The sequence below is a fragment of the Quercus lobata genome, chromosome 10, assembly GCF_001633185.2.
Source record: "Quercus lobata isolate SW786 chromosome 10, ValleyOak3.0 Primary Assembly, whole genome shotgun sequence".
Classification (NCBI taxonomy): Eukaryota; Viridiplantae; Streptophyta; class Magnoliopsida; order Fagales; family Fagaceae; genus Quercus; species Quercus lobata.
The window spans coordinates 43759103-43831191 of NC_044913.1; the positions used below are offsets into that span (position 1 = coordinate 43759103).

The following is a 72089-nucleotide window of genomic DNA, read 5'->3' on the forward strand; positions in this document are numbered from 1 at the left end:
TTAAAGCTAGACAGATAGCTCGACACCTCTCGATAGCTGGTGGATCGATCGAGAAAGCTCTTGTCTCCTCGACAGCTTCTTGATAGCTGTGTCTATCGAAATTTAAAGCTTGACACCTCCTCGACACCTCCCGATCGATCGAGGTGACGGGAATTCAGATTTCCAGATTTGATTTTTGGACCAGGCTTATGTATTTGTGTAGGGTTTCTTTTTTCACAACCCTAGACCTATATAAGGCTTATTTTAGAGGCCGTCACATAAGAGAATACAACGAGAATGAATGCAAAAGGTGACCGATGCCTTATTCTCTCTGAAAAAAGCTACTACGTCTTTTGCGCCTTAGGGTTTTGTAACCAAGTACTTCTTAATCTTTATTGTTGATGAAGTGAAGAACTTTACAGCCAACATCTTCTTCTCTAGTTGGTGATTAAGTCGCGTACTGGGATTCGTGCAATTGGTTAGTCACATATTGGGATTCGTGTATCAAAGGGTGGCATTCATATATTAAAGAGTCTAGAGGTTCTGAAGCAGTAGAAGGTTTCTGCTATAAGTTCATCTACGGGGATTGTAGAGTTTAGGGACAAATGTTTTGTACTAGATCTGAAACTTCTCTTTACTATAGTGAATTACTTTTCGGGAAGGTTTCGCCCCAATTTTTTTACTGTGAAATTAGTTGGTTTCATTGGTTTTCCTGGGTCATCATATCTTATCTTATTTATTTTTCCATTGCATGATTTTGACATGATATTGATGTTTGTTTGTTTTAACAAGTTTTGTTCATAATAAATCTAATTAACAACTTGAGTTTAAAACTTGTTAATTCTATCAACCGGGGTCTAAATGCACCTTCCACCTGTCTGCTAGATGGTTAGTGCTGATACTTGTCCCATCAGCACCTCCCATAAGTCCTCATGTAGTAGCTGTAAGGCTGAAATAAACTGTTCAGGTATCACTTCTACATTAATACGGCCAGGGAGTTAGCTACAGTGCATTTAATTTGGAGGTAGCAGCTTTCTCCCCAGATATTTTGGGGCTCCTCCTTATCTGATATCTCTGTAATGCTTGTCCGCCCCAACTGAATTTCCGAGATCGTCATCCTTGCTGTCAAATCATCTTCCAAGACCTCGGCTTAGTTTGGCCATGGACGTTTTCATCCTCGGCATACTCTACGAAGCTATTATGACAAAATCCCACCTTCCTATTTTTCAACACAGTCTCTTCTAACGAAGGCCTCTCCTCCTCGGAGGGGTCCTTATCCTCGGCTTGGGCCACGGGCCCAATATACAGGTAGATAATGAACCTCGGGGTTGAGGCTTCTTCCGTGCTCAGGAAAGCAGAAAGTGTCTACATACAGTAGGAACCTCAGCCCTAAAGGCGTCCTCGATCTCGGCCACCCTCACTTCGTATCTATGTTGCTCTGCTTCTTCCCTAGCTTTCTCCACTTCGTCCCTGGCCCTTTAAGCTAGAGCCTTAGCCTTCTCAACCTTCTCCAGTTTTTTCTTCAAGGTAGTAACCTGCTCCTTGGAAGTAGCCAGTTGATCTTTGGCACTGCGAAGGAGCAAGCGCTGTCTTTCAGCCTGCTTCTCGACATTTTCTAAGGCGACCGCAGCATATTTTCTTTCTTTCTCTTCCTCGACCAATTTAGCCTTCAAGTCTTTATTGCTTTTCTCAGCCACGTGGAAGGCATCCACGGTTGCTATCCTCCTCCCTTCTTCCTCTTTCATTCTTTGGTAGGAGCTGATCACTATCTCCTCGGCCCTGTAGGTGGCCTAGACGGCCTGAAAAGAAAAGGGAACACAGATTTAAAAAAAAAAAAAAAAAAAAAAAAAAAAAACAACAACAACAATAGAAATAAATAAATAAATAATAATAACACACTTACCATAGCCAGGTCCCTTTTAAGTCCGAGGAAGACTTCGTAATACCTCATAGATCTGAGATAAGCCATATCCTTAGGTAGAAGCAAGGATTGTTCCACTGCATCTGCCATGTACCCAGCGGTGCCCCCCTAGAAGTCTTGAATGGAGGCATCATCAAGAAGAGGAGCTCCATTCAACTCCATGCTAGGGGCCCAAATGGGAGTGGCAGCTTGGTGGTCAAGCCTGGTTTCTCCCTTAGTGGCTAACCTTGTCTGCATCGTTCAAGGTTGTTTGGTACCCTTCTGGGGCTCGAGCTTTCGGGGAGGCTGGTTCTTCCCAACCTCCATTTTTTATTTCCTTTTCTCCTCCCTTTTCCTTTTGTGATCGGTTGGATCAGCTCGGGTTGATTGGGTAGATGGAGGAGTGGGGAGTCTGGTCTATAAAGCCTTGGTAGGCACATCCCACCCGAGCTGAGATTCCAATAGCTCTTGAAGGGTTGATCTCTGTTTCCTCTTAATACTCATCTCATCTAGTGAAAATGCGTTTCCTTCAAGGTAATTAGGTAAAGGCTAAAAAGACTGGCCAAGGTCACCGGTTGACATCCTAGGAGACAAAGGCTAAGCAAAAACCTCGTAGGGGTCGTTTGAATCCAAGATGTCTACTATTTCCTTTTCTTTTCCTCCTTCTCCCTCACCTTCTTCTTTGCTAGTGGGTTGGGCGGAAGAAGATTCACCAGCTATGATTTAGGTTGAAAAGGTTACTTTGGGAATGCCCTTTGGGATTAGTTGATAGGTAAGATCACTTTTTGGGATAGGTTGAGTGACAGTCCAAGCACAAAACATATAGGATATTGGCCCAATGAGCCCAATACAATAAATTTGTAAAGAGTGGGTCGAAGAACGAGGCCCTAATAAGTTGAACAACGGCTAGTACTGAATTAAATGGCAATCATACACTAAATAAGAGATTTTGATATTGGTAGACTTTCAGTCCGAGGAGGTTACACTTCTATATATTGATCACAATTGAAAATAAAGATAATTTAGATAGTTACAGTCTTTTTCCCCCTTCTTTCAGGAAGGGTCTCTCACATTATGTAGCTCCTTCTAGAACATCTTAATTCTACACTTGTTGATCATCTGAGCCTTCACTTGAGTACCTGTCCCATCAGACACCCTCTTTGGCTTTCTGTGAGCTGTGGTAGCCAAGGTAACTTTGCCAGAAAAGTAGCTGTCATGCATTTAATGTGATGGCAACAGTTTTCCCCTAGATATTTTTGGGCTTGCTGCCTTCTTGTATGTTCATGAAGCATGTTCCTATCATTGCAGCTTCTTGGAGGGTCATTCTACTTGCTGGAATACACATTTGAGTTGTACATGCCACATCTGAGGAGTAATTCCTCCTCGGATTACCTTTCATTCGTTCCTTACTCATAAGACTTTAAATTGGGACATTAAATGATTATTTGCCCCTCCTCAGACCATTCAATGTCCTCGGACAAAAGCCCAAGGCCCAACATATTATCCTGGGCCTTTATCCCTATAATAGCCCCTCAAAATTTTGGTCTTTCCCTCTTATTCGAGGAGAAAAAGTGGGGGTTTTGATTTCTAAAAGATGAAACCAACTGATTCCTTGATTCACACGTGTGAGAGTATGGTTTTACGTGCCTTATAATTGCTACTGACGCTTTGTAGTCCACGAGGCGTCATTAATTGCTCCACGCGACGTTATGTTCCTCGCATCCGACAGTGAGGCACCAATCCAACGGTTGATATCTTTCCTATAATTCTGAGCGGGAGTACTCCCATTCATTCCCTCCCTCTATATAAAGCATCGAGGGAAATCACTTTCTCCTCATTTCATATGTCTTCAAATTCTCCAGAGATTCCAAGCACTCAAACTCACAGAGCTTTCTAAGCAGCTAGATTTCCCATACCTTTTCTTCGAGAAATCCTTGAAAAATTTTCTAAAAGTTTTCAAAGATTTAAGCAAATCTTAGTTTTTATAAGTTTCTATCTTTTTGAATTTTTCTTTCTCTCCTCAGCCTGTGTTTTCAACCTACCATTTCTTAGTTAGCCCTTTAACTTGTCTAGATGGGTAAATTCAAGCATTTAGTAAACTTCCCTGCCAAAATAGAGTCCTTTAAGAAAAGATACCACATCCCACAGGAGGTCGCCTTGTGATACTATTATCTAGAACAAATAGTGTTGCATAGAGAGACAGGGTAAGTCATCATCCCTATGATAGCTTTCATAGAAGGGGGGATGACTCTCCCTATAGGTAGGATAACGCGGGATTATCTTCTTAACCATAGGATATGCCCCCATCAATGCGCACCCAGCCTCTTTAGGGTCCTAGGTAGTGTTGATGTTCTTAACGAGCATCTAAATTTGGGGCTCACCTAGCATGATGTGGTCCACATGTACGAGTGTCACTCCCTCAAAAATGCTGGATATTATCTAAAGTCCTGATCGGACATTGTTAGATTAGTATCATGTCTACCTAAGTCTAACAAGGGTATGAAAGATGACTATCTGATAGCTTCAGGAGCGTGGCATGATAACCTTCACTGCCCCGTCCGAGAGGGAGAGCTAGGTGGGATACCTTACAGTGAGGTTCTATAGCCAGAAATCTAGATTCTTTGAACCCAACCATGTTGTTACTTCTCTTTCATCTTGCTTTCTTTTGATGATGAATTTTAGCTTTCTAACCATATTTTGTCTCTCAGCTACTTTTGCAAATAAGACGCATGTGGTGCCTAGGCTCAGCTTTACCAACTTTGCTGCTTTCAATTATTTGTTGAGAGTCGAAATTTTCATAAGTGAAGATAGGCAACTTTGAGCCATCCACTTAATTTTGGACTTCGAGCCGATCTCAGAGATATATCAAGACATTGGCAACGCTATAAGAGCGGGTGATCCAAGGTTGGCTCGAATTGACATTTCACGGCCAAACTTCTTAGCCCAAGACGATCTTCCACCAGTTGCACTGCCCATTCCACAAATTCTTCCACCAGTTGCACTGCCACTTCCACAGATTCTTCCTGACATAGCGGCAGTACCTGAGGAGAACATTGCCTCATCTCGTTTATCACTAGAGCAGGAGATAGATAAATTCCATTTTGAGGAAGAAGAGAATCCAAGGGCTCCTCTAGTCACCATCTCAAATGTTGAGGGTGAAGCAAACAGGCATTCTGGTGTTCATACCCCAATTTTAGTGATTGCCCACCCAGATAACTCCAAAGAAGAAGAGAAAGATATTATGGCGTTGAACAAGGGCAATAAGAGTTTAAAAAAGCTCATGGCTTCCAGGGGAAAAGGGTCAACCTTGAAGGAAGCCACCAAATCCCAAGTTCCCTCCAATCTTCCCCCTCCTCCTCTTCAGATCCACACCGACCTTAGATTGAAGCCAAATCTTGACTTGAAGAAAAGGCCACTTGAGGCGCTTGAGGAAGGCGAGGTGGGTCCTCGAAAGGGGACGAAACAACAGAAGGTGGTCTTAGATGCTTAGGACAAGAGATCCCGATCTTTGGACAACCGGGAAGAACAAAACAAGGCTAATGTGTGCATGACACAACACACATGAAGTCCTCGGCTGGAAGTGGATGGGACTCCCATCCCTTAGAATGCCTCAGTCTAAGAATTTCAACGAGGTCGAGCGGGGTATATAGCTGAAGCCCTGGAGTAGCCCTTATTCCTTCCTAAGGATATGGAAGCTTATAAGCGCTTTACATAGAATAACCTCTTTTTGTCCCTGAAAAGAGACCTTGCTATGGTAAACAGTCTATATACTTATGAATTTAGATGCTAAATCGTGCTTTTGTTTTTAACTCATATTATTTTTCCATGGTCTTTGGGTAGATTACTCAACAAGTTTTCATGGCTAAGGAGTGGTATCGTGACTCTCGTAAATAGGTCAAGACTGAGGCCCTCACTCGAGACGATGTTGAGAAGTCATTGGAGGCTCTTACACAGGAGCAAATTGAGCTATCTGAGAAGCTTAAAGTGGTGGACTAAGTTCGTTCGAGTGTTGAGGCCGGTTTGAAAACCGCTAAAAGGCAGGCTAAGGATCAGCGCCAAAAGCTACACTTGACCGAGATAGATTTGGCCACACAAAGGCAGTTGGTCATAGATCTTAAGGTTGAGTTGCAGAAAGCCAAGGAAGCAGCTCAACTGGCCAGGGAAGCAGCCGAGGCTGAGAAGCAGGCTTCATATCTACTTGGTGTGGAGGAGACGCAAATAAGGCTCACTGAGGAGTTTTCAAATGTGTGCAGGGATTATTGCAACGTGACATGCGATAAGGCCCTTAGTGTTGCAGGAGTCCCTGCAGAATCTATTTGGAGGCAGCCCGAGAGTATATACTACCATCTAGATATCCGCGAAGTCCCCGCTGCTATCTCCTTTCCTCCTGCCCCTGCTCCAGAATCTTCCGAGCAGCGTTTGGCTATCCTAGATGCCCTCCCTTTTCTTAAAGCTTTGAAGGGATCTAGCCAGGCTAGTGATCAAGGCCAAAGGGCTGAAGGGGAGAAAGATAAAGGCAAGGGCAAGGGGAAAAAGCCCTCCATAAAGGTCAAAGATGCTGCCAAGGATAAGGAAGCTACAACCAAGGCGAAGGAAGCAGAGGCCAAGACCCAGGAAGTTGATCCTAAGGCCAAGGATGCTCCTACTTCCCAGCCGAGCCAGAAAGAAGATCCTCCTGCTTCTCCTGCTAAAGTCTAGCACTTAGGAGTCTCTTTTTAATTCCTTTTGTAGTATTTTTTTTTTTTTAAATGAGACTATGTCAATGCGTACAATGTACTTTCTTTATCATTTAATGAGAATGTTCTTCTCTTCATCTCCTATTCTTTTGCTTTATGTACTTCAAAGCTTATCATTTTTATACATAGCATTGAACTGCCGTTACTGTGCCTTCAATAAAAGCCAACAATAATACATTGCTTAGTAGTCTAAGTGATTTGATCAAGTGCTAGGAGCAAAGTTGTGTATTAAGTGTTCGTATTGTGGATTGAACCTTGTTGAGGTCTAAAAAGGGTCATAATGAAATAAGCCCAAAACAGAAGAACAAGTCAAGCCCAAAGAGAAAAATTTCAGGCTAAGCCCAAAGTAATAGGTACGGATGACCATGGGGGATAAAAGGAAGGCCCAGAGAATCCTGAAGCCCAGAAAAGGAAGAAGCATCCAAAAAAGAGACCACGGCAAAATATAAAGAAGCAAGGATCCTCAAATCCCTTCAAGCATAAATAAAAAGGAAGACTGTGACAGATCGGTAGAAAGAAGACAGAAGAAGAAAAACAAGAAATAAAAGCAAAAAACGCGAGCGACCTCTCATGGCACAGACAGAAAAGGGGCCTCGGGGAACCAGGACAGGGAAGAAGAATGGTAACAAATGAATTTCAAAAATGGCAGAACAGGATTCCGCCCAAATAGGAAAGAAAGGGAAAAGAGGAAGACGCCAGAAATAGGGATGCCGAGAAGGGCATACCTCAGCACGTCCCAAAAAGGATGGCCAACCAGAAGCTTTCGAATGAATCAGAACCAAGAGAAGGAAAGAATGAGAGAAAACGGAAAAGGGACTTACCAAGACGATGGGGATAGAACACGCTCTGTTTGCATAAGAACAAAACAGGGGAACCAACGGTTCCCCGGGACGCCCAGAAAACTCCACTATAAAAGGAGGGGATGGGTTGTGAAGAAGGCAGCGAGAAAAAAAGAAAGAAACACAAGAAAGAAGAAATTCTCTAGGAAGAACCATCAGAAAAATCTATGCAGAAAGAAAAATACTAAGGGAAGAACAAATACTGCTTCCCAATATCCTGTAAAGGCCACTATTGCACATACTCGGATTCAATGAGAATCAAACTTTGCAAGTTTTGAAGGCTGAAATAGCCATTCAAGACTACAATTTTTGAGCTTGATTGGACCTTGTATCACGTCCTAGTGAGCCTTCTGTAATCAAACAGATAACTTATTAATGAAACACTGCTTCATAATTCCCAGGATCCCCACAGCACTTTTTTATCGTCTTGCTAATCCTGTTTTTCTTTCCTTTTGAGCTTACGTTGTTAATTTTTGGCACTTTCCGATATCCTTGTTTGTCATTTTTCTTTGTATGTTGTCAGGGGTATTCTCTGCATTCACTTGATTCTTAAACAGCTCGTTAGCTGCGGTGAATCAAGGCCCGGTCCACCAAATCCTTCCTTTTCATTCAGGCCCGGGATCCTTGGGCTTGAGTATCCCGAAAAAGGCACTCTCACAAACCTTATGTAATGAAGGTTGATATTGATAAACTTATGTCATATGAGGGAAAATAAAAGAGGCAAACAACCTGCATCTTGCTCATCACTTATATAAATAAATATAAGTTTAAATTTGCTTAAAGATCTCAACTTGAGGAAGTAAACATAGCCTTGGATCTGTTTTGACCTTTGGTGAAAAATAAAGGGGTGTTACAGAATGTTGATTTCCCCAAAGTGCGTGGTCCGAGGGACCTGACACAACTTAGGTTTTGTTTATACGCTTGTATAGATACTTTTGAGTGTTAATTTCACCCAAACATATGGTCCGAGAGACCTGACACATCTTAGGATCTGTTTAAACACTTATGTAGATGCCTTTAAGTATTAATTTTCCCTAAGCTTGTGGTTAGAGGAACCATGCAGGACTTAGGATCTGTTCAAACATTTATGTAGATGCCTTTAAATATTAATTTTCCCTAAGCCTGTGCTTAGAGGAACCATATAGGACTTAGGTTCTGTTTAATACTTGAACAGGTGTCAAAAATAATTAATTTCCCCTAAGCCTGTGGTCTGAGGAGCTATACAGGACTTAGGTTCTGTTTAATACTTGAACAGATCTCAAAAATAATTAATTTCCCCTAAGCCTGTGGTCCGATGAACCATACAGGATTTAGGTTCTGTTTAATACTTGAACAGATTGAGTAACATGAAGCATGATGCCTTTACACAACAAAAGAATTTATTGATAAAGGAAATTTTCATTAATAATAATACATTTTCAGGTTGTTTACATTCCAAAGGCACGGTATTACATGTCCATCTAAGTCTTCTAGGAAATATGCCCCTACACCAACCACAGAAGTGATGTGATATGGTCCTTCCCAACTGGATCCTAACTTTCCCCATGCTGGGTTTTTTGCAGTGCCCAAAACCTTCCTCAATACCAAGTCACCAGGCACTAGTGGCCTCAACTTTATCTTGGCATCATAACCTTGTTTGAGTTTGTGTTGGTAGTATGCCAATTGGACCATTACACTTTCCATTCTTTCTTTAATAAGATCTAAGCTCTTTTCTAGCGATTCATTGTTACTGCTCGGACTGAATGAGCTAGTCTTTAGCGTTGGGAAGCCCGTTTCTATAGGAATAACAGCCTCCGCTCCATAAGTCATTGAAAAGGGGGTCTCCCCTATTGATCTGCGAGGTGTGATTCGATACGTCCATAGGACATGTGGCAGTTCTTCCACCCATCTTCCTTTCGCATCATCCAACCTTTTCTTAAGTCTGTTCACTATGACTTTGTTAACAGCTTTGGCTTGTCCATTCCCCTAGGGATAGGCTAGGGTAGAATATCTGTTCGTAATTCCCAATTCATAACAATATCTCCTAAAAGACTTACTGTCAAACTAAAGACCATTGTCCAAGATGAGGGAATGAGGGACCTCGAATGGAGTAACAATATTTTTCCAGACAAACTTCTTAGCGTCCACATCTCTGATGTTTGCTAAAGGTTCAGCTTCAACCCATTTAGTGAAATAGTCAATGCCGACTAGCAGATACTTCTTATTCCCTGCTGCTTTGGGGAAAATGGCCAACTATATCTAAGCCCCATTGAGCAAATAGCCAGGGGCTGGATAGGGGGTTAAGAACTCCTCCTGGCTGGTGTATGTTTGGTCCAAATCTCTGACATTGATCACACTTCTTCATATACTCTTGTGCTTCTTTCTACATATTTGGCCACTAGTAGCCCTGAGTGATAACTTTGTGAGACAAAGACTTGCCTCCTATGTGACTTCCGTAAATCTCTTCATGCAGCTCCTCAAGGAGTAGCTCTGTTGCTTCAGGGTGAACATAGAGTAGATATGGCCCAGAAAAAGAGCGCTTGTACAATTTTTGGTCCTCAGACAGCCAGAAATGAGGCGTCTTTCTCCTTATGTTATCAGCTTCTGATTTGTCTTCTTCCAAAATGTCCTCTCTCAAATATAGCACTATAGGATCCATCCAACTAGGCTTTACTCTGATTTGGTGAACATGAATCACTTGTCCCTTTACCTCCGTGGGTTTGTACAAGTCTTCTATAAGGATAACCCGAGGTAGGCTCTGTGATAAGTGTAATTTTCACATGATTAGTTTTCCTTTATTTATTTTGATTTGATTTTTATTTATATTTATCTATTCATTTGTGCTTTGAAAGAATGAGAAGATCTCAGATTAATCTACAAGGGCTTTACATGCAAAGTAGGGCTAGGCCAATTAAATCAAGTCAACTTACATCCAACCAGGCATGAATTCAAGAGAAGACCAACCCAATTAAATTCAAGTCCAATTGGAGTAAGGAATCAAAGGAAATTTACAGTAAATCCAAGTCCAATTCGGATTAGGATTCTAGCTTGCACATCAGTTAGTATTTTCAGCATATTCGTTTTCTAAAAACACTTTACTACTTGTTACGATTCTGTGCGCTTGCAGATTATTTTTCGCAAAAACTCTGTGCCGAGGAGGTCGCAAGCGTGGCTAGAGAATCAGCATGTGTGTTTCCACTCCTAGGGATGTGTAATAGGGTGAAGGATTCAAATCCTAATTGCAAATGCCTAACCTGAATTAAATACCCTTGTATTCTCTCATCTCTTGCTTCTAGTTTGCCCTTTACCTAGCCGACGACCAGCCTTGAGTCCAAGAACATCTTTACTACCTTTCCTCCCATTCTTTGAACCATGGACATTCCCTCCAACAAGGCTTCATATTCAACTTCATTATTCGTGATCGAGAAGCCCAATCTTAGTGACTTCTCAATGGTGAGCTTCTTGGGTGAGATTAGAACTAGCCCTGTTAGGTTCTAAGTACTTAGGAACTAATGTATTAGAACTCTAATTTGTATTGTTCGCCAACCATGATCAAAACAGGTTTTTAGTCTTGTTTAGACTTGCTCAAAGTTTATGTGTTTTATGTAAAGTTGGAATCGAGTTGCTGCAGAAGTTATAGATGATTTTGCCTTGCTCGATCGATTGAGAATTAGACTCGATCAATCGAAATTCGGGTAGAACGTCTTTTTGCAGAATTTTCCAACTTAGCCCTAAGCCCATATGACGTGTAGGGTTTTATGTTTTGCCCTAAGTATAAAAGGGAAAACCCTAACCATGTTTTAGGTGGCTCTATTTGCTATGTGTGTGATTCTTGTGAGATTTAAGAGGTGGTTGCCTTCACATATACTTAGGATTGTCAAAAAGGAGAATTCAATTCAAAAACTTGATGATCATTCAGTTGCTGCAATAGAGAGCTTAAAGATATGCAAGCGGGGGTGCTTGTATTTGCTGAGAATCCAAGAAAGAAGTAGTTCGTGGACTCGGAGCTATCACGTGGTTGTGGTAGTAAGTTTCCTACTTGAGGTAGCAATAGGATGTTACTAGTCTAAGTCACTATTGTGTAAACTTCAATCTTTTCATAGTGGATTCAGTTACCTTAAGGATCGTTAGGTTAAATCCTTCCTAGGTTTTTACCGGTTTGGTTTCCTGGGTTATCATATTGTTGTGTTCTTTATTTTCCGCACTTTACAATAATATGATGTGTTTGAGTTAACCTAGATCTGAAATTGGACTAAGTAATCAACTTGGCTAATTAACTAGGTTAATTTATTGTGTTTCCTGGGGTCTAAAAACGTACAAACCCCACTCCAGAGTCCCTTTGATTTGCCACACCATCGATATATATCTTCTAGAATAAAGGTTCTTGCAGGGAAATTGTGCCAACCGATTTTCCATCAATGTTCTGTATCACTGATGTTTCTTCTAATGGGGGTTCAGTGAACTCGGCCACGAGGTTTGCCAGTACCTGACCCTTGATAGAGATACGAGGCATGTATTTGATGTCAAAAGCCCTTAGAACTATGCCCCACTTTGCAATCCTCCCCGTGTAATCAGCACTTCGAAGTATGGCCTTGAGTGGAAGTTGAGTTAGGACGACGACTGTATGTGCTTGGAAGTAATGGGGAAGCTTTCATGTACCATGCACTATTACCAGGATGGCCTTCTCTAGCGGCAGATAGCGAATCTCGGCCTCGTGTAGTGATTTGCTCACATAGTAGACTGGCAATTGTACTCCATTGTCAACTCATATCGACACCAAACTTACAGCATGAGAGGCCACCACAATATAAGAAAACAGGACCTCATCCATCTCAGGACTAGACATAATAGGTGGCTGAGATAGGTATTCTTTAGGTTGCTAAAATGCGAAAGCACACTCCTTAGTCCACTTAAATCCCTTCCATTTATTCATCAGTAGGAAGAAAGGTTTGCATCTATCTGCGGACCGAGAAATAAACCAATTTAGAGCAGCAGTTATTCCGGTTAGCTTCTAAACTTCTTTGGGATTCCGAGGTGGTTGCAAATTGTTTATCGCCTTAACCTAGTCGGGATTAACCTCAATTCCCCAGTGGGTCACCATATAACCCAGGAATTTTCCTGACCCTACGCCAAAAGAACATTTGGAGGCGTTAAGGCATAGCTTGTGTTTTCTCAATATTTTAAAAATATTTTCGAGGTCTCCCACATGCTTGGACACCACCTTACTCTTTACCACCATATCATCTATATAGACTTCAATATTCTTGCCCAATTGAGGTTCAAACATCTTAGCCATCATCTTTTGATAAGTGGATCCTGCATTTTTCAAGCCGAAGGACATTACCTTGTAATGGTAGTTTCCAGTGGGAGTAATAAAAGCTGTCTTCTCTTGATCATTTGGAGCTAGCAGTATTTGATGGTATCCTTGAAAGGCATCTAAAAAGCTCATCCAAGGATGGCCTACAGTAGCATCTACTAGCTAGTCTATCCGAGGCATAGGAAAGGGATCTTTTGGGCAAGCCCTATTTAAATATGTGAAATCCACACACACTCGCCATTTTCCGTTCTTTTTCTTTACTACCATAGTATTAGCTAGCCACTCAGGATAGAAAACTTCTTTGATAGCTCCCACCTGTTTAAGTTTCGTCTCCTCATCTTTGACAGTATTAGAATGATCTCTAGATGAGCGTCGAAGAGGTTGTTTTTTGGGGGTAACAGATGGATTGACATTCAAATGGTGGCAAATGAAATTTGTGTCCAGCCCTCAGAGCTTCATAAGCATTCCACGCGAATACAACCACGTTTTTTCTCAAGAATTCGATTAGCTCTTCTCTTTCTTGGGGAGGCAGTTGGGAGCCGACCTGAAAGAACTTCTCCGTATCAATGCCAGCAACAACCTTTTCTAAATCTTCGCACTTTGCTTCCTCGGTTGATCCATCGTCGGGCAATATCGGAGTTCTGGATTGCTATAAGTTCCTTTCAATAGTGGCTGAAGACTTCGCATTGGGCCTATGTAAGATGGCAGCCACCATGCACTGCTTAGCCATAGACTGATTCTCTACAATCTCTTTAACCTGGCCATTGGACAGATACTTCACCTTCTAGTACAAGGTAGAAGAAGCAGCTTCTAAGGCATAAAGCCAAGGTCTTGCCACAATAGCCGTATAAGATGAATAAGCATCCACCACAATGAAGTCCACTTCCACCACATCTAAACCGGTCTGTATGGACAGTTTAATCTGACCTCTAGGAGTAATTGTCTTCCCCTTAAAACTTACTAGTGGGGAATTGTACGCTGTTAGGTCTTCGGGTTTCAAATTCAGCTCCTTATACAGGTCGGGGTACATTATCTCCACAACACTTCCCTGATTTACCAACACTCATTTCACATCATACCCCTTATCCTGAGTGTGACCACTAAAGCATCGTTATAGGGTTAGATAGTTCTGATCTTATCGTCGGCCAAGAAGCCTAGAACCACTGGAGCCTCTATTCTAGTTCTTTTTGGCTCTGAATTGCTGTCTTCGATTGATAGCCAAGCCACAGATATCACTCTGGAGGGACAAGAACTGGTCCTACTGGGGGTAGCGAAAATGACATTGATCATTCCCAGAGGAGGTCTTAAAGAAGCATCTCTTCGGGGATCGGAACTTGTTTGCCCCGCTTGGCCACTAGAATGGTGTAGTAGCTACTTCAACTTACCTTCTCAGACCAACTGGTCCAAATGATCCCACAAATTCTTGCAGTCCTTTGTAGTGTGCCCCTAGTCTTGATGATATTGGCAATAAAGGTTTTGGTTGCATCTCATGGGGTTTCCAGTCACCTTGTTTGGCCATTTGAAGAATGACTCATTCTTAATCTTCACTAGCACCTGATGCACCACTTCTTGAAATACTGCATTAACGGTTTGGGTGTTGGTAGACCCTGATTGTCCAACAAAATCTCTCCGAGGTCAGTTGTTATTGAAGCAGTCCGACCTGAAATCCCTCCTCTCTTGAGGGATAACCTTAGCCTTTCCTTTACCTAGTTACTGGTCTTTCTCAACCCTTTTATACTTGTCAATTCAATCCATGAGTTGGCACAGGCTGGTGATAGGTTTTCCTATTAGGGACTTCCTTAAACCATGCTCGGTTGGGAGGTCGCTCTTGAAGATACTAATGGCGATGTCTTCAAAGTTACCATCTATCTCATTGTACATCTCCTAATATTTGTCTGAGTATGTTTTCAGAATCTCCCCTTCTCTCATGGACAAAGACAATAGAGAGTCTAAGGGCCGAAGGACCCTGGTATATGTGATAAAACGGGAGCCAAATGATCGAGTGAGCTCCTTGAAGGAATTTATAGAATTAGTTCTTAGGCTGTCAAACCATCTTATTGCCACAGGTCCCAAATTGGATGGGAACACTTTGCACATTAAGGTTTCGTCCTTAAAATAGACAGTTATTCTCTGATTAAAGTGGCTCACATGCTCCACTAGGTCCGTTCGCCCATTGTAGATGGTGAATGTTGGCTAGTAGAAACGTCGAGGAAGAGCTACCCTTTCGATCCTATGCGTGAAGGGCGACTTGGAAATCTGGTTCAAGGCTTTGCTCATCGCATCATTTCTCAATCCTCTATGAGTTGGGCTCTTGCATTTGCATTCATTATGGTGCTTCTCTTCATACGAGAAGGATTCACTAGGAGGAGTCCTTGATCTACATTGATAACTGCTATCCTTCTTATCGTCGGAAGAGGAATCAGATAGGGTGAGACGTGACTCCCAACTCGAGAGTGGCTTTTGCTTGTATGCGTAACGTGCATGCTGCCCTCTTGATCTCTTCTAAGCTCAAGGTTGGCAAAAGGATTTTCGCGTTGAGATGCTATGGATTCTACCTGGTGTGGGCCTGAATCCACCATAGTTGACCATTATTTTCACTATCACACAAGTTCTTCCCATAGATGACGCTAATCGTAAGGTCTCGATTCATAGTTCAAGCCCAAAACGTATAGGATATTATCCCAATGAGCCCAATACAATAAATTTGTAGAGAGTGAGTCGAAGAACTAGGCCCTAATGAGTTGAACAACGGCTAGTACTGAATTAAATGGCAATCATACACTAAATAAGAGATTTTGATATCGGTAGACTTTCAGTCCGAGGAGGTCATGCTTCTATATATTGATCACAATTGAAAACAAAGACAATTTAGATTGTTATAGTCTTTTTCCCCCTTCTCTTAGGAAGGGTCTCTCACATTATATAGCTCATTCTGGAATATCTTGATTCTACACTTGTTGATCATCTGAGTCTTCACTTAAGTACCTGTCTCATTAGACACCATTTTTGGCTTTCTGTGAGTTGTGGTAGCCAAGATAACACTGTTTAAAGGTCTTCTCCACATAAATGCGGCCAGAAAAGTAGTTGTCATGCATTTAATGCGGTGGCAGCAGCTTTCCCCTAGATATTTGGGCTTCCTGCCTTTTTGTATGTTCATGAAGCATGTTTCTATCATTGCAGCTTCTTGGAGGGTCATTCTACTTGTTGGAATACACATTTAAGTTGCACATGCCACATCCGAGGAGTAATTCCTCCTCGGATTACCTTTCATTTGTTTCTTACTCATGAGACTTTAAATTGGGACCTTAAATGACTATTTCCCCTCCTTGGACTATTCAGCATCCTCGGACAAAAGTCTAAGGCCCAACATATTATCCTAGGCCTTTATCCATATATATATATATATATATATATATATATAAGAAATTCTATAGCATATTGAACTTTTAGTTTTTTATTTATTTTAAAACAACTAGAAAAATCCTTTAAAAAAAATAATAAAAACCTTATCATTTGAAAGAGGAAATATTATTTTGAGTATGAATTGAGTAAGATAATTCAAGAATAGTCTTTCTAAAATTATAACTAAAATACTTAAATCATAATAATTATTAACATAACTGATGATTTAGGGAAAATTAAACTTTAAGGATATAATTTGAAAGAAAAAATCGTTAGCCTCTAACAATTGAACTCTTTTTTTTTTTTTTCCAATGTCTCCACCAAGAATAAAACTATAATGATCAAAACCATAGTTTATAAATCTAAGTCAAAAATATAACACAAAGACCAAAGATGTAAAACAGACATAATAAAAGAAAACCAAATAATATTACAAGAAATTTCAAGCTATGGTAGTCCAAAAACAAAAAACAAAACAAAAACAAACAAACAAAATAAAATGTGAATTTTCAAAATATAAAAAAAAAAAAAATGAAATAATAATACTAAGAAACTACTACCCTAGATGTAAAGTTGTAATTTACAACTATGTTTTTTGTTGGCTTTTATTCCGTGTCAAATTTGATTGTAATTTTGTTCAATCTTATGTACCCTGTATTTCATGTGAGATTTACTTGTAAGGGTTGTGTGTGTGAGAGAGAGAGAGAGTGTGAAGACTTAAGGCAATTGAATATTGAAGCTGTTTTTGCGGGTATCTCGCGAGTAAGCTTCCCTCGAAGTGAAGCATGTGCCCTGCACATGACTAGAATGCGAATAGTCAGGACAGAATGAAGACACTGGTTTTCACGAGTGTCTCGCGGGTAAGCCCTTCCCATGAGATACCAGCGAAACATTTTGTTTTGCTGAATTGTCATTTTTGATACACACTATTTGTACTCACAATATATATACCCCCATTACCTACATATGTTGAGGAGTACTTCTGAGAGAAAACCTTAGCTACAAACCTTGAGAGTTAAAGATTTTTATACCCACAATTCTCTACACAATTACTTGTAAATTTTCCTCAACTCCTGCCTCTCCATTTTTATACCATTGAGAGGTTGATAGCCCAAACACTTACAACACCCTTTCAAAGTGTTCAATGAGGTTTTGGTGCTACTGGAAAGTATTGGAAGAAGCCAGGCTTTGGCAGATGCAATTGGGCGTATTGCCGGATCCGAAGAGTTAGACAAGACACTGTTCCATGAAGCCTTGTTGAAGTAGGAGCTTGGAGGGCTTAGTTACATCAGGTAGATTAGGCTTGGAGGGTCTCTTGCTAACCCATATCCCAACTGATTGTCTAGTGGATCGATTATTGCTTGGAGGGTGGTAGAGAGGTTTTACGCTAAGTACTTCGGTTTCCTCTTCGATAACACATCGGCGTGTTATCTTGTATTTGCATTTTCACTAGAGATAGAGCTAGAGCTGCATGATATCAAATTTGAAATGCCAACATTATAGTCGGTGAGTAATTTGATGCCAAGTGTCCTTATATTTAAAATGGGTTTCAATTTGTGTTAAGTGTCATTCTATTTCATTTGTAAAATTTTGAATGTATAATACTAAATTTTAACCTATTTTAAATTTTAAATCTATCTAAAACTACTTTTAGCTCATTCTATTTAGGTCTCATTTGCAATTACTTCCAATCTATGTAAAACCTAGATTTCTTTACAAAAACTTATTATTAGTCCAAATATAAATTTCAATGATAAATTATATTATGTTCAAGAAGTTAATTGTTCATATCTGATTTTAAAAATGCACATATGAAATAAACTTATTGCATCACAATAACAATTTAAGTTAAGAAGTAAAATAATATATTGTTTTCAAAAATAAAATACACAAGCATGAACAATTTGCATTTTCTACGAAAGAGTATTCTTATATGGCTTTTTTAAGAGTTTAAAAATATAATAATGACCATATTTAGCTTATGTAGGAATTATAAAATGTATTTAATTATATATTTTAAAATGTACTCTTGCATATATATGGGATTACAAACTACTTAATTTGTATAATGTTTGGCAAAATGCTAAAAATTAACTTATTTTCAAAAAGGTAAGAGTTTAATTATTTAAAATGAAACTGAGATAAAAAGTAATATAGGGCCTGCAAACTGTATATAAAATAAGCATAAAACAATCTTACAATCAATCCCCAAAGAAACACTCCATAACATTGTTTGATTTATTTTATTTTATTTTATCATAACATAATTGATAATCAAAATTTTAATTCCACGTCAACAAATAACAACACTTTATTCTTCAATAAAGAACTAAATTATTTCCCTTTTGAAGGTTTTTTCCCCCTAAATATTAAGTAGCTAAACACATCAAAGAAGCAATCAAATTGCAGATAACATTCAACTTCCGCTAGTATGGAAGAGTAGGGATGCTCTGTTAATTCCTAAAGAAGTCACCAGGATCAACCTTAGTCTTAATTTTTACCAGCCTGTCGAAATTACCATTGAAATTCTTGATCCCATAAGCTCTTCCTTCTTTGTAACTTGCCTTACCATTATGGTTATTAATACCCAAGTCAAGATCTTTATAGTTGAAATATGCATCCCTTGGATTCTTGGACACAAATGGGGTCATGAAACTGTAAAGCTTTCTTGTCAAATTTATATGGTAATCTGTCACCTCTTTTCCACCCTCATTACAATTTGCTAAATATTGAATCTTTGCCAGGTTCCCTTCTCGATGTGGGAAAGGAGCTGCCTCAGCTGGAATCTCACTCATTCTTCCACCATAAGGATTGAATGCCAGTGTCACGTACTCTAGCTCAATCAATTTCTTCCAAATCAACTCCAAACCATCCTTTGGAATGTGCTCCTTCAAATACTCCGATTTCCTCTTCAAGCAAGACAATGTTTGAGGTACTCGACTAAGCAAAATTTCGTTTGGTGGGCCAAGATCGAAGTTTGTCCAAAAAAGCACAGATTGAACCCAGCTCCTTTCATTGCAATCTGATTTTTTTAAACCCAATTCAGGAAAGCTCTTGTTCATGATCGAGAGAAGTTGCTCAGAGTCTCCAAGGAAAAGAGCAATAAAAGTAGCTCTTCCATTCTTCTCTCCATTAGTGCCATTTACCATGTCCAAGATAAGCCTAATGGAAAGGTTTTCATCCAGCTTATCTGCAACATGTTGCCACTTAAACACAATGTCCGTGGCATTTTGTTCCAACGTTTTTGTAACTTTGAAAACAGTTACTATTTCTGGAACACGTACAAGTTTGATTTTATATGACACAACCACTCCAAAACTAGCTCCTCCACCACCTCTAATAGCCCAAAACAAATCTTCTCCCATAGATGCTCTGTTGTGAAGTGTGCCATTGACATCAACAAATTGTGCATCGATAATGTTATCGACTGAGAGGCCATACTTCTCATCATTCCATAGCCACCTCCACTAAAGTGGCCTCCAACACCAACAGTGGGACAAACCCCAGCTGGGAAACCATGACTTTTGCTTTTCTCATAGATTCTATAGTAAAGTTCACCAAGAGTTGCTCCTGCTTGAACCCAAGCGGTCTCACTTTCCATATCAATGTGAATGGATCGGAGATTGAACATATCAAGGACAAAGAATTGGACTTCCGACACATAAGATACTCCCTCATAGTCATGGCCTCCACTTCGGGTTTTCATTTGGAGGTTTTGCTTTTGAGCACAAACAATGGCTGCTTGAATATGAGACTCATGCAAAGCAGTGAGAATGAGAAAAGGTTTCTGGGTTGTGGTCGTGTTGAATCGAAGGTTTCGAACGTAAGCTTGCAAAATAGAAAAGTAGGAATCATTGTTCGGAGTATACATCGCTGCAGAGATTGGTTGAGAGGGCTGGGATTGGTTTAAAAGACACTGAACAAAGGACTCAGAAGCCGATCCTTGCGATGAACTTCCCATATCTGATACATTGGATTGGGCCTAGAAATAAAGGTTGAGTTGTACTTGAATCTATTGAAAAGAATTGAAAAAATAGATGTCAACAATCTAGTTAAGTGTTTAAGTGGCAGCAAAATAATGTTGAAGAAGCATGCTAATTGACAACTCACAAAGCCGGGTGTCAAAATCCTAAGTCCAAGAGCATCTCATTTACAAATGTAATGTTGTAACTGACCTAAGGGTCTCTTTGGATTGAGGGAGGAAGGAGAGAGAGTAGAGGGGAGTATAGTTCAGTTAACTAAAAACAGATTAATTTTAGGCCAAATCTACTATACTTCCCCTCCCTTCCCCTCAATCCAAATAGACCATAAGCCTCTATATAAGCCATGCAATATAACTTAAGAACAATGACTAGAATTGCATGAAATTGAATTAATTCAAGAGCAATACTCTATTGTTTGCCGTGCCCCCTATTTCTATACTAACCAAAATACTAAGTTCTCTCCTCTAGCCACATGATTAAAACCTTGCACCCAACAATTTTGGTATCCGAGCTAGGCAGCCAGCCCCTTTTGTTTAAAATTCCAAATCATACATATACAAAAACCATAAATTGTGGCAACAAGTACAAGTACATCCACCTTCAATTATGCCCAAAACATTGTTCCCATCTTTACCGGTGAGATCTACAATTTTTGGAGCACACAAATAAAGACACTCTTTCATCTCACAAGATTTGTGGGATTTAATTGAAGTATTAAACTACAAAATTTTTGGAGAGAATTTGATAACTTGCAAATGAAAGAAAATGAAACTGTGTAAAAAAATTTCCCTAAAGTTTTAGTAATAATAAATCAAATTAGAATGTATGGAGATAATATAAATGATAAAAAAAATTGTAAAAAAAATATATTAAGGGTATGTTTGGTAACTATTTTTTATCCTTATTTTCTGTTTCTAAAAATAATTTTCTATTTTTGAGACTAAAAACTTGTTTGGCAACCCAAAATAGATAGAAAACAAAAATTATTCTCAAAACTCAATTTGTGAAGAAAATTGAAAACATATAAAAGACTGTTTTCAATTTCTAATTTTCAAAAATCAATGAAAACTCACATTTAATTTAATGAATCTATTTCATATAATGAATTAGCATTAGAGTTCAAATCCTAATAACAATATATTTTAGTATTTTCTATTTTTTTCTTAAAAAAGCTGTCTTTTTTATTCCAACTAATCAAACATGTTTTTGATATCAAAAATACAAGAAAATTGTTTTTTCTTTATATTTCCAAAAATAAGTTTTTGAAAATAGAAAACAAAAACTGTTACCAATCATAACCTAAAAAGTTTGTCAATAAAAATTGAGCATGTGGTTGCTACACTTGAAGAAGCCAAAGATTTATCAAACCTTACAATAGATGAGCTTTGTGGATCCCTTAAAGCACATGAAAAAAGGATGGGCAGATTTTCTACCAAGAATATGTTTTCATATGCCTTTATAGGTTAGGTTTAAGTTTTTTTATATTTAAAATGCATGTTAGGTGGTTAGAATCTTCATTTTAAAGTTATGCTTTGTTTCTATGTTGTTAGGTTTTTTGGGCAAGGACTTGTGTACACATAATCTTGTCTACGCATGCAAGCTTGATTATGTGTATGCAAGCCTGTTCTTGCGTGTGTGAGTCGTTGCTCAAAAACCTTAAATTTTGTTTGTTTGTTTTGTTTCTACCTTCTCAAGTTGTCTTGTTTAGTTTCTCTTCTGTGTTCTTGCGCTTCCAAGGTCTGTGTTTCACATGCTTGTTTGTTTACTTGCTATCATATGTCTAGATTAGGGTTTTTTAGTTTTAACGCTATGCCATTCATTCACATGTCCATGCATTAATGCCATAGGTTTTGTGTTGCTGAAAGGTAAGTGAAGGTAAGTTATGCATTGGTATGAACATGCATTTGGTGATATATGTCATTTGAATATTTGTTTTATGTCCAAATTGCATGCTTTATATAATCTTGTGATTGCTATGATACCTTGCTACCATGATCAAGTTTGCTGTCTTGTTTTAGATGTATGATAGGGTTTTCACATGCTAGATGAATGTTAGGGTTTCTTATATGTGGTTTGTGTTTCTCTTGCTTTAGGATAGATAAGTATGTGTTTTGGGATAAAGATGTCATGTTGTATGCTAGATGCATGATTAGTGTGTGTGTAAGTTTAGAATAAAAGTGTTGAATTAGTTTTTAATAGGGTTAAGATATAAGACATGATGATGGAAAGCTAACCTTAGGGTTGGGTGATCTTGGGTGCTTAACACCTTCCCAAAAGCGTAGCTAAACTTCGAACTCATACTCTGGTAGTAAGATCAAAGGTCCTTCCTCGAAAGGACACTATATATATGGTTTTTAGACCATTACAAAAATTAGGTGGCGACTCCCTCTCTTATATCCACAACGACCAAAATTTTTTATTATTATTTTGCCATCTAGATGTGATGTGGATTGCCATGTGGTCTAAACCTATATATATAACCAAGGCTATTTAACTTTTGGTTGACTTCATAATAATTTATCATCTAAGTTTTTGAATTGAGATTCTATTATGTATTTGACTTTTGGTTGACTTCATTAGTTTTTAATTTCATCAAAGAAATTTCAACAAATTTCTCATTAATGGGTTGGAAAATTTTCAAACTACCGCCAACCCACTTACATTTAAAAACAACATGTCAGTAGAAAGTGTAGACAATTTTGACTTGGCTGATTAGGCGGATTTTAATTTTCTATTTGCGGATAAATTTAAGAAGTCATAATTTTTTGTAAATCCTATAAATCATTGAAGAAATTTTAGAAAGTGACCTACTTTCCCATAGATCAAAATATACACGTCTTAAAATAGGAGTATTTCCTAAAGTTTTCACCAAAAAGAAAAAGAAGAAGAAGAAGTTATGAGTGTATGTATCCACGTCGCTATGTGTGCATGCAAATATTTCGGAGAAAGTATTATTCATTTTTTATATTAACAAGTTTAAATCATAGAGTTAACCACAAACATACATACATGCATATATATATATATATATAAAAAAAAGTTGAGTTCAAGTCACACACTTAGGGTAGGATCAAGCTACACTCAATATGTTTTTATTGGGTTTGAATTTTGAAAAATCTACTGTTATATTAGATATTATTCTTATACCCTACATATTGGCGAAATTTCAAGCTAATATGAAATCAATAATTATGTTATTAATCAAATATTTAAATTTTAAGTTTTTATATTTTAAAATTATACATAAAAGATGAGTTTATAAATTGAATAGTAAATAGTATTTGATTGGTATAAATTTTGGCATATGCCTTGTGAACATAAAGAACATGTAATCCAACAGTTGAAGTTTAAAAATATTAATCTAATAAAAGTTATTAGGTAATGTAACATTACATAGAGTTACACCAAATGTAACTTGATCGTAACCCATAATAGAGACTAGTTTGGATAGAATCCTTCAAATTGCTTTAAAATGAAGTTCTCTAATTACTATTAAAAAAAAAAAAAAACCAACTCTAAAATGGTGACATGTGTATTTCCAACCACACACATATGGTTTGAGATACTTTTTATAAAATAATACTCCATTAAGCCAACTTAACCATAGGTGGGATTAGTGGGGTCAAGTTGGAAGGATATATGCATGTTACGTTTTAAAGTAATTCAAAGGGTTTCTTTACAAAATAGTGCCTGTTAAAACATGAGAATTGTTACATCTATAATATTTTCAGAATACTTTTACAACAGATCCTGAGTAATAAGTTGTTATTGGTTATAATTGGAACTCACTACTGAAATTACTTTTTTTTTTCCACCAAGACTAGATAGTAATAACTTGACAACTGAGATCGAACAAAATTTGGCTACAAACTTGGTTATAGACAATGACTATAATTCCCACTAAAAAAAATTAACATGATTACATGTTTTGAAAATATAGCAATTGGATTACATGTTCATTATGTTCTTAACAAACATATCAAATTTTGTGTCAATTAGTGGTGGCTCTAGGAATTTTTTTTTTTTTTTTTTTTTTTTTTTTTTTTAAGAATGGTCATTAAAAAATTTAAATTATACAAAAATTTAATAAAGCGATAACTTCAATATTTGCTATAACTGTAAGTCAAGTTACTAAGGAGAGCAAAATTGATGCGACTGCAAAGCCAAAAAGAGTGTAATTGTCATCACCATCAAGTAGAACTCACAACTACAAATATTTTTCTTAGTACCATTTTTTAAGGAAAAATAAAAGGTAAATTACATGTTTGGTCCCTAACTTTTGTACCATGTGTCAATTTAGTCCCTAACGTTTAGGGATGAAAATTTTGCCCTATCCAGCTTCGCCGGGATGACAATTTTGCCCCTCCCCACTTCGCCTTGCGCGGGTTTTCCCCGCCCCACAAAGATGGTGGGATAGGGATGGGACAAGATTTTAACCCCACACCATAGGGCATGGTAGGGATGGGTTTAGACTTTTTAGACCCGCCTGCCCCACTCCACATTGTTAAAGGTTATAATTGTAAATTTTTCATATCCTAAAATCCTACTATTTAAGCAAATATTTCAATATTAGTTTATTTTATTCTACCCAATGTGGTTATCTACCCTTATTTTGTTTTGTATTGTACTACAAGATTTTTTTTTTTTTTTTTTGTGTGTGATTGTCTTGTTAAACGCTTGAATATATTATTCAAATTTTTTTTAAAATTGATTTGATTTGATAGGATAAATTTAGCTGTAATTTCATGTATATTTTTATTAATGAAATAGGTTTCATTAAAAATATTGTACTAGTTGTAAGGGAAATTAATAAAAAGTAGAGTTTTACGAGGTGAGGTGGGGTTTCGCAGGGACCTAAGGGGCTGGGATGGGGTGAGATTATGCGAGGTGGGGTGGGGATAGGGTAAGACAAAACCATGCAGGATAGGGATGAAGACCCCATCCTTTAGCCCTGCCCCGCCCCATTGCCATCGTTTCAAATGTATCAATTTAGTCTTTAACATTTTGGTATTGTGTCAAAATGATCCCTATCATTAAATTATGGATGAAAAATGCTGGTGTGGCTAATGGCTCAAATAAAAATTATTCTAATGCCACCTAGGTTGCCATGTGGACTACCACTTGTCTTAAACTAAAAAAAAAAATCCACGTGTAATCAACACATATGTTCAATCTCATTTTCTCTTGGTTCTTTTTCATTGTTCCAATCAAATTTATCTAGAAATGATCACTTAAAAAACAACACAGAATAATAAAACGTCAGCCACCAAGAAAAAATCTCATTTTCTTTACATCCAAATAAAAGCCAAAAACCTAAAACAAGCCACTTGATTTTTTTTTTTTTTTTTTTAAATTCAAAGAGTATATAGTGCCTAATAGTAAAATAGACTATAATATATACTAGTATAATTCAATCTTTATGAAGAAAACAAACAAATAAAAAAAAAAATAGAAGGTTTACTGATTTTGAGTTCATAAAAAATAAATTTAAAAAACAGATCATCAAAAAATAAAAAAGAAGCTTTGCCGTATAAAGTTTTAACACATTGCCCGCTACGGTAAAGATTTCAGATTCATTCATATTAAATGAGAATATAAAAAGGGTAAACACTTTTTCAATCTTCCATGAGAAAGGATTTTCGTCCTCGTCAAAGCCAAGCATATCTTGTGTTGATGGAGCACTTCATGCTGAGGCGGTTGAGGACGAGGTGGATTTCGTCGATGGAGATGAGGCCATTCTAAATCGGGTCGTAGGGCTGGAAGGCGTTGAGAAGCTTGGAGGCTTCGTCGTATCTGGGGCTAGCAGTTTAGGAGGCGATTCAACATCTCACTGGTGAAAGCAGCGACTTCTCTCCTCTCTAGCAAGGTTTCACACAAATGACAACGCAAAGAGAAGTGTTAGTGCTTCTGGTTTGTTTGGCCTTTATATGAAGGCCAAGAAATTGAGATGTTTTCTTGCTGGTTGGGGCTTTAATTTTTAGTTGAGTTTCTTTTTGCAAGTGTTTCTGAAGAGAAAAGTGTAAAAGAGAAGAAAAATGAGATTGAAAGTATGGTGTACACGTGGATTGGATTTTATATTTTCAAGTCTATATGTCATTCTAGGTGGCATGAAAATAATTTTTTATTGAAGTCGTTAGCCATGTATATTTTTTGTCCATAACTTAATGGTAGGGATCATTTTAACATTACATAAAAATGTTAAGAATTAAATTGACATATTTAAAATGTTAGAAACCAAATTGATATATTGTAAAAAGGTTAAAAACCAAATATATAGTTTACCCAAAAATGAAATTAGAGATTATTTTTATTAAAAAATTGAATGAGCAAAAAATATGAATGATTAGCAATTTTTATCTTTTTGTTTTATAACAGGCTTTTTGTTGAATAATTTGTTTACTTCTTGTTGTTTGGTTTTAGAATTAATTTTGGAATAATGCTACGTCCATAACATTTTTACAATAAATTTTATGTAAAAAGCTGTATTGGTAGGTAAAAAAAATAATAATATCAGTATTAATCCCAAATTAAAATCAATAACAATTTACCATATTGAATTTGTTGTGAAAATGTTGTGACTGTAGCATTACTCTTATTTTTGTTAAACCCAAAATTTTGTAATTTTCAAGTCAAGATGTTTAACATTTTTATTAGAGTGGTCACAATAGGTTAGTTTTGCATTATTATTATTATTTTTTTTTTGAGAAGGAGCATTAAATATTTTTTTGGCAAGTGTATATCTACATATATATTTTTTTTACAACCCTAGCTTGCATGTGGATTCGCCAATGGTGTCAATCAGATGTTATTTACTATTCGATTCATAAATTTATTTTTTAGACATAATTTTAGATTACAAAAACTTAAAATTTAAACATTTATTTGATTGATATCATAATTATTGATTTATCAAAATCTACATTCAATAAAAAAAATATTGAATGAAGTTTTAGTTTAGTTTTTTTTTTTTTTTTTTTTTTGGGAAAAAAAGAAGTTATTCGCTACCACTTTAGCGAAATTTTGTCCATTAAGATTTGATAGGAAATCATAGCTTGTCATTCTTTTAAAATATAGGTAAAAATGTAAAACTGACCCTCTAACTTTCACTTTTTTTTTTTTTTTTTTTTTCATTTCAATCCTCTAAGTTTTAGTTTTGTCAATTTAATTCTCTATCTTTTTATTTTTGTCAATTCAGAGCTCTATTACAACTTAGTTATTGCTACCATTAAAACCACTAAAACGATTTTTTTTCCTAAATTTTTCTTATTTCTTTTAATTTCGAATAAAAAAAAATGCATGCAAAATGGTGTCATTTTAGTGGTTCTAATAGCAGCAATAACTGAGTTATAACGGAATCCTAAATTGACAAAAATTAAAAGTTAGAGGATTGAATTGAAATTAAAAGTTAGAGAACTGAAGAAAAAAAAAAAAAAGAGAGAGAGAGAGAGAGAGAGAGAGATAGAAAGTCAATTTTACATTTTTGCCTAAATTATAATAGTGCCCGACCCAAACCCTATCAGACTTGACCCACTATAAATATGTTGTTTTAAACCCAAAGGGAAAGAAAGAAAGATTAGAAGACGCTACTGTTCTCCAGAAGCAGCAATGGGGAGCGTTAAGCCGGGGAAGAGCCGCTCTCTCAAAAACCCTAAAAATAAGCGAAAGAAGCCTCTCGCCGCAACCAACCTTAACAACAAGAAAAAGTCCAAGAAACCCCGAATCCAAAACCCCGAAACCAACAACAACAACAACAACAACAATGAAATCATCCAAAAGGTACAACAACCAGCATCAGCGTCTGAACAGCTTAGTTGTTTCCTCAATCAGTTCCAATCCGCCAATGGGGTCCAGCTTTCTTCTCTCGAATTAGAATCCCTCAAAGGTACTACTACTTTTCATTACGCTCCGTTTGGTAGTTCAACAAAACCCAATACTAAAAAAAATGATTTTTTTTTTTTTTTTGATTAAATAGATACTTGCATTGTGGAGTTATCTCAAGACACGGACCAGGATGTTGAAAACTTGGGGAAACATATGAAGGCAGCGTTTGGGGCATCATGGAAAGAAGTGCTTTGTGGAAAACAGGTTTTGGAAGGAAAAGTAGATCCTGGGAGTCCAGCACTTCTTGTCGTTAGTTCATCTGCCTTAAGAGCAATAGAACTCCTAAGGTTTCTTTCTTTATTTACTTTTTTGAGCTAATTGTCGTAGTGTATATATTGCCACTGCCGCATTTATAAATCTCACTGACCATTTTGTTCATTTGTGGTACTTAAGGGGTTTTCGCTCGTTGACTAAAGATTGCCATGCCGTAAAGCTGTTTTCGAAGCATATGAAGGTTGAGGAACAGGTACTTTTGCCCTCTGATGCTAGTTTTAATTTGGGAATACATATATTATTGCTCGATTTTAATCATTGGAAGTTTAAAAGTGATCGTTTTTAGTCCCTTAGATGATGTGGCCTAACTAAAAATTGACATGTGATCATTCCATGGGGACTAAGATTGCTCTCCTTTTCAATTTAATTGTGGTAAACTGGTAATGCAACTTTTGTTTGTGTGGATATGGGGAGGTTTGTTATATATTCGATGGATACACGAGGTTAAGATTCAGCAAATGGAATATTGGAGTTAATGCCTAACAAGGAGAGAGTGAAAGGAAGTTGTTTGAGAATTTTGTAATATATGATGTGCCGAAATGGTGTGGTTTGGATTCATTGTTCCGGTTCAAGGTACAATAAGGATTAGGGAAGCCTAGTACGGTTTAGATTAAGGCGTTGAGTAAGTGCCTGACGAAGTCTCTGTGAATCTCATCTAGTTATTGATAATGTGTCTATTAATTACCTGATGAAGTTTTAGTTTCTATAATATCTCGGTTGACTTTGAAAGAAGCAGGAAGAAGTAGCATTATTTAAGATGGAAAAGGATGTTCGAGATTTTAGTGTAGAAAAAGGCGAAAGGCAATATTTGTCTAAGTGAAGCAAGGCCTCAAATTCTAAATATAGTTATTATACTAAGAATGAATTCAAATCATACGTGTCTAATACCCTGGAATTTTATATTAAAGTCTTTGTGGCTCTACAAATGTGTGCTACATGAGAAAAAATTAATCAACAATAAGCTTTACAACAAGCTAGGCACAGTTTGAATTGATGCTGGAGTGCTCTTGCACATGTTAATGTTATGAGCTTATTTTCATTGTTTAATTGAGATAGGTTGTTGCCTTTTCTCACAGTTATGAGCTCCGAAATTTTCTTCATCTACTCTCCCTCTCACGGTATGGATACATTTTTCACAATTTCCTCCAACAGACTTTCAATAAAAATTTCAATCAAAGCATTGTTGATGCAATTGTAACCATAATCTTTTTCACTGATTATTATTTAATTATATTTTTCATATTAGTGCTTTTTTTTTTTTTTGGATTGGTTAGTTACACACCCACCCAATGGGTCTTGAACCCTCGACCTCACCCTCCACCTACCATCCAACACTTGTAAGGGGAGGAAGTGACAATTGTGCTGGAGCTCACTGTCAATTTTTTTCCCCCCATATTTTATATTTCACGTCTTAGTGACCTTTGTTAGGCATCCATCTGTGGTGAGATGACTGGATTTAGTGGTTTTATTGGGCTTTGGGAAATGATGCCAAAACTTAAAGAGTGACTGAAGCATAAGCTCTGCTGAATATTATTTGCACGTCAGTCTGATCCCAAATTCTCTGTGGTTCTTTTATATTGATATACATACATATATATTTTTATTTTTTCTGATAATCTTTTGTGAATAGTGACAAGATTGGTAGTCTCTTCTATGTTCTTGTTTGTGTTAATGGGTTGTTGTGGTAAACTTACATCATTTGACTTTTGTAATTTGTTGTTTATTTCGGACTTTGGGAAGTGATGAGAAGATAAAAACTGATTGGAAAAGTCACCAGCAATGCTGAAATTATTCATTTGCACGTCAGTCTGATCCCAGGTTTCAATGTTTATGACTTATCTATTCCATATTAGTGTCTATTTTTGTACTTTACTTCTTAGCGACATTTGTTAGCTATTCGACTATCTGTGGTGAGATGACTGGATTTAGTGTTTCTATTGGAGTTTGGGAAATGATGCCAAAACCAAAAAATTGTGACTGAGGTGTAAGCTCTGCTGAATATTATTTGCACATCAGTCTAATCCCATATTCACTGTGGTTCTTTTATAGTTATAGACACATATTTTTCATTTTTTCTGATAATCTAATGTGAACAAGGACATACCCGTTCTCTCTTTTATGCATTTGTTTGTGTTAATGGGTTGTGATGAAATTACATTATCTCATTTTTGTAATGTGTAGCTTATTGTGGACTTTGGGAAATGATGATAACATAAAAACTGATTGGAAAAGTCACCAACAATGCTGAAATTATTCATTTGCACGTCAGTCTGATCCCAGGTTTCATTGATTATGACTTATCTATTCCATGTTAGTGTCTATCTTTTACATTTTACTTCCTAGTGACATTTATTAGCTATCCAACTATCAGTGGTGAGATGACCGGATTCAGTGTTTTTATTGGAGTTTGGGAAATGATGCCAAAACCAAAAATTTTTGACTGAGGCGTAAGCTCTGCTGAATATCATTTGCACGTCAGTCTGATCCCATATTTTCTGTGGTTCTTTTATATATACATGTTTATTTTGAGGAACTTTTATAGTTATAGACACATTTTTGGTTTTTTCTGATAATCTATTGTGAACAATGACAAGACCCGTACTCTCTTCTATGTGTTTGTTTGTGTTAATGGGTTGTTGTGATAAAATTACATTATCTCATTTTTGTAATGTGTAGCTTATTGTGGACTTTGGGAAATGATGATAACATAAAAACTGATTGGAAAAGTCACCAGCAATGCTGAAATTATTAATTTGCACGTCAGTCTGATCCCAGGTTTTATCAGTTATGACTAATCTATTCCATATTAGTGTCTATTTAATATATTTTACTTCTTAGTGACATTTGTTAGCTATCCAACTATCCATGGTGAGATGACTGGATTTAGTGTTTTTATTGGAGTTTGGGAAATGATGCCAAAACCAAAAAATTGTGACTGAGGCATAAGCTCTGCTGAATATTATTTGCACGTCAGTCTGATCCCATATTCTCTGTGGTTCTTTTATAGTTATAGACACATATTTTTGGTTTTTTCTGATAATTTATTGTGAACAATGATAAGACCCATACTCTCTTCTATGTGTTTGTTTGTGTTAATGGGTTGTTGTGATAAAATTACATTATATCATTTTTTTAATGTCTAGCTTATTGTGGACTTTGGGAAATGATGATAACATAAAAACTGATTGGAAAAGTCACCAGCAATGCTGAAATTATTCATTTGCACGTCAGTCTGATCCCTGGTTTCACTGGTTGCTCATCTGAATTTTTATGATCTTAAATTCTGTGTGATGCTTTGATATTTATATATATACATATATTTTTGTTTTTTCTGATCATCTGTTTTGAACAATGACAAGATCCATTCTCTCTTCTATTTGTTTATTTGTGTTAACAAGTGGTTGTGATGAAATTACATAGGCCTTTAAATTACATTTTAATAAATCCTTACTATAATGAGAAATAACAAAATTTATAAATCTTCTTCCAAAGAAATATAAAACAAATATTTGGTAGTGTTTTTCAATTCCAACTTTTTCTTCCCCCCCGCCCGATCTCTTAGTTTTTCCCTACAATGGGCATAATTAGATATTGAGATAAAAGCTATCATGAGCTCTCTCCAATATTGGGTCATTTCATGTACCAGTGTACATGCTCCTAGTTGCCTGAGAGATAATAGTATGAGGATCCCATGGTCATAGATTTATTGAATAGTTCAACTGGATTAATTGACACATGCTGGTCAAAGTTAGGAACTCTCTTATTTGACTTCTTTTGATTGACGTAATTATATTACTTTATTATAGCGTGTGATATTTTGAGTGAGTTTTTAGCTAATTTTATTGCAAAGTGTAATGCCTAATGTAGTGCATTCTTTTTTCTTTCCTCTCTCGTTTTGGTGCCTGAATTCTTCACTTGAAGGTAGTTTAAGAGAAGGTCCCTGAGGATACCCTCATGGTATTTCTCAAAAAAAATTTGTTTGGTTGTTTTGGCATAGAACTTTTAATGGTTATCTGACGTGTCATTCTTGCAAGCTTCTAGTTTTTTTAGTTTGATATAATTTTTCCAGTTTATTTAGTCTTTCCCTTCTGCCTATTGTTGGCTGGATTCTTATATTAATGGTTATTATTATTCCTTCTGGGTGATGCAGGTATCCTTGTTAAAGAATCGTGTTAATATTGCTAGTGGTACACCAAGCAGGTTAGTTATTCAAGAATGTTCTTTTCTCAGAGAATCTCAGGCTGTCTGTTGCCTACCACTGCAAGATTGTTGCTGGGCCAAATTCTGCATCTTTTACCTTTCCTGTCTCCAAGCTCATTTCTTTCTAAACTTATTGATTAATTTAGTTCATCATTACTTTTCTTAACAATAACAGGATAAAGAAGCTAATTGACATTGAGGCTTTGGCACTTTCACGGTTAGCAGTGATTCTGCTTGATATACACCCAGATGTTAAGGGCTATTCCTTGTTTACACTTCCACAAGTCAGGTTTGATTTTGATTTATTAGTAAATCCATCTCCATCTTGTCATTATGCTTCTATTCCACTATCCTTTTTAATTGTTGCAATGGTTCTCTATTTCTCAATTTTTCTAATTGGATACTCTATCGAGGTCTCCTTAATAAGGTTTGTTTGATCCCTGAAAATTGAATTTGAAAAGTACACTAAAATGTCTTTAAAAGTCAACCTACTTTATTTTTCTTTTGGTCCAATATTAAGGAAGTATATTTTCTCAAAAGCTATGCCCTAATCCACAACTCATGCTTTTTATTCGGCAGAGATGAATTTTGGGACCTGTACAAGAACTATTTTCACCAACGACTACTCGAAGGTGATCTGCGTATTTGTCTCTATGGTCCATTACCAAGTGGCAATGAATTTAAGGGGAAAAAGAGTACTTGAGGGATGATTATGTACAAATTGAGTCATATGTGACGCTAATATCCTTTTAATTTTGTTTGAGCCCAAATGCTTGGCTCCTTTCAAGTTTTGACAACCACCCCCCTCCTTAACAAGTAGCAGAAATATAGAGCACCATGTAGCTTATCTATATAAAATTAGTTAGTAAAATGAACTATTCACTTGTTTCTTCTCTCTTTTCCTATTCATGTCACCCACCCTCCACTCCAGTACTTTATGTTAAATGTGTTATGTTAAAATGAGTTTTAGTTATTGAGTGAGAATATATTTTAATAGATAAAAACAAGGACCTGCCATCGGCTGTACAAGTTGGGGTATTCAACTAGCCAACACCCCTCCAACTACCAGTTTGGTGTGGTGCATTGACGACGGGGTGTAACGATTGATAGTGAGAGAGGGAGAGAAGTGACCATCATTGATGAAGATTGTGGCCGTTCATGGCTAGATCTAGAGAGAAGAGGGAAAAACCTATACTCTACACCTTCTAAAAAAAAAAAATCCACTACATGACTGCTGTGTCAATGCTGGAGACATCAGTAGAAAGTTGGCACGAGAGACCTTTGCTCAACTTTTAAGCCCGACAGTCTTTTTGGGTGAAGATCGGGGCCTTCCATGGCCAAATTTGGTTTTTCTAGTGAAGGAATCAGGTTTTTCTAGTGAAGATTGCAGTCCTTTTAAGGCCAAATGGTGATATGTCATAGCATGCATTAACAACCATATCCAAAGACTTCTTATACTCTTGCTAAGTAAATTAAAGATTTTAGATGAGTAAAATGCCCTTATTTCTTCAATTAAAGAAGCACTTTCACTTTCAAAACTGGTAGACGTGGGCTCATGTCATGATAGGATTCTAACTTATTGTAGCGCTTGTCATTCAGTAGCCTTTCAAAGGCCTAGAAAACTCTTACATAATCTCTCATGCAACCAGTGAAGCATTCGCTCAATTGTTGTAGCAATATTTGCACAAAGACTATGCCTAATGCACATTTCTTTTCTACTTTTTCTTATATTCATCTACGTAAGCTTTTTACTAGTTCTAGAATTTCTTAAATTGATTAGCTTCTTACAAGTTCTAAAATTTCTTAAATAGATTAGAATGGAGAAGGTTAATATATGAAGATTGAGAAGTATTGTCAAGATAATAGCAAGAATATTTTGTATTAGTAAAACAATTTCGATAGCATTGCTTAGAAAACCAAAACTACGAACGCATACGAAATTACTACCATAAATTTGTTTTCTTCTTTAGGTGAATAAGTGATGAATGATTGTTGGGTTGTCTTTTTTTTTTTTTTTTTTTTTGGTAACTAGTTGTTTGGGGTGATAATGGTATTACTAATCAAATTCTCTTAAATTATTTTACTTTTTGATCACTATATTTCTGTTTACTTTCACATAGGTCACACTTTTTAGCAAGTGTGACTTATGTTAAAGTAAATAGAATTCATATACTTGGATGCTTTCCATGGTAATTCTACAATCAGAGATGCATTATTCTTGCAATCTAATTTATACTTTATTGCATTGATTGTTGACAAATGATAATTTATAATTCAAAATCTTTCTCTCTTCTTTCTTACTAGGACGTGTTTAACAACTATTATCATATTGTATACACCACAAGATGAATTGGATTTGAGTTTTTTTTTTTTTTTTTTTTTTTCAATAATAAATTTTTTATGAGGCTTGTTGCACCACAAACAAGTCCGCTCTTCAAAAATTTCTTTTGTTTTCTTCTTCTACTATTTTCTTAGCTGATTTGTTAAAATTTAAAATTTCTGTTTGGCTTCATCTTGCTAGGTTCTTTTTTCATGTTTATTGGTTTATATGCTGTAATTTGGACTACAGCTAAATACCTAGAAGAGATTAAATAAGATATAGTTTTAGTGCAACCACATAAATTTTTTAGAGAACAAAAGTATTAAATGTATAAAATTATCAGAAGCTCAACATAATAAAGTGATTCCATGGTATATAAAAACAAATTTGGACACATATAAACAATTCTATAATTAATACGTTTGCTTTCCCCTTGCCCCTTTTTATGTGTTGTGGTTCATTTTTTTTACATCTAATATTATTTAAATAACACCTATTTATTTTCAAACATCACCAACAAATTATTGGGCTTCCCTAAATATTTTTTGACTATTATTATGCTACCCCACAACCATTCTTCTTTCTATCACAAAATAGGGCTACAAATATAAAACGCTATAAGACCCAATATTTTTGTAAAGCTTAATCCCAAATTATTTATTTTATTGAGCAAGTTAAAATCTCATTCTTTTCTAAAGTCCAAGAATGTTTATGCTTAGCAATATTTGAAAAGCCTATGATTCAAATACATGGCAAAACAATTTTATCAATGGAATTCCAATCCAAAAGCAAAGCCCATGATTCAATCTCATGACAAATTATTTATTAAAAGCCCAGTTCTCACTAGCAATATCAAAAAAGCCCAATTGTCACTACCAACATCAAAAAGCCTGGTTCTTGTTGGCAATATAAAAACAAAAATAAAAAATAAAAAAAAGCGAAATTCTCACTGGTAATATCAAGAAAGCCCAGTTCTCACAGACAATATCAAGAAAACCTAGTTCTCACTGGCAACATAAAAAAACCCAGTTTTCACTGGCAATATCAAAAACCCAATTTACGTTGGCACTATTTTATCAAAAGCCCAAGATTATTAACACCTGGCAAAAATACTGTCATAATTATTTCACTTAAAAGTCCAATGATGAACAATGTTTCAATTTCTTAAACATTACTATAATCTATGGCAATTATATGTTCTCAAAAATCATGGCAATCATCTTATAAAAGCTCGTGGAAAGTAATTTATCTTAAAAAATTATGATGTTTATCTCATACCATATTATAAACCGATGAAATTTGTATAGTAAGAACCCATGGTCACTATTTATATCACAACATTCATATTATTTATTTTCAAAACTCATGGTAACTATTCATCCTACAAGCTCACCATTTAAATTATGATGTGGTTATCGGGAACCATAAACATTACTTATGATATGGAATTCATCATTTCAAAAAAATAGTAAATGTTGTTTACCAAAGCATTTTGAAGTAATTAAGCTTATGCTGTTATTTTAAATATTGCAACACATTGCCCAAAGACCCATTACAAATATCTATCAAAACCCAAAATATTCACTAATAATAAGAGCCCATGAGGGATGAAAAACCCATGGCAATATGTGTCCAATTTGTAGGTCCAAATATGCTATAAAAGGAGAACAAGCCCAAGTAAAAAGGGTGATGAACACAGCCTAACCCAAAGGGTCCAATCCATGTGAGCAAGCTTGATCCAAAGAACTCCAGCAAATGTAGAGGACTGAAATAGACAACCAGCTTCCCTTTTGTTCATCCTTGACCAAGGTCCAGCTGGAGGCCTCTACAAGAGAACCAAGTCTTTAAGAATGAACTAGGGGCTATCCCATCACTTTTCTGTCACCCTTTCCCATGCTTGTCTCAACCTCATTGGTTGAATATAACCTTAGAGATCCAATCATTTAATGCAAGATTATGCTGATTTTACCCATGTGTGACATTGCCCAAAAAGGCAAGACAGCCCAAAAGAGAATCCACCATTTATAGCCAAATCCTAGGATAATCAAGCCTGCTATTCTGCCTCCTGATCAGTTCTACATTTTGGACTTTTGCTAATTAATACCTCCCTAAACTCAACTTTAACAGGATAAGCACATCAACCCACAAAACACATGCCAACCCCTCTGAAATTTCTGCCATTCTTGTTACTTTGCTTGTGGTTTAACTCTCCCTAGCTCATAAATCATTCCCTTTAGCCTACACGCACTTAGCTTTAGACATTCCCTTTCCTTTTTTGCATATTCTAAGCCCACAAATGCTTCCTAATCAGTCATAAACAACCCTTTACCCGTTAAAGACTTAGTTTCAGCATTAACTCTATCATACCATCACAAGCTTACATACTCACTCAAAACAGCCTATACTACTCCATTCTTGCCCCACATATATATTCCCCAAGAATCTTAGTTCAATATTTGTTGCACTGAGCTGGAATCTCTTTCTCCCTTCACACCATACCAAATAACCCCTTTCTTCTCACCATGAAACCATTAATTTTTATTTTTTGTTTTACTATTGAAGGATATAATGTATTTGTAACAATGAAATTCTTCCCTCATATTGATGTAATGATGGCTGAAAGTACAATAGACCCCCCTGACCAAGAAATACAAGGACTTCTAGAAGTGAATACTTTCTTAAATCTATTTAATAATTGATTGCTGGACTAAGTTTAATTTCACCCTACCGTTGGAGAATTTATTTTTCTTGTATTATCAAAAAGGGACCACTAACGTACTAATTAACTATTATATAGTATTTTTATTGGGCTTTGCTGCTGTTTTATTAGGGTGCAACCTTTATTTCTTGCTTGGATAGGCTTATCACCACACTGAAAGCCTTTGGGCATCATTTCAAGAGCCCATCGTTGAGTTTCGGCTTGATTTCCCCATATTTTATTCGAAGGCATCAATTTCCCCCCTCAACATTATGTTATTTATTGGTTGACTAAGCTTTACTACACATTTAGTTTCCTCAATTTTTCACATTTTTTAAATTGTGTGGAAAGGAATAAAAGAAATCAGTATATGTTTTGGGGAGAAAATTTTTTGGTAATAGTTGGTTCTTATATATGAGTTTAGTGATTATCAAAATATAAATTATTATAACTTTGTTCAATAGTTTTTATGTGATAAAATGGAAACAAAGTTTGTATAAAATGCTCATTAACTTCTCCAAAAAAAAAAATGTTAGTTTTCACGTGAAATAATCAAGATTCATTTTCATTTTCTAATAAAAATTATATATTTTCCTTTTTTAATTTTTTTTTTGTGTGTTTCAAAGCATATCTCAATATATTATAACGTATTACATAATATCTTGCCATATATAATAACTGAAAGTAAAATGCAATATGTTTTCTTGCCCCGAAAAAAAAGATATAGACTTCCTTATTGAATATATATTATATATTAGAATGTAATCACATTATTTTGAGATGGATTTGGGACCATCACTTAAAGTCTCAACTACTATTCTCATTTTTTGCTTAACAAAAACATATATATATATATATATATATATATATATTATTTGAAATTTTCCTGCACATTGTTTGGGTTTGCGACTAGTGTATTCATAAAATCTAAAGCATTTTGACCTCAAAAAAATAAAAATAAAAACTCTAATGCATTTTGTAGGTGACAACTTGAAAAATTAAATCTTTTGGTTTATAATGGCTAAGTGTTTTCTTTAAGGAATTGTGGATAATGCTTAATTTTATCTTAAAACATCATTAAGACTTACGTAATTTTTCTCATCAATGATACATGTATTATCCATAATGCTTGAGAAGCTAGGAGGAAAGAACCAAGCTCTAGAAGAGGCTTGACAATTGGAACAAAGCCATACATGATCTTCTGTATGTAAGCATGGGCGATGCAATGTATAGTTCGGGGGTTCATCAAATGAACCCCTGAGCTAGCAATTATTTATATATATATATAATATTTTTTTTTTTATTTGACCCTCCTATATAAAAATTGGATACTCTGATTCTAAATTTTTTAAAAATCCACTTGAAATAAGTTTAATTATGATCATCTTAACAATATTTTAATCTTTTTAAATACATAAAAAGCCTAACAATAATCCAATTTTATCTAAAATCTAGGAGAAATAGTAAGCCCAACAACAAAGTAAATTTTTTTTCTTCTAAAATCTTTTTAAAATGCCCATTTAGATCTTAATAAACTTGAAATAAAGTAATGAAAAATTCATAGTTTACATTGTACTATCATTGTAATATTTACATGGTTTCTAAACAAATGTGTACAATATTGTATAGTTTTTGCAAATGTATATAGTATAATTATCTATAATATAAATCTTACATTGATAGTATAATGTAAATATGTAATTGTCATAAACTAATAAATAATAGTAATTAAGCAGTAATAATTAAAATTCACTTAACAACAATAATTAACATGTTCATTATACTAAGAAAAAATATGTCAAATGAATCTATAGTTTATTTTTTATTCTATTACTAGTACGTACTATAATCAAATTTGTAATAAGGAAACCATGTAAGCCGTAAGATTCACATTTTACGTAAGATGTATCTTCTTACTGACCTCCCTATAAAAAATCATAGAGCTGTATGTAAGAGGATTATCCCTTACAAACAAAGGAATATGTCTGGCTTCATATCTGGTTTATCCCTCTATCAAGCCTCTGCTTCTTTTCTTTTTTAATTATTTTTACGAAATTTGCTGAACCAAAGCTAGCAAATAGCAGTGGGTTATATATCAACTTGAATTTAAGAAAATTTTATTGATTTTGAACTTCTTATTTAGAAATTTAATTTGCTAAATTAGAGCACGTGTACAATTTAAGCAGAATTTTTGCATTTTGGAAATAATTTGAAAATTCATGATTTTTCAATTGAAAATGAAATAACCAAAATTTGGATAAAATTTTAACTGAAATTATGCATTTTGAAAATTTGATGTTTTTAGGTGGGTAGTTAAAAAACCAAATTTAGCATAATTTTGATAAAATTTCTTAAAAGAAATTTGAAATTTTAATATTTTGGGTGGAAAATAATTATAAAAAAAACCCCTAATTTATCGCTATTTTGATAGATTTCGACATTAGTTAATATGATCATGAAGGATGTATGCATGCATATGTTATACGGGGTAATGCTAGGATCATATAAAATGACACGACTTGTGCCACAATTCGTCTATGTGCTGAGTTGTGAGTGATAGAAATATGTCCTCACATAAAACCACCGTCACATCTCTACTACTCAAAACTCACCACGTGAAAGAATTGTAAGTGGGTAGAGATAGCATAAATCATAGGTAATAGCGAAAGGTATGGCTCCTAGAAATTTGTATGTCTTAAACTTTTCTAGTTTATCGTAGTGAAATTACATGTGTTTGCATAGAGGTCTTCTTGATCTCAGAAGTGGTCAAACCATTTGTCTTTGCAAAGCTTAGGACACCCACCTATTGAACATATGCTTTGGTTCGGGAAGTCTTTATCTCACACAACCTTTCCAACAATATATTGCTTGTGTGATTCAAAGATTGTTTGGCTTGGTTTCGATCAAACCCTCAATGAGGTTTGAGTTTTGGTGTTGGAGAGTTTTCTCGTTTGTGTGGTATATTTCTCATTTTAGGTCAAACTTAGCGGATCCTCTAATTCTTTAGAAGGTAGGTAATTGACATGTCTTCACCTTGGTGCAAAAATCTTTGTGATCAAACAGTTTAAATATTTTTTAGCCTAACCTTACATTTTTCTTAAAAACTCTCATGTTTGAGGTATTTTGAATAAATTTTATCAAAGTGAAGGTGTTTGATTGGGTTTCTTGGCCTCGATATTATGTGTAATTATGCTTGTTGATGCAAGTACGTTATCATTTTGATCAATGAATATGTAGAAATTATCTTACTCGCTGATCTTGTAAGTAAGCTTGGGATGTAGCACATAATCAAGAAAGGACTTTGCTGATTGGAATACCACATGTGGGCGGAAAAAGGATTTCTTAAATGAAACACGTCTTTTGTTTTCTAACTTAACATGTACTTGAGCTTCAGTAAACCTTAAATAACCCCAATTTTAACTACATATGCATTTTTTTGTTATAAATATATAGTTGCTTTGCCAATGCCACATGAATTAACAGAAAAATGAAAAAGGAGGTGCTTAAAAAAATGCCAACATTTTCTATATTCCAAATCCTCCAAAAAGGAGTTACATAAGCAATCGTTTTATTTTAATCTAGTTATGATAGCAATGAGATAAACAGAGCCATATATAGTGCTTCATAGCACTTACAATTACTTTTTCTAATTGAAAATTTAGAATTCTTTCTGAAGATATTTAACCACTTTCTTGTCGAGTTGGAAGGCTTTGGTCAAAACGTCAGGATTAATGGGAGGATTGGATCCAAAAACAGCATTTGCTATTGTGATTGCGCCTGCATTTTGGCTGCTTAAACCAGAAATGGCAATTGCATTGGTCTTTCCCACATTGACTTGAAAGTGAATGAGACCAACGGGAAAGACAAAGACATCCCCTTTGTTTAGGGTTTTGGTGAAGAGGCGATTATCAGTGTTGGATGTTACAAAACCAACGAAGAGAGTACCCTCCAAGACTACTAGGATTTCAGTCCCGCGAGGGTGAGTGTGGGGAGGATTTTGTCCATATGGTGCAAAGTCGATTCGAGCAAGGGATATGCCAAGAGTATTGAGGCCTGGAAATGTGTCCACGTTCACATTAGTGACGTTGGACCCAACTTTATTATATGTGTTCCTAGGAATGTTCAATCCACAAAAGTAGAAATCATCAGCCGTGACAAGCTTTGGATCCTTGCAGAACTTTCCATTAACAAATACTGCATAAAGGAATATTTATTGTTATGGAGCTAGTCATTAAAAAGAATGCTTAAAACTTCAATGCAGAAAATAATAAGGCCAAGTAGCTAATATTATTTCTTCCATATTTATATTCTAGTCAGTGTAGATTCTTTACATGACGAAAATAATGCAGAAACTTGAAAAAAGAAAAAAAAGTTTGTACCAGCTGACTTGTCGGAGTAGTCCTTAAGTGCAACACAGAAGTCCTGCAGGGGAGAGGGGTCAGAGGCAGAGGCAAGAGAGAATGCCAAGGCGAAGAGGGCAACAGTTAGAAGGTAAGCTTTCGTCATATTTCAGGCTTACTCGATCTTCTGTTCTATATATCTTTGCTTCGGGATTCGAGTGAGGGATGAAAAATGTTCAATGCAAAGCATGTCTATTTATAGATTAGACGCATTGAATAGGTCCGATTTTCCATATGTGAATGATGCATTAAGTCTTCGACTATTACCAATTTTCTTTTTGATGTACAAATTAGAGTATTCTTTAACCACTATCACGCGCCTTAAATGTTCACCAAATTAGACCTGTTCAATGAGATAACGTTACGCTTATATGTGTACTAAACCTGTACTCTGTCCACAAAAGATAAAGCTCTCAACTTACTGAACACACCATCTCAACGTATATTCAACTTGGATGTATCTTTATTTCAATGGGTTGTTAATAACTTAATATTTTGGTGGAAAATTTCTGTGACTTGGGCTTACTTCAATGAAATTGCTTGAGAATTACCATTGTAATTAGATGGATTCAAAGCTTCTAGTGTATTACGTAACTGCAATAATGAAAGTCCAATTGAAGATCAAGTGGTACAGTCTTTGCCAATGAAAGGCACCATAACCTTTCAAATGAACTTAAATTTCTTCATTCAATTATATTTCTTAGTCTAATTCATGTTAGGAATTTAACCTAATTCATGAAACTATGAGATACAAAAAAACAGAGAAATATATATATATATATATATATATATATTTATATACATGCACCAAGAACAATCACATGGCACAAAGATTTATGTAGTTCAACGATATGTGCCTACATCCATGGAGTTGCCGTGATTTTTACTATATCAAGGAGAAAAATACAATTTTCAATACAGTAAACTCTAATGTGAGGCAACAAATAAATACCCCAAGCAATAGGACCAAAGTGGGCTTAGACCTATCAGCCCAAGCTTCTACTCTATGGACCAAGAACAATCACATGACACAAAGATCTATGTAGTTCAACAATATGTGCCTATGTCCATGGAGTTGCTGTGATTTTTAATATATCAGGGAGAAAAATACAATTTTCGATATAGCAAACTCTAGTATGAGGCAACAAATAAATACCCCAAGCAATAGGACCAAAGTGGGCTTAGACCTATTAGCCAAAGCCTCTACTGTATGGACTATGCCTCACAAAAAATCTCATTTATAATTATCACGCTTCCAAGTCGGGTTGGGTCACAATCCAGATCGAACACATAATTTAAGCTCCACAAAACCAAATAGGCCCTTTGAATCAAAACGTCCTACGACACTTTGACCCTAAGTGGGAGTGTCAATTGGCAGTCCTAGGGTGTAAATTGAAGTGACAATCCCCTTATGCTTAGAAACTCCTATTTTCTGAATTTTAGCTCCACTTTTCGATTCAAGCTCCCAAGAGGTAACACATGAGTTGAGAAACTGCAAGTAAAGAGGAATAGGTTATTATTGCGCGACATCACTATCAACAAAGAGCACAACCAGAGCCAAAGGTTGTACAACCTCCCCCCCCCCCCCCCCCCCCCTTCTCTAACATACTACAAACTACTATAATTATCCCCTAAAAGCCTAAGCAAATAAATAACCAAATGCCCTGAACATCTTCCAAATCAACTCTAAAAACTTCATTCGTTGAAGTTCCAGCACACTGGTCATTAAGATCATCATCTCAACCACAAGATGATGAAGACTTGAAGCTCATATCAAGAGCTCATACCCATAAAGCCTGAAAGTGACCAATTGCACACTACAAATCAACCACAGAGACAATGATAAGCATGCTATACCATTGCTCATTTTTCTCTAACTTCAAAAATTCCTTTCAACCGCCTATTTTGTCAGAGATCTTGTGTTATCCAACAATTATTCGCATGCTTGAATAAAACCATCCTCGTACTCATGATCACAAATGTAACTTTTGAACTCTTCAGCAAATGAACTTGAACTTCCCTAGATATTGTTAAAAGGTTTGAGAACATTTTGAAATTAAATGCAATTGACATAAACGATGATAAGATTCTAGTAACACTTATGCATTTGCTTTGGCATCTTGGTTAGTAAAAATTGTGACTAGCCTCTTTCCACACCTCGCTTTTATTAAAGTTAGAAATAATTAGGAATTAGATTTAGCAGTTTCCTCACACAAAAATGCAACACCAAAGACCATTGTCTGTCTATGATGATACACTCCAATTATAGGTGCCAATGATAATAGTTTTTATTGGTTTAGTACATGGAATCAAAATAAACTACATCACCAAACAAATCATAATCCATGATTATTTTCTTGTCCATCCAAAATATATAATAATGGGGCTGTTTGGTAATATTATTCTAGTAACGTTGTATGTATTTTTTGAAAGTACGTGTGGGTGAAAAAGTGTGTGAAAATGCATGTAATGTTGTTTAAAAACTGAAAATATGTGTTTAAACACATGTACCAAACATTGGACTATCAATATCAAATTGTATTTCGTTGAAAAATGATACATTTCCAAAACTTCTCATCTCAAAATAATGAAAAATGTATATTCCTTTCCCTCTTTCCCTCATTTGTTTAGATTGTAAATACTCTTAGAGTGATTTGCTAATTTTGCTGGCAACCAATATCTTCCTTTGCAATGGAAATTTATGTTTACTCCATGGAATTACAACTTCTTGATTGTGTTTGGATTTTTAAAAAAGTAACACAATATTTGCAATTCTTTTGAAAAAGGATAACCATGTAGGCTTTGCAACCAACTCTCAAATCCAATCCAAAAGCAAAGCCCATGATTCAATCTCATGGCAAATTATTTTTTAAAAGCCCAGTTCTCACGGGCAATATCAAAAAAGCTCAGTTCTCACTACCAACATCAAAAAGCCCAGTTCTCACTAGCAATATAAAACAAAAGCCCAATTCTTATTGGCAATATTAAGAAAGCCAAGTTCTCACTAGCAATATCAAGAAAACCCAGTTCTTATTGGCAATATCAAAAAACCCAGTTCTCACTGGCAATATCAAAAACCCAATGTACATTGGCACTATTTTATCAAAAGCCCAAGATTATTAACACTTGGCAAAAATACTATGTCACAATTATTTCACTTAAAAGTCCAATGATGAACAATGTTTTAATTTCTTAAACATTAATATAATCTATGGCAATTATCTGTTCTCAAAAATCATGGAAATCATCTTATAAAAGCTCATGGAAAGTTATTTATCTTAAAAAATTATGATGTTTATCTCATACCATATTATAAACTGATGAAATTTGTATAGTAAGAACCCATGGTCACTATTTATAGCACAACATTCATATTATTTATTTTCAAAACTCATGGTAACTATTCATCCTACAAGCTCACCATTTAAATTATGGCGTGGTTATCGGGAACCATAAACATTACTTATGATATGGAATTCATCATTTCAAAAAAATAGTAAATGTTATTTACAAAAGCATTTTGAAGTAATTAAGCTTATGCTGTTATTTTAAATATTACAACTCATTGCCCAAAGACCCATTACAAATATCTATCAAAACCCAAAGTATTCACTAATAATAAGAGGCCCATGAGGGATGAAAAACCCATGGCAATATATGTCCATTTTGTAGGTCCAAATATGCTATAAAAGGAGAACAAGCCTAAGTAAAAAGGGGGATGAACACAGCCCAGCCCAAAGGGTCCAATCCATGTGAGCAAGCCCGATCCAAAGAACTCCAGCAAATGTAGAGGACTGAAATAGACAACCAACTTCCCTTTTGGTCATCCTTGACCAAGGTCTAGCTGGAGGCCTCTACAAGAGAACCAAGTCTTTAAGAATGAACTAGGGGCTATCCCATCACTTTTCTGTCACCTTCTGTGGACAATGCCTAGGGGTTGTACTAGCAGCTGAAGTCTAATGGGAAATAAAATTTCATCACTTTCCTTAAGACTATATCTCTAGAGGAAGGGGAGCCATAACCAAGTTATCCAAGTCTTAACAAATCAATGCTATAAATGTCAAAACATTCAAGAAATGGTTCATGTGTCAAGCCCATGAATCCTAAAGGGGAAAATTTGGGAACATGTGGTTTGGAGGGCAAAAACGGGATCTCCAGTGGAACCCTCTAAGGTGGGCTTAAACTTTGACACCTGGCTTGGGGTGTTGGAATCCTACTTCCTAGGATCCAAATCTCAGTTGTAGCACTAACATCCTTCCATAATGCTTGTCTTAACCTCATTGGGTGAATAAAACCTCAGAGATCCAAGCATTTAATAAAAGATTATGCTGATTTTATCCATGTGTGACATTGCCCAAAGAGGCAAGACAGCCCAAAAGAGAATCCACCATTTATAGCCAAATCCTAGGATAATCAAGCCTGCTATTCTACCCAGTCCTACGTTTTGGACTTTTGCTAATTAATACCCCCCCTAAACTCCACTATAAAAGGATAAGCACATCAGCCCACAAAACACACACCAACCCCTCTGAAATTTCTGCCATTCTTTTTACTTTGCTTGTGGTTTAACTTTCCCCAGCTCATAAATCATTCCCCTTAGCCTACACGCTCTTAGCCTTAGACATCCCCTTTCCTTTTTTGCCTATTCTAACCCCACAAATACTTCCTAATCAGTCATAAACAACCATTTACCTGTTAAAGACATAGTTTCAACATTAACTCTATCATACCATCACAAGCTTACACACACACACACACACACACACACACACATATATATGTATATATATTCCCCAAGAATCTTAGTTCAATATTTGCTGCACTGAGCTAGAATCTCTTTCTCCCTTCACACCATGCCAAATAACCCCTTTCTTCTCACCATGAAACCATTTTTTTTTTTTTTTACTATTGAAGGATATAATGTATTTGTAACAATGAAATTCTTCCCTCATATTGATGTAATGATGGCTGGAAATACAATAGAGCCCCCTGGCCAAGACATACAAGGACTTCCAGAAGTGAACACTTTCTTATATCTATTTAATAATTGACTGCTGGACTAAGTTTAATTTCACCCTACCGTTGGAGAATTTATTTTTCTTGTAATATCAAAAAAGGACCACTAATGTACTAATTAACTATTGTAAAGTATTTTTATTGGGCTTTGCTACTATTTTATCAAGGTGCAACCTTTATTTCTTGCTTGGATAGGCTTATCATCACATCGAAAGCCTTTGGGCATCATTTCAAGAGCCCATCGTTGCGTTTCGGCTTGGCTTTCCCATATTTTATTCGAAGGCATCAATTTCCCCCCTCAACATTATGTTATTTATTGGTTGACTAAGCTTTACTACACATTTAGTTTCCTCAATTTTTCACATTTTTTAAACAGTGTGGAAAGGAAAAAAAGAAATCAGTATATGTTTTGGGGAGAAAACATTTTGCAATAGTTGGTCCTTATATATGATTTTAGTGATTATCAAAATATAAATTATTATATGGAAACAAAGTTTATATAAAATGCTCATTAACTTCTCCAAAAATAAAAAATAATGTTAGTTTTCATGTGAAATAATCAAGATTCATTTTCATTTTCTAATAAAAATTATATATTTTCCTTTTTTTAATTTTGTTGTGTTTTGAAGCATATCTGGATATATTATAACGTATTACATAATATCTTGCCATATATAATAATTGAAAGTAAAATGCAATATGTTTTCTTGCCATTTAAAAAAAAAAAAGAAGATATAGACTTCCTTATTGAATATATATTATATATTAGAATGTAATCACATTATTTTGAGATGGATTTGGGACTATCACTTAAAGTCTGAACTACCATTCTCATTTTTTGCTTAACAAAAAAAATATATATTATTTGAAATTTTCCTGCGCATTGTTTGGGTTTGCGACTAGTGTATTCATAAAATCTAAAGCATTTTGACCTCAAAAAAATAAAAATAAAAACTCTAATGCATTTTGTAGGTGACTACTTGAAAAATTAAATCTTTTGGTTTATAATGGATAAGTGTTTTCTTTAAGGAATTGTGGATAATGCTTAATTTTATCTTAAAACATCATTAAGATTTACGTAATTTTTCTCATCAATGTTACATGTATTATCCATAATGATTGAGAAACTAGGAGGAAAGAACCAAGCTCTAGAAGAGGCTTGACAATTGAAACGAAGCCATACATGATCTTCTGTATGTAAAGCAAAGCATGGGCGGCGCAATGTATAGTTCGGGGGTTCATCAAATAAACCCCCTGAGCTAGCAATATATATATATAATATTTCGTTTCTTTGATTCGACCCTCCTAAATAAAAATTTGAACACTCTGATTCTAAATTTTTTAAAAATCCACATGAAATAAGTTTAATTATGATCATCTTAACAATATTTTAATCTTTTTAAATACAAAAGAAAAAAAAAACACCTAACAATAATCCAATTTTATCTAAAATCTGGGAGAAATAGTAAGCCCAACAACAAAGTAAAAACTTTTTTTCATCTAAAATCTTTTTAAAAAGCCCATTTAAATCTTAATAAACTTGAAATAAACTAATGAAAAATTCATAGTTTACATTGTACTATCATTGTAATTTTTACATTGTTTCTAAACAAATGTGTACAATATTGTATAGTTTTTGCAAATGTATATAGTATAATTATCTATATTATAAATCTTACATTGATAGTACAATGTAAACATATAATCGTCATAAACTAATAAATAAAAGTATTTTAAGCAATAAAAATTAAAATTCACTTAACAACAATAATTAACATGTTCATTATACTAAGAAAAAATATGTCAAATTTGTATTACAATGATAGTACAATGTTCATTATTTTTTATTCTATTACTAGTACGTACTATAATCAAATTTGTAATAAGGAAACCATGTAGACCATAAGATTCATATTTTACGTAAGATGTATCTTCTTACTAACCTTCCTATAAAAAATCATAGAGCTGCATGTAAGAGGATTATCCCTTACAAACAAAGGAATATGTCTAGCTTCATATCTGGTTTATCCCTCTATCAAGCCTCTACTTCTTTTCTTTTTTAATTATTTTTACAAAATTTGCTAAACCAAAGCTATCAAATAGCAGTGGGTTATGTGTTTGTTTGGATCGCGTCCACGTTTTGGACGTTTTGCGTTTTAGGCTTTTTTTTTTTAAACCAACGCTTAATAGTAGTGAACAGTAAAAAGCATTAACCAAAAATTATTTTTTTATTGTTTTCAGTTTTCAGCAAAATAAGCGGTATCCAAACGCACACTATATACCAACTTGAATTTATGAAAATTTTGTTGATTTTGAACTTCTTATTTAGAAATTTAATTTGCTAAATTAGAGCACGTGTACAATTTGAACAGAATTTTTGCATTTTGGAAATGATTTGAAAATTCAAGATTTTTCAACTGAAAATGAAATAACCAAAATTTGGGCAAAATTTTAATTGAAATTATGCATTTTGAAAATTTGATGTTTTTAGGTGGGTAGTTAGAAAACCAAATTTAGCATAATTTTGATAAAATTTCCACATTTTAAAAGAAATTTGAAATTTTAATATTTTGGGTGGAAAATAATTATAAAAAAACCCTAAACTGATCGCTATTTTGATAGATTTTGACATTGGTTAATATTATCATGAAGGATGTATGCATGCATATGTTATATGGGGTAATGCTAGGACCATATAAAATGACACAACTTGTGCCCCAGCTTGTCTACGTGGTGAGTTGTGAGTGATAGAAATATGTCCTCACATAAACCCATCATCACATCTCTACCACTCACAACTCACCACGTGAACGAATTGTAAGTGCGTAGAGATAGCATAAATCATAGGTAATAGCAAAAGTTATGGCTCCTAGAAATTTGTCAATCTTAAACTTTTCTAGTTTATCGTAGTGAAATTACATGTGTTTGCATAGAGGTCTTCTCAATCTCAGAAGTGGTCAAACCATATGTCTTTGCAAAGCTTAGGACAGAACATATGCTTTGGTTCGGGTAGTCTTTAACTCACACAACCTTTCCAACAATATATTGCTTGTGTGATTCAAAGATTGTTTGGCTTTGTTTTGATCAAACCCTCAATGAGGTTTGAGTTTCGGTATTGGAGAGTTTTCTCGTTTGTGTGATATCTTTCTCATTTTAGGTCAAATTTAGGAGATCCTCCAATTCTTTAGAAGGTAGGTAATTGACATGTCTTCACCTTGGTGCAAAAATCTTTGTGATCAAACAGTTTAAATTTTTTTTAGCCTAACCTTACATTTTTCTTAAAAACTCTCATGTTTGAGGTATTTTGAATAAATTTATCAAAGTGAAGGTGTTTGATTGGGTTTCTTGGCCTTGATATTATGTGTAATTATGCTTGTTGATGCAAGTACGTCATCATTTTGATCAATGAATAAGTAGAAATTATCTTACTCGCTGATTTTGTAAGTAAGCTTGGGATGTAGCACATAATCAAGAAAGGACTTTGCTGATTGGAATACCACATGTGGGCGGAAAAAAGATTTCTTAAATGAAACACGTTTTTTGTTTTCTAATTTAACATGTACTTGAGCTTCAGTGAACCTTAAATAACCCCAATTTTAATTACATATGCATTTTTTTATTATTATAAATATATAGTTGCTTTGCCAATGCCACATGGATTAATAGAAAAATGAAAAAGGAGGTGCTTAAAAAAATGCCAACATTTTCTATATTCCAAATCCTCCAAAAAGGAGTTACATAAGCAATCGTTTTATTTTAATCTAGTTATGATAGCAATGAGATAAACAGAGCCATATATAGTGCTTCATAGCACTTACAATTACTTTTTCTAATTGAAAATTTAGAATTCTTTCTGAAGATATTTAACCACTTTCTTGTCGACTTGGAAGGCTTTGGTCAAAACGTCAGGATTAATGGGAGGATTGGATCCAAAAACAGCATTTGCTATTGTGATTGCGCCTGCATTTTGGCTGCTTAAACCAGAAATGGCAATTGCATTGGTCTTTCCCACATTGACTTGAAAGTGAATGAGACCAACGGGAAAGACAAAGACATCCCCTTTGTTTAGGGTTTTGGTGAAGAGGCGATTATCAGTGTTGGATGTTACAAAACCAACGAAGAGAGTACCCTCCAAGACTACCAGGATTTCAGTGCCGCGAGGGTGAGTGTGGGGAGGATTTTGTCCATATGGTGCAAAGTCGATTCGAGCAAGGGATATGCCAAGAGTATTGAGGCCTGGAAATGTGTCCACGTTCACATTAGTGACGTTGGACCCAACTTTATTATATGTGTTCCCAGGAATGTTCAATCCACTAAAGTAGAAATCATCAGCTGTGACAAGCTTTGGATCCTTGCAGAACTTTCCATTAACAAATACTGCATAAAGGAATATTTGTTATGGACACATTAAAAAGAATGCTTGAAACTTCAATGCAGAAAATAATTAGGCCAAGTAGCTAATATTATTTCTTCCATATTTATATTCTAGTTAGTGCAGATTTTTTACATGACAAAAATAATGCAGAAACTTGAAAAAAGAAAAAAGAAGAGTTTGTACCAGCTGACTTGTCGGAGTAGTCCTTAAGTGCAACACAGAAGTCCTGCAGGGGAGCGGGGTCAGAGGCAGAGGCAAGAGAGAATGCCAAGGCGAAGAGGGCAACAGTTACAAGGTAAGCTTTCGTCATATTTCAGGCTTACTCGATCTTCTGTTCTATATATCTTTGCTTCGGGATTCGAGTGAGGGATGAAAAATGTTCAATGCAAAGCATGTCTATTTATAGATTAGACGCATTGAATAGGTCCGATTTTCCATATGTGAATGATGCATTAAGTCTTCGACTATTACCAATTTTCTTTTTGATGTACAAATTAGAGTATTCTTTAACCACTATCACGCGCCTTAAATGTTCACCAAATTAGACCTGTTCAATGAGATAACGTTACGCTTATATGTGTACTAAACCTGTACTCTGTCCACAAAAGATAAAGCTCTCAACTTACTGAACACACCATCTCAACGTATATTCAACTTGGATGTATCTTTATTTCAATGGGTTGTTAATTACTTAATGTTTTGGTGGAAAATTTCTGTGTGACTTCGGCTTACTTCAATGAAATTTCTTGAGAACTGTCATTGTAGAACCCATAATTAGATGGATTCAAAGCTTCTAGTGTATTACGTAACTGCAATAATGAAAGTTCAATTGAAGATCAAGTGGTAAAGTCTTTGCCAATGAAAGGCACCATAACCTTTCAAATGTACTTAAATTTCTACATTGAATTATATTTCTTAGTCTAATTCATGTTAGGAATTTAACCTAATTCATGAAACAATGAGAAACGAAAAAACAAAGAAAATATATATATATATATATATATATATGCACCAAGAACAATTACATAGCACAAAGATTTAGGTAGTTCAACAATATGTGCCTACGTCCATGGAGTTGCCGTGATTTTTACTATATCAAGGAGCCTATTAGCCCAAGCTTCTACTCTATGGACCAAGAACAATCACATGACACAAAGATTTATGTAGTTCAACAATATGTGCCTATGTCCATGGAGTTGCTGTGATTTTTACTATATCGGGGAGAAAAATACAATTTTCAATACAGCAAACTCTAGTACAAGGCAACAAATAAACACCCCAAGAAATAGGACCAAAGTGGACTTAGACCTATTAGCCCAAGCCTCTACTCTATGGACTAAGCTGCACAAAAAATCTCATTTATATTTGCCATGATTCAATCTCAAGGAAAATTATTTATTAAAAACCCAGTTCTCACTAGCAATATAAAAAAAGCTCAGTTCTCACTAGCAACATCGAAAAGCCCAGTTCTCATTGGCAATATATAAAAATACCCAATTCTCACTAGGAAAATCAAGAAAGCCCGGTTCTCACTGGTAATATCAAGAAAACCCAGTTCTCACTAGCAACATAAAAAAGCCCAGTTCACACTAGCTATATGAAAATCCCAATTTACGTTGACACTATTTTATCAAAAGCCCAAAATACTTTGTCATAATTATTTTACTTAAAAGTCCAATGATGTTGAATGTTCAAATAGTGTGTAAAACACATATAAACGTTTAGACCCTCAATTTACTAATTACCAACACAAGCTTATAATCAAACAATGTATGTGCGGAATATGAAAATAAGCTAAAACAGAATTTGTAAAACAATCTAAACTGAAATTAATCACAACCACAACAGTAATTAAAAGGCAAAGATTAAGGGAAAAGAGATGCAAACACAAAGACAATACAGTGATGTGTTATTGAAGAGAAAACCGAAATCCTCGGCGAAAAATCTCTCCGCCACTCTCCAAGCGGTCAATAATCCACTAGAGAATAAAGTTGGGATACATGAATAGCAGAAGACCCTCCAAGCCTAATCTACCCAGTGCACCTAAGCCCTCCAAGCTTCTTACTCGAACAGGGTTACACCAAACCTTGTCTTCTCTAGCTTACCGAATCCCGCAATCGCCCATTGCATCAACCAAAATGAATTGGTTCCTTCCTAACTACTTCCCAAGTACCAAAATACCTTCTCACAGATATGGGTATAGTAAGATAAAGATTTGGCTAATGTACCTCTCAAGGATGTATTAATGGAGAGGGTGAGAATAGAGGAACTTGGAGAATCAAAGGATGAAGATTATGGATGAGTCAATCTTGTTTTTCTTTAGGGTTTCTCTCTCAAAATTCTCTCTGGAAGCTCTCTACATTTCGTGGGTATAAGGATATTTATAGAAGGGTGAGTGAGGAATGCGAACAAGGCATTCTGGTGACTTGAGCTTGCGACTGGAACAAGTCGCGAGCTAACTGTCTTGCCAGTCTGGAAGTTTTGTTCTGTAGTGCTCCATCTAGCGTGACCCTTCAACTCCCTTGCATGCTTCACACGTGTGCCACCTTTGGCGACTCTCCAGTCGCGAGCTAGTCGCAAGATCCAGTTGCGAGGTTCTTCTTGAGTGCACACTCTTAAGCTTTTCATTACACTCTCACACACACTACCCTTACATGATTTCCACCTAAATATAGGGTTTTTAAATGCTAAATTACAAGCAAATTTGGCACGGAATAATGCCAACAAAATGATTGAATAAATTCAACCTTACAGATGTAATGATGACTAAAAGTACAATAGACCCCCCCTGACCAAGAAATACAAGGACTTCCAGAAGTGAACACTTTCTTAAATCTATTTAATAATTGACTGTTGGACTAAGTTTAATTTCACCGTACTGCTGGAGAATTTATTTTTCTTGTATTATCAAAACAGGACCACTAATGTACTAATTAACTATTGAAAAAGTATTTTTATTGGGCTTTGCTGCTGTTTTATCGAGGTGCAATCTTTATTTCTTGCTTGGATAGGCTTATCACCACACTAAAAGCCTTTGGGCATCATTTCAAGAGCCCATCATTGAGTTTTGGCTTGGCTTCCCCATATTTTATTCGAAGGCATCAATTTTCCCCCTCAACATTATGTTATTTATTGTTTGACTAAGGTTTACTACACATTTAGTTTCCTCAATTTTTCACATTTTTTAAATAGTGTGGAAAGGAAAAAAAGAAATCAGTATATGTTTTGGGGAGAAAAAAATTTGTAATAGTTGGTTCTTATATATGAGTTTAGTGATTATCAAAATATAAATTATTATAACTTTGTTTAATAGTGTAAGCTCGGGTTTGTGTGAAAACACAAGAGCTTGTTTAGATCTCAAATTTAAAATTACGACTATATTACTTTTACTCTTACTTAATCAAAGTGCGGAAACAAGAGTAAATGTGACGATGAACCGATGCTACTCTAGTGCATAAACATGAACAACAAATAATAGAAGTAAAGCACAAGAGTAAGGGAAGAGAGAATGCAAACACAAGATAACATGCCGATGTGTTATCAAAGAGGAAATCGAAGAACTCCGTGAAAAATCTCTTTGCCACCCTCCAAGAGGTAAATCGATCCACTAGAGAATAAATTTGGATATATGAATAACAAAAAACCCTCCAAGCCTAGTCTATCTTGTAAGGTTGAATTTAATCAACCATCTTGTTGGCTTTATTCCGTGCCAAATTTGCTTGTATTTCAACAATTAGTAACTCTGTATTTAGGTGGGATTGTTGTAAGGGTAGTGAGTGAGATAAAGTGTTGAAATACTCAAGTGTGCAAGAAAACAGAGACTCGCGGCTGGATCTCGCGGGTGACTCGCAGCTGCAAGCCGCCAGAAGATGCACACGTGCCAGGCATTCTAGAAGTTGAAGTGTCATGCTAGCTAGAGCACTATAGGACAAAATAGGACAACTGGCCGTTCTGTTATCTCGCGGCTGGATCTCGCGACTCAGTCAAGCTGCGAAGCCAAGCCACGAGCCAGCCCTGTTTTAAAAAACCTAACTCTTCACATTCCATTCTTACCCCCGTATAAATACCCTTTATACCCACGAAAGAAAGAGAGCTTCCAGAAAGAATTTTGAGAGAGAAACCCTAGAGTGAAACAAGATTGATTCATCCACAATTTTCACATAAGAGACTCTTCAAATTCCTTAACTCTCTTCCTCTCCATTGTTAAACCCTTGAGAGGTCTTTTACCAAAACCTTTTCTTACCATATCCATTACTGTGAGAGGGCTATTTAGTGTTCTGGGAAGCAGTTAGGAAGTAACCAATATACATTAGTTGATGCTATGGTCAAGTAGCGGAATCCGGAAGCTAGAAAAGAAATAGGTTCGGGGTAACCTCGTTGGAGCAAGAAGCTTGGAGGGCTTAGGTACACTGGGTAGATTAGGCTTGGAGGGTCTATTGCTGTTCATGTATCCCAACTACATTTTCTAGTGGATTACTTATCGCTTGGAGGGCGGTGGAGAGGTTTTACGCCAAGGGCTTCGGTTTCCTCTTCGATAACACATCGTTGTGTTGTCCTTGTGTTTGCATATTTCTTCCCTTAATCTTTACATTTTATTTTCTACTGTGGATGTGATTTTAATTGGCTTAGATTGTTTACCAATTCTGTTTTTAGCTTGTGTTCATTTTCCGCACACTTGTTGTTTGTCATAAAGCTTGAATTGGTTATTTTATAATTGGGGGTCTAAACGTTCAAGAGTGTTTCATACACTATTTGAACTTTCATATCCAATGTACTTGAACCCTCCAAGCTCCTGCTACCAACTGACTTAACGAAGCCTTGTCTTCCCTAACTCTCCGGATCCCGCAATACGCCCGATTACACCCGCCAAGTCTCACCGGCTTCTTTTGGCAAATCTCCAAAGCTTCCCAAACTCCAAAACACTCTCTACACTCTGAATAGATGTGTGTTATGTTTGGGTACAAATCTTCTCTTAAGGTATGACAATGGGAGAGGGAAGGAGAAGAGGCTAAAATTATTTATCACTAAGGATGAGTAGCTTTCTCTCTAAAAGATAGGTGTGTGTATTGTAGAAAATCTATCTAGAGTTTTTCTCTTTGAATGACCTCCTTTCAATTTGTGGGTAATGAGGGTATATTTATAGTATGTGTGAAGGGTAAGAAAGTCACACTTAAAAATCCTCTAGGCAGAGAGTTTTGCAGGTATCTCGCAAGAAGGCCTTACCCGCGAGACACTCGCAAAAATGACAGCTTGGCATGACTTTTCAGCTTTCAGCATGTGCTTCTCACGTGGCTTTTTTGCGGGTTAGCTTTTCGCAAGCTTCTCGCGAAATCCACTTTATCTTCAATTAAGCTTGAGTCTTCACCAACTTAATACTAAACCCAATACAATAAAATCCCACAAAAATACAATAAAACAATTTTATGCAATTACAACACTTTTTGTCATGGAATAAGCCAATACTAATGTTTTGATAAATATCATAACTTAACAATCTCCCCCCTTTAGCTATTCCATGACAAAACACCTTATAATAGACTCTAGACTTAAACGTGAGTTTGGGAATAATGACAAAACTCACTCACATCTAAATCTAGAAGCTGTGATGAACTTGGAACATGTATACCTATAATCTAAAATACTTGCACAAAACACATTAGACCCTTAAGGTAAATCAAGTGATAAAAGGACAAATATAATGTAACAAGTAAACATACGATCAAGTAAACATGTTGTAAAACATATGAGCAACTTGATCAAATACAAAATAGTTATATGGAAATGACCACAATGATCATATAGCAAAGCAAATGATCATTCGAACATGTAACCAATAAAGCACAATAGTATAAGGATGTATGCATGTCTAATACATAAACACGATGCGATGAGAGCAACAAAGCATAGATGCTAAAAGTAACTCAAAGCACCATAAAGCAACGAGAAAACAAGCATAAAGTAAAACAAAACAAGGTTTTCTCATAAAAGAAATGTCTTCTCTCCTTTGGTATATGCATCTCCCCTATGACTTTCTTCTCCTACGAATGTGCACAAGGTAGAATTTATCCCTCTAAGAATGTGCATATGAGTCATATAGAAATGATGAAACACACCAGTATACTCTCTAGTATACTTTCCTCCTTTTTGTTACGAATAGACAAATGAAGCAAAAGGAAGGAAGGAAAGAATAGAAGATATGAACAAGGCTAAAAGATGATGCATGAGGGGTGCAAGATGAATGAGAAAATGAGGCTCAAACAAAAGACAAAAATATAAATAAAAAAAATAAAATACTACAAAGTATAAAGTAAACATGACATGCTAAGGAAGATGGAACAAAGTGTAGACCAAGACATGGCATAGACACAAGAACATGTTAAATGTGCTAAAAGGTCTAAAAAGACTTAACTAGCAAGAGTGAATGCAAAACATGTCAAATGTTAAAGTGTGTGCAGCAAAGATGCATCTAGTGTTCATGTGAGATGCATGGCCAATGCATGAGCAAGCACTCACGAGACAAAGTGTGTAAAACACACAACTAATGATCAAAACATGATAAAATAAACATGCATAATCATGGTAATCCCCAAAACTTGGTACTCATCGGAGTCCAAAACAACAAGAAAATGTTATTTAAACATTTTATCAAACACTTAGAGTGCACACACTACACATGTATGTTAAACAATGCATGAACATATGGAAATCTTACCTAAATACATGTTAATTTTGCCACAAGGGGACAACATCCAAAGCAAATTATCATTTAAAACAAAACTCAATCCAAAAGATTGACAAAAATTAAGTTTTCCAATCCTCATTTGAGAAAATCCCAACTATGAACATAAAACCCCCTAAAACATAATCTAAGAATCAAAATTGATGAAAAGAGTTAAAGATTACCTTAGAGATGTTTATGGAGTGTAAAACACTTGAAATTAGTTGGATTTTGATGTTGAAGCATTAAAATAGGGGTTTGGGAAAAGATAAGAGACATTTAAAACAAATGTCCCACGAAATGCCCTTTAAAAGCTAATCTAGAAATTTTTGTTGGTAATTTCGCTGGTCAGCTTCCCGTGAAATTTCGCTAATATTTCGCTGGTAAGCCTTACTCGCGAAACAATCGGGAAACTCTCTGGCCAAAGTTCAAAAACTTAAGAATTTGACCATTTAACTCCCAACTGAGCTTACTTATGAAATGAGTCACAAAAACACCCAGAACACATGTTTTTCACACAAAAACAACTTGAAAAACTTTGAAAAACATGGGTGATACAAATCATTTCCAAAAGCAAAACAAAAAGAACAAAAATCTTTTTGGTTTGATCCACATATGGTTGAGCACACACACATCACATTTGAACATGTACAAACACACAAATGAAATAAGTATTCATTGAACATTAAACTTGTGTGTTGTGTGTGTGTGTATCAAATGTGGAATAGTCCTTAGTCTAGAGTGAAGTTTCAATGATCAATTCAAACAAGTCATACACAATTGGTACTAAGTCAAGTGGTCTATTTCAATTATAGAAATGAAAATATATATGACCTCCCACAAGAAAATGATTACATATTTTTGAAACTTTTCAATTGGCTTCTTTACAATTCATAACATTTGATCATTTTTGAACAATACATCTCATTTTGAGGTCAGTGCCTAAAATTTTTGATATTTCAATATTAAGAATAAGCTTTTGGCTTTTTGGGTACCATACATTTCAAAACAAGTCGCTTTCCCTTTTTCCTAATCAAATACTAGTATGTGTGAATGCTTTTGCAGCTCATTTTCTTTTTTTCGAGATTTGACATTTGTTGAGCTATAAGGCAGAAACATAAAAAATGTGGGAAGATATATAGGCACAAGTCTATGCATGTATCAAAACCATCAAGATTATTGACCAATCATTCATGACAAGCTTGAAGATTGATTTACAACAATCACACATAGATTTTAAGATTTTTCCTACAAAGATAGATGTGCATACATAATAAGCTAAGTTCGTAAATGCACTACGCTATAAGTACAAATGTACTAGGCCAAACTCATATGTGATATGTGCTCAAATATATATGATAAAACTTTTTGAAATTTTCACTTTTTATGTGTTTTTGGATTTTTACTCACACAAAAACAAAAGCATAAAAGTAAGATCAACAACAAAAACAAAACAATGCATATAAAGAGATGCATGATGCACAAATGCATGACAATGAAGCATCTAATGCATGAAGAGTCCTACAAAGATCGAAAGAATTAGATCAAGGACCAAAAAAGCATAAGCACAACCATAGGAACCCTTCCTCATCCAAACGGAATGATTGTTTGGAATAGGTGTCTCATGAGAAGTGAGATGAGGGTTGGAAGAATAAGAACCGGAGATGCACATAGACAAGGAGGTAAGAACATCAAAAACTTTCTTCAACAACTTACCATTTTCCCCCAAATCCGATTTAGCTTGTAAAGCACAACTTCCAAAAAGCTCAAGTTTCTCTTTTCTTTTGATTCTTTTAAGAGATTGAAACTTAGAGCAAAGATGTCTAAAATGACTAAAGGCACCACAATGGTGACAAACAACGAGTTTAGGTCCACTAGGCTTTTTAGGAAGGGATCTAGCACCATGGTTTTGTTCTTTCTTCAACATAGGGCATTGAGGTCTTATGTGACCGATTACACCGCAATGGTGGCAATTAGGAACAAACTTAGATCCACTCAATTCCCTAGGATGAGACCTAAACAGAGGCTTAGGCTTAAGAGCCTTTCTCTCCGCTTTTTGATTTCTTTTGTGTGAAGGAATATACATCGATTTGTCCTTTGAGGTAGAATGCACAATAGGCACAAAATCGGGCACCACAACATGATTGCAACAAATATTTTCATCCTTTTTAGGAATAGGTTTAGCAATCAAACACTTGGCATGCATCTTAGGAGATTCATTTTCACATTTTAGCTCATTAACATGTTTGTTAGACAAAACAAGTTTAGCATCCAAGTCCATATTTAACCATTCAAACTCTTTCAGCTTTTCAAGAGAAGTTTTAGCAAGCTTCTTATACTTTTCAACCAATTTATTGGATTCATTGAGCTTAGCAATCAAATCATCCTTTTTACAACGAAACTTGCTCAAATTCTTATGAAACTTCTTAGCTCCTTTCTTCAAGAGTTTGATGTTAGGAAGATCAACAACACCTAAAGATTCATGTAACATGGCATCACAATCATGAGGATAAACACTCATAAAGACAATTTCACAAACACATGACATGTTACACTTACAAACATCCATAGAAGCACACAGAACACTATCCATGGCAAAACACATAAGGGGTCAAGGATCACACTTAGGTAATGAAACCAAAATAAGTGTACCCGCTCTGATACCAATTGAAAGCTCGGATTTGTGTGAAAACACAAGAGCTTGTTTAGACCCCAAATTTAAAATTATGGCTAGATTGCTTTTACTCTTACTTAATCAAAGTGAGGAAACAAGAGTAAATGTGCGCAATGAACTAATACTACTCTAGTGCATAAACATGAACAACAAATAATAAAAGTAAAGCACAAGAGTAAGGAAAGAGAGAATGCAAACACAAGATAACACACCAATGTGTTATCGAAGAGGAAACCGAAGAACTCCATGAAAAACCTCTCTACCGCCCTCCAAGTGGTAAATCGATCCACTGGAGAATAAAGTTGGATACACGAATAACAAAAAACCTTCCAAGCCTAGTTTACCCAATGTACTTGAGCCCTCCAAGCTCTTGCTACCAATTGACTCAACAAAGCCTTGTCTTCTCTAGCTCCCTGGATTCCGCAATACGCTCGATTGCATCCACCAAGCCTCACCGGCTTCTTTTGGCAAATCTCTAAAGCTTCCCAAGCTCCAAAACACTCTCTACACTCTGAATAGGTGTGGGTTGTGTCTGGGTACAAATCTCCTCTCAAGGTATGACAATGGGAGAGGGAAGGAGAAAAGGCTAGAATGATTTCTCACTAAGGATGAGTAGCTCTCTCTCTAAAAGATGGGTTTATGTGTTGTAGAAAACCTATCTAGGGTTTTTCTCTCTGAATGGCCTCCTTACAATTTGTGGGTAATGAAGGTATATTTATAGTATGTGTGAAGGGTAAGAAAGTCACACTTAAAAATCCTCCTAGTAGAGAGTTTCGCGAGTATCTCGTGAGAAGGCCTTACCCATGAGACCCTCGCAAAAACGATAGCCTGGCATGACTCTTCAGCTTCCAGCATGTGCTTCTCACATAGCTCTTTCACGGGTTAGCTTCTTGCGAGCTTCTCGCGAAATCCACTTGGTCTTCAATTAAACTTGAGTCTTCACCAAATTAATATTAAACCCAATACAATTAAATCCCACAAAAATACAAGGAAACAAATTTATGCAATTACAACACTTTTTGTCATGGAATAAGCCAATACTAATGTTATGATAAAAATCATAACTTAACAAATAGTTTTTATGTGATAAAATGGAAACAAAGTTTGTATAAAATGCTCATTAACTTCTCCAAAAATAAAAAATAATGTTAGTTTTCATGTGAAATAATCAAGATTCATTTTCATTTTCTAATAAAAATTATTTATTTTCCTTTTTTTTTTTTTTTTTTTTTTTGTGTTTTGAAGCATATCTCAATATATTATAACATTTTTTAATTTTTTTGTGTTTTGAAGCATATCTCAATATATTATAACATATTACATAATATCTTGCCATATATAATAATTGAAGGTAAAATGCAATATGTTTTCTTGCCAAAAAAAAAAATTAAAAAAAAATTTCCTTATTGAATATATATTATATATTAGAATGTGATCACATTATTTTGAGATGGATTTGGGACTATCACTTAAAGTCTCAACTACTATTCTCATTTTTTTCTTAACAAAAAAATATATATATTATTTGAAATTTTCCTACGCATTGTTTGGGTTTGCGACTAGTGTATTCATAAAATCTAAAGCATTTTGACCTCAAAAAAATAAAAATAAAAACTCTAATGCATTTTGTAGGTGACTACTTGAAAAATTAAATCTTTTGGTTTATAATGGATAAGTGTTTCCTTTAAGGAATTGTGGATAATGCTTAATTTTATCTTAAAACATCATTAAGACTTACGTAATTTTTCTCATCAATGATACATGTATTATCCATAACTAGTCGCAAATCCGAGCGTTGTGTGTGATAATTGTTTAGGTAAAATATTATTTTGGTCCCTAAACTTTGTAAAGAGTTTTTTTTTTTTTAATTAGTTTTATCATTTTTTTTAATGATCTCATCTATAAGGTTTCTTACCTTTATCATATACTTTTTGGTTGATGAATTGCATTATTAAATGAGAGGTAGAACTGTTCATTAGATTTTTCAATTTTATTTCTTATGTAATTTTTATTATTATTGGAGAACATCTCATTTTAGTTATGATAGGAAATATAATTTTCCTTGGTTAGAGTTTGATTAGTTTTAAGTTTAAATTTTGTATTATTATATTTAATTATGTATTATTGATTTAATTAAGTGAATCTAATGGTTGATTTTATTGCACGGTAAAGTTTTTAATGTCCTCTATTCGATTTCTGTTGTTAGTTGTTAGAATCATTAGGTCTTCAAATCGTTCATTTGAAAAAATTGAAACTCTTCTTATTGGATGATCATGCATACTTCCCAGAAATCGAATTGATGTTTGATTTCACTTCTTTTTTTCTTCCTTCATTTATTCTTTATTACTTTGTATGTTCCCTTGCTTGCTATAATTTTTATGGTTATCAATAAGAAATAGATATCATAGATGTCTTAAATGGTTATAGATGTAGTTATGTTAGTGGTATGTTAAGGGTTTTTTTTTTTTTTTTTTTTTGAATTTTGAAGGAAATATAAAAGGAATTTCTCTAGTTTGGTCTCCATCAATTAAGGCACTCATAATATCTTAACTGAAGTAATAATGAGCTTTAATTTTTTTTTTTTAATGTATGAAGTGGTTAGGTTAGTGGTATGTCAAAGTTTTTTATTAAAAAAAAAAAAAGAATTTCCAATGAAATGTAAAAGGTCTTTTTTTGAAAAATAAAATTGGTGACTTTTTGAAGAGTAGAAATATGATTTTTTTTTTTTTAATTACCTTGTTCATAGATTTCATTATTTAGTTATAAACATTTAAATTAAAGTAGATGAATATATATATGCAAAATTAAATGTAAAGTTACAACTGCAAAAGATGATTATGTATAAATAATATTTTTTGTTTTTGATTATTCATGAATCATTATTTCATTGTTTTCATATAAATATCTAAATTAAATTTTTTTTAATAGAAAAATATATATTAAAATAGATGAATATATGAAAGTAAAATTATATGAAAAGTTAAAACTATCCAAGATGAACATTTAACCACCAGTGGATGTGTGTTTTTTTAAGGCTAAAAGTATGTTTGATTGCTTTAGCTGGAACTATATAACTATGCAAATATTATTGTGAGTGGTTCCACCATTTGCAAATTATCAAGTTTGGTGGTCTTATAGAATAGGCATTTAATTTTGCAAAAAACTTTACCTGAACTCCTCTTTTGTGACAACTTTTTTTTTTTTCAATTTTTTTTTCTTGCCGAAACAACTTAAGAATATTAAGATTTAAGTTACCACATGTGGTAGCTGTAAAACATGTTAGTGATATAAATAATATAAAGGTTTAAATATTTAAAAAGCATTTTTAGTAGATTGTAATATAAAACATTTTTTTCTTAATATTTTATGTAACTTTTTCTCATAAGATCAATATTGTTGACATCCTTTAAAGATGATAAATAAAATTTTTGAGAAGAAGAAGAAGAAGAAGAGAATATGCTAACACATAATATAAAATTATTAAGTTTGCGTGATTTAAATTTGTAGCAAAAAAATTAATATAACTCTGATAAAGGTTTTTATCTAAATGATATATAGTAGTCCAAATATTTTTAGTCTTGATTCAAAGAGTCCATTCTTAATAGTCTTTTAAGTCTACAAATTGGTCAATCTATATGTCCATACACATTCAACGAATGCTATCTAAATTATGAATTATATAGTCCTTTATCACACACACAAATATTTTGATTCCCCTAATGTATGGTAAAGGAAGGCATGTGTGTATCTAGCTTTTTCTTGATTTGTGCTACATAATTTAATGAAATGAAGGAAATGGATGAATTTTGTTGAATAAAATAAGATGCGAAGAAAAAAGAGTAAAAATATAATATATAGCAATGAACATCAAATTATCCAAGTCATGCTATATAATCTAAGAATATTATATTATTATATACTATATGCATAATGTAGTAGGATAATATATAACAATCAAAGATAATAAAAAAGATAACAACTTAAAACAAAAAACTAAATCACAACAACCCAAAGTAGAATTCTAATTAACACAAAAACTCATCAACCTAAAATACCAATGCGATAAAAAAGAAAAAAAAGAAAAACAGATTGAGAGAGAGAGATGGATGTAACGTTTTTGTGTGACAAAACTATGCATAGAATGGAAGAGAAAATGTCAAATTTATAGTGAGATGATGAGAATAAGAAGAGTCAAAATAAAAGAAAATATAATGATGGAAAAATAGTGATATTAAGATAGAAAGTAGTGGGGAGATGAAAAAGTAAAAGGAGTAGAGAGATATTGAAAAATTAATAATAAAAATAATGGTTTTTTTTTTTTAGAGTGAATAAAAATAATGGTTAAAAGATAAGATATGCACTCTTAAGAATGTACGGCATACCTCAATTCAATGTTGGACCACGGACAGCATCATTGGAATTTGTCTAGAGCTTAAAGGGATACTGTTTATAGTGGTAGCCTCATGAGAAAAAAATAAACTGTAAGTTTGAATTTAATTAACCATCTTGTTGGCTTTATTCCGTGCCAAATTTGCTTATATTTTAGCATTTAGTAATCCTGTATTTAGGTGGGATTGTTGTAAGGGTAGTGAGTGAGATAGAGTGTTGAAATGCTCAAGAATGTGCAAGAAAACAGAGACTCGCAGCTAGATCTTACGGGTGACTCGCGGCTGCAAGCCGCCAGAAGCAGCACACGTGCCAAGCATGCCAGAAGTTGAAGCGTCATGCTAGCTGGAGCACTACAAGACAAAATAGGACAACTGGCCATTCTGTTATCTTGCGATTGAATCTCACGACTCAATCAAACCGCGAGGCCAAGCCGTTAGATAGCCCTGTTTTGAAAAACCTGACTCTTCACATTCCATTCTCACCCCAGTATAAATACCTCTTATACCCACAAAAGAAAGAGAGATTCCAGAGAGAATTTTGAGAGAGAAACCCTAGTGTTATACAAGATAGATTCATCCACAATCTTCACATAAGAAACTCTTCAAATTCCTTAACTCTCTTCCTCTCCATTGTTAAACCCTTAAGAGATCTTTTTACCAAAACCTTTTCTCACCATATCCATTACTATGAAAGGGCTGTTTGGTGCTCTGGGAAGCAGTTAGGAAGGAACCAATCTACATTGATTGATGCTATGGTCAAGTAGCAGAATCCTGGAAGCTAGAAAAGAAATAGGTTCGGCGCAACCTCGTTGGAGCAAGAAGCTTGGAGGGCTTAGGTACATTGGGTAGATTAGGCTTAGAGGGTCTATTACTGTTCATGTATCCTAACTACATTTTCTAGTGGATTACTTACCACTTGGAGGGCGGCGAAGAGGTTTTACGCCGAGGGCTTCGGTTTCCTCTTCGATAACACATCGTGTGTCGTCCTTGTGTTTGCATCTTCCTTCCCTTTTATCATTGCCTTTTATTATCTGTTGTGGTTGTGATTTTAATTGGCTTAGATTGTTTACCAATTCTGTTCATAGCTTTTGTTCATTTTCCGCACACTAGTTGTTTGTCATAAAGCTTGAATTGGTTATTTTGTAATTGAGGGTCTAAACGTTCAAGGGTGTTTTATACACTATTTGAACTTTCATAAACTATCAATGAGTAACAGTAAATAAATGGCCTCTCCATGAGTAAACATGGTAGAGGGAGGGGAGGCACATGCAGCTCATTTTATTATGATTAAGACTACATATACGTACCAGGTCTTCACTCAAATGGAGCCGTTGAACAAAAGTAAAATCTTCAATATTCGCAAAATCTACAGCCAGTCCATGAAGGACCACATAATTTATCAATGGAAGATACATTAGTTCTTACACCATATTATATGACATTTGATTATATTCCTTCCACCCATGTTCTTGTTTCATTATGCCATTTCTAAAGACAAGATTTGTCTCTCACTAAAATAACTTAAAACACAAAACAAAATCACAACAGTCCAAAGTAGAATTTTAATTAACACAAAAATTAATCAAAACCTAAAGTATGGATGCAATAAAATTAAAATAAAATAACAAAAAATGAAAAACAAATTGAGAGAGAGAGAGAGAGAGAGAGAGAGAGGTAACCATTTTGTGTGAGAAAACTATGTATAGAATGGAAGAGAAAATGTCAAATTTATAGTAAAATGATGAAAATAAGAAGAGTCAAAATAAAGGAAGATAAAATGATAGAAAAAGAGTGATATTAAGGTAGAAATTAGTGGGGAGATGAAAAGGTAAAAGGGAGGGAGAAATGTTGGAAAATTAATAATAAAAATAATGGTTAAAAGATATTTTAATTTTTAAATAATGAAGTTTTTAAAACTAAAAAAAGAAAAAGAAAAAGGAAAGAGTGTTTTTTTCTTTCTTAGGAATGAATAGATTTTGTTAGGGGTGAGTTAGTTATGGTAAAACATGACTTTTGGGTTACTTAAAAAAGATCTAAGGGAAAAAAGAAAAGGAAGAAAAAAATTGATGGAGCATTTAAGTTTATAGTGGATATTAATTATAATGGTGAACTTATAGTGCATATTGTTGACACATGCTGAAAAAATTGAAGAATTTACAACGGATAAAGGATGTGAGGATGTTGTAATCTATCAATGACTATCAAAATTCCATATAATAGTAGTATTTGAAGAGTTTGGATTAATGGAGAGACACATGATAGAGTTGAAGATAGAGTAACACCTTAATTTAAGGAAATGCTCAATAAATGTGAACTGGTAAATCTAAAAAAAATAAATAAATAAATGATGACATGACGCTGATGTGGCTTAACTGGAGCGTAGTAACAATAAATACTATGTTTCAGCTTTTAGTAATATATAGATATAAATATAGATGCTTGAGGAACTAGGAGGAAAGAACCAACCTCTAGAAGAGGCTTGACAATTGAAACAAAGCCATACATGATCTTCTGTATGTAAGCATGGGTGGAGCAATGTATAGTTCGGGGGTTCATCAAATAAACCCCCTAAGCTAGCAATTATTATTTTTTATTTTTTTATATATATAATATATTTTGTTTTTTTTATTTGACCAAATAAAAATTTGAACACTCTGATTCTAAATTTTTTAAAAATCCACTTGAAATAAGTTTAATTATGATCATCTTAACAATATTTTAATCTTTTTATATACAAAAAAAAGCCAAACAATAATCCAATTTTATCTAAAATTTGGGAGAAATAGTAAGTCCAACAACAAAGTAAAAACATTTTTCATCTAAAATCTTTTTAAAATGCCCATTTAGGTCTTAATAAACTTGAAATAAACTAATGAAAAATTCATAGTTTACATTGTACTATCATTGTAATATTTACATTGTTTCTAAACAAATGTGTACAATATTGTATAGTTTTTGCAAATGTATATAATATAATTATCTATAATATAAATCTTACATTGAGTACAATGTAAACATATAATCATCATAAACTAATAAATAAAAGTATTTTAAGCAGTAATAATTAAAATTCACTTAACAACAATAATTAACATGTTCATTATACTAAGAAAAAATATGTCAAATGAACTTATAGTTCATTTTTTATTCTATTACTAGTATGTACTATAATCAAATTTGTAATAAGGAAACCATGTAAACCGTAAGATTCATATTTTACCTAAGATGTATCTTTTTATTGACCTCCCTATAAAAAATCATAGAGCTGTATGTAAGAGGATTATCCCTTACAAACAAAGGAATATGTCTGGCTTCATATCTGGTATATCCCTCTATCAAGCCTCTGCTTCTTTTTTTTTTTTTAATTATTTTTACGAAATTTGCTGAACGAAAGCTATCAAATAGTAGTGGGTTATATATCAACTTGAATTTCTAAAAATTTTATTGATTTTGAACTTCTTATTTAGAAATTTAATTTGCTAAATTAGAGCACATGTACAATTTGAACAGAATTTTTGCATTTTGAAAATTCAAGATTTTTCAATTGAAAATGAAATAACCAAAATTTGGGTAAAATTTTAACTGAAATTATGCATTTTGAAAATTTGATGTTTTTAGGTGGGTAGTTCAAAAACCAAATTCAGCATAATTTTGATAAAATTTCCACGTTTTAAAAGAAATTTGAAATTTTAATATTTTGGGTGGAAAATAATCATAAAAAAAAAACCCCTAACTTATCGCTACTTTGATAGATTTCGACATTGGTTAATATGATCATGAAGGATGTATGCATGCATATGTTATATAGGGTAATGCTATAGGGCATGCATATTTTAATATTTTGGGTGGAAAATAATCATAAAAAAAAAAAAAAAAACCCCTAACTTATCGCTACTTTGATAGATTTCGACATTGGTTAATATGATCATGAAGGATGTATGCATGCATATGTTATATAGGGTAATGCTAGGACCATATAAAATGACACAACTTGTGCCACAGCTCATCTACGTGATGAGTTGTGAGTGATAGAAATATGTCCTCACATAAACCCATCATCACATCTTTACCGCTCACAACTCACCACGTGAACGAATTGTATGTGCGTAGAGATAGCATAAATTATAGGTAATAGCGAAAGTTATGGCTCCTAGAAATTTGTCTATCTTAAACTTTTCTAGTTTGTCGTAGTGAAATTACATGTGTTTGCATAGTGGTCTTCTCAATCTCAGAAGTGGTCAAACCATATGTCTTTGCAAAGCTTAGGACAGAACATATGCTTTGGTTCGGGTAGTCTTTAACTCACACAACCTTTCCAACAATATATTGCTTGTGCGATTCAAAGATTGTTTGGCTTTGTTTCGATCAAACCCTCAATGAGGTTTGAGTTTTGGTGTTGGAGAGTTTTCTCGTTTGTGTGATATCTTTCTCATTTTAGGTCAAATTTAGCAGATCCTCCAATTCTTTAGAAGGTAGGTAATTGACATGTCTTCACCTTGGTGCAAAAATCTTTGTGATCAAACAGTTTAAACTTTTTTTAGCCTAACCTTACATTTTTCTTAAAAACTCTCATGTTTGAGGTATTTTGAATAAATTTATCAAAGTGAAGGTGTTTGATTGGGTTTCTTGGCCTTGATATTATGTGTAATTATGCTTGTTGATGCAAGTACGTCATCATTTTGATCAATGAATAAGTAGAAATTATCTTACTCGCTGATTTTGTAAGTAAGCTTGGGATGTAGCACATAATCAAGAAAGGACTTTGCTGATTGGAATGCCACATGTGGGCGGAAAAAGGATTTCTTAAATGAAACACGTTTTTTGTTATCTAACTTAACATGTACTTGAGCTTCAGTAAACCTTAAATAACCCCAATTTTAATTAAATATGCATTTTTATTATTATTATAAATATATAGTTGCTTTGCCAATGCCACATGGATTAATAGAAAAATGAAAAAGGAGGTGCTTAAAAATATGCCAACATTTTCTATATTCCAAATCCTCCAAAAAGGAGTTACATAAGCAGTCGTTTTATTTTAATCTAGTTATGATTGCAATGAGATAAACAGAGCCATATATCCAGTTCTTCATAGCACTTACAATTACTTTTTCTAATTGAAAATTTAGAATTCTTTCTGAAGATATTTAACCACTTTCTTGTCGAGTTGGAAGGCTTTGGTCAAAACGTCAGGATTAATGGGAGGATTGGATCCAAAAATAGCATTTGCTATTGTGATTGCGCCTGCATTTTGGCTGCTTAAACCAGAAATGGCAATTGCATTGGTCTTTCCCACATTGACTTGAAAGTGAATGAGACCAACGGGAAAGACAAAGACATCCCCTTTGTTTAGGGTTTTGGTGAAGAGGCGATTATCAGTGTTGGATGTTACAAAACCAACGAAGAGAGTACCCTCCAAGACTACCAGGATTTCAGTGCCGCGAGGGTGAGTGTGGGGAGGATTTTGTCCATATGGTGCAAAGTCGATTCGAGCAAGGGATATGCCAAGAGTATTGAGGCCTGGAAATGTGTCCACGTTCACATTAGTGACGTTGGACCCAACTTTATTATATGTGTTCCCAGGAATGTTCAATCCACTAAAGTAGAAATCATCAGCTGTGACAAGCTTTGGATCCTTGCAGAACTTTCCATTAACAAATACTGCATAAAGGAATATTTGTTATGGACACATTAAAAAGAATGCTTGAAACTTCAATGCAGAAAATAATTAGGCCAAGTAGCTAATATTATTTCTTCCATATTTATATTCTAGTTAGTGCAGATTTTTTACATGACAAAAATAATGCAGAAACTTGAAAAAAGAAAAAAGAAGAGTTTGTACCAGCTGACTTGTCGGAGTAGTCCTTAAGTGCAACACAGAAGTCCTGCAGGGGAGCGGGGTCAGAGGCAGAGGCAAGAGAGAATGCCAAGGCGAAGAGGGCAACAGTTAGAAGGTAAGCTTTCCTCATATTTCAGGCTTACTCGATCTTCTGTTCTATATATTTTTGCTTCGGGATTCGAGTGAGGGATGAAAAATGTTGAATGGAAAGCATGTCTATTTATAGATTAGACGCATTGAATAGGTCTGATTTTCCATATGTGAATGATGCATTAAGTCTTCGACTATTACCAATTTTCTTTCTGATGTACAAATTAGAGTATTCTTTAACCACCATCACGCGTCTTAAATGTTCACCAAATTAGACCTGTTCAATGAGATAACGTTACGCTTATATGTGTACTAAACCTGTACTCTGTCCACAAAAGATAAAGCTCTCAACTTACTGAACACACCATTTCAACGTATATTCAACTTGGATGTATCTTTATTTCAATGGGTTGTTAATTACTTAATGTTTTGGTGGAAAATTTCTGTGTGACTTCGGCTTACTTCAATGAAATTTCTTGAGAACTGCCATTGTAGAACCCATAATTAGATGGATTCAAAGCTTCTAGTGTATTACGTAACTGCAATAATGAAAGTCCAATTGAAGATCAAGTGGTAAAGTCTTTGCCAATGAAAGGCACCATAACCTTTCAAATGTACTTAAATTTCTACATTCAATTATATTTCTTAGTCTAATTCATGTTAGGAATTTAACCTAATTCATGAAACTATGAGAAACGAAAAAACAAAGAAAATATATATATATATATATATATATGCACCAAGAACAATTACATAGCACAAAGATTTAGGTAGTTCAACACTATGTGCCTACGTCCATGGAGTTGCCGTGATTTTTACTATATCAAGGAGCAAAATACAATTTTCAATACAGCAAACTCTAATGTGAGGCAACAAATAAATACCCCAAGCAATAGGACCAAAGTGGGCTTAGACCTATTAGCCCAAGCTTCTACTCTATGGACCAAGAACAATCACATGACACAAAGATTTATGTAGTTCAACAATATGTGCCTATGTCCATGGAGTTGCTGTGATTTTTACTATATCGGGGAGAAAAATACAATTTTCAATACAGCAAACTCTAGTACAAGGCAACAAAT

General features: G+C 34.7%; 4 protein-coding genes, 8 non-coding genes and 1 pseudogene across 12 annotated transcripts; 9 read left to right on the forward strand and 4 right to left on the reverse strand.

The window, feature by feature from the left end:
* Window positions 1-18578: 18578 nt before the first annotated feature.
* Window positions 18579-20702, reverse strand: LOC115964802 (annotated as a pseudogene).
* Window positions 20703-27713: 7011 nt separating this feature from the next.
* Window positions 27714-33377, forward strand: LOC115965756 (uncharacterized protein C3orf26 homolog). The gene is made up of 6 exons (XM_031085048.1): window positions 27714-28017; window positions 28108-28303; window positions 28410-28482; window positions 32440-32489; window positions 32665-32778; window positions 33069-33377. Exons 1-6 carry the CDS (start codon window positions 27741-27743, stop codon window positions 33190-33192), a joined length of 834 nt encoding a protein of 277 aa, XP_030940908.1. The 5' UTR covers window positions 27714-27740; the 3' UTR covers window positions 33193-33377.
* LOC115966157 lies at window positions 29764-29846 on the forward strand. The gene has a single exon (XR_004086345.1). It is a non-coding gene; the product is annotated as a small nucleolar RNA Z122 (small nucleolar RNA).
* LOC115966166 lies at window positions 30021-30108 on the forward strand. The gene has a single exon (XR_004086353.1). It is a non-coding gene; the product is annotated as a small nucleolar RNA Z122 (small nucleolar RNA).
* Window positions 30233-30317, forward strand: LOC115966170. Its single transcript, XR_004086357.1, has one exon. It is a non-coding gene; the product is annotated as a small nucleolar RNA Z122 (small nucleolar RNA).
* On the forward strand, window positions 30483-30570 carry LOC115966163. Its single transcript, XR_004086351.1, has one exon. It is a non-coding gene; the product is annotated as a small nucleolar RNA Z122 (small nucleolar RNA).
* Window positions 30696-30780, forward strand: LOC115966162. Its single transcript, XR_004086350.1, has one exon. It is a non-coding gene; the product is annotated as a small nucleolar RNA Z122 (small nucleolar RNA).
* On the forward strand, window positions 30978-31065 carry LOC115966160. The gene has a single exon (XR_004086348.1). It is a non-coding gene; the product is annotated as a small nucleolar RNA Z122 (small nucleolar RNA).
* On the forward strand, window positions 31191-31275 carry LOC115966155. The gene has a single exon (XR_004086343.1). It is a non-coding gene; the product is annotated as a small nucleolar RNA Z122 (small nucleolar RNA).
* LOC115966168 lies at window positions 31445-31532 on the forward strand. Its single transcript, XR_004086355.1, has one exon. It is a non-coding gene; the product is annotated as a small nucleolar RNA Z122 (small nucleolar RNA).
* Window positions 33378-41010: 7633 nt separating the features above from the next.
* On the reverse strand, window positions 41011-42051 carry LOC115965503 (germin-like protein subfamily 1 member 14). The gene is made up of 2 exons (XM_031084748.1): window positions 41887-42051; window positions 41011-41701 (listed from the first exon to the last, which is right to left on the reverse strand). Exons 1-2 carry the CDS (start codon window positions 42011-42013, stop codon window positions 41166-41168), a joined length of 663 nt encoding a protein of 220 aa, XP_030940608.1. The 5' UTR covers window positions 42014-42051; the 3' UTR covers window positions 41011-41165.
* An 8558-nt stretch (window positions 42052-50609) lies between these two features.
* LOC115965395 (germin-like protein subfamily 1 member 20) lies at window positions 50610-51632 on the reverse strand. The gene is made up of 2 exons (XM_031084604.1): window positions 51482-51632; window positions 50610-51300 (listed from the first exon to the last, which is right to left on the reverse strand). The coding sequence occupies exons 1-2, from the start codon at window positions 51606-51608 to the stop codon at window positions 50765-50767; spliced, it is 663 nt and encodes a 220-aa protein (XP_030940464.1). The 5' UTR covers window positions 51609-51632; the 3' UTR covers window positions 50610-50764.
* Window positions 51633-70111: 18479 nt separating this feature from the next.
* LOC115965508 (germin-like protein subfamily 1 member 14) lies at window positions 70112-71092 on the reverse strand. Its single transcript, XM_031084753.1, has 2 exons — window positions 70921-71092; window positions 70112-70739 (listed from the first exon to the last, which is right to left on the reverse strand). The coding sequence occupies exons 1-2, from the start codon at window positions 71045-71047 to the stop codon at window positions 70204-70206; spliced, it is 663 nt and encodes a 220-aa protein (XP_030940613.1). The 5' UTR covers window positions 71048-71092; the 3' UTR covers window positions 70112-70203.
* Window positions 71093-72089: the final 997 nt, after the last annotated feature.

What these genes read in the sequence shown, in the direction of transcription:
- LOC115965508 (XM_031084753.1), bottom strand. Translation starts at nt 71,047, where the DNA reads ATGAGGAAAGCTTACCTTCTAACTGTTGCCCTCTTCGCCTTGGCATTC. An exon ending in CTACTCCGACAAGTCAGCTG is followed by an intron (nt 70,740 to 70,920) that starts GTACAAACTCTT and finishes TCCTTTATGCAG; the next exon opens with TATTTGTTAATGGAAAGTTC.
- LOC115965395 (XM_031084604.1), bottom strand. Translation starts at nt 51,608, where the DNA reads ATGACGAAAGCTTACCTTGTAACTGTTGCCCTCTTCGCCTTGGCATTC. An exon ending in CTACTCCGACAAGTCAGCTG is followed by an intron (nt 51,301 to 51,481) that starts GTACAAACTCTT and finishes TCCTTTATGCAG; the next exon opens with TATTTGTTAATGGAAAGTTC.
- LOC115965503 (XM_031084748.1), bottom strand. Translation starts at nt 42,013, where the DNA reads ATGACGAAAGCTTACCTTCTAACTGTTGCCCTCTTCGCCTTGGCATTC. An exon ending in CTACTCCGACAAGTCAGCTG is followed by an intron (nt 41,702 to 41,886) that starts GTACAAACTTTT and finishes TCCTTTATGCAG; the next exon opens with TATTTGTTAATGGAAAGTTC.
- LOC115965756 (XM_031085048.1), top strand. Translation starts at nt 27,741, where the DNA reads ATGGGGAGCGTTAAGCCGGGGAAGAGCCGCTCTCTCAAAAACCCTAAA. An exon ending in AGAGCAATAGAACTCCTAAG is followed by an intron (nt 28,304 to 28,409) that starts GTTTCTTTCTTT and finishes GTGGTACTTAAG; the next exon opens with GGGTTTTCGCTCGTTGACTA. An exon ending in TTTACACTTCCACAAGTCAG is followed by an intron (nt 32,779 to 33,068) that starts GTTTGATTTTGA and finishes TTTATTCGGCAG; the next exon opens with AGATGAATTTTGGGACCTGT.